This window comes from Cryptomeria japonica, chromosome 11, assembly GCF_030272615.1.
Source record: "Cryptomeria japonica chromosome 11, Sugi_1.0, whole genome shotgun sequence".
Classification (NCBI taxonomy): Eukaryota; Viridiplantae; Streptophyta; class Pinopsida; order Cupressales; family Cupressaceae; genus Cryptomeria; species Cryptomeria japonica.
In genome coordinates this window covers 299,252,821-299,324,909 of record NC_081415.1, presented here as the reverse complement: position 1 = coordinate 299,324,909, position 72,089 = coordinate 299,252,821, and the positions used below count along the sequence as shown (strand labels likewise).

Sequence of the window (72,089 nt, the reverse complement as noted above, 5' to 3'; positions counted from 1 at the left end):
CTTGTTCAATTCAAAATGAACAAATTGGTCGGTTGATTACGCTTCTCTAGTACTAATAGTTTTCCCCATGTTATAGTATTGTAATTGTGTAAATGACAGAGGCATCTCCAAACAATAAGGCCATGAAGTTTAAGAAGCAAGACCCACATGTAGTCTTCTTGCCTTCATCAAATATTGACCATATTAGGGACACTGAGATAGGTCATGTTGACCTAACAGAGTTTCTCAAGAGAATTGAGCAGCCTCCTTCATATTACAAAATGGAGTACATTATCAATAGTGGTATCCATCTAGTGGCATCTTTTCCCATGTCTGCTCAAGATCCTGAGTTTGTTATTGCAATGTCAAGTCACTTTGATCTTGTTAATAAGAGTGTAAAGGACACCACTGGTAAGAAGTTGATCAGACTGGATGAAGATTTCTTCGACACTATCTTCAAGTGTCCTAATATTGAAAAGTACTCATACATTACTATGCAATCAACCCGAACCTACTATGACAGAAATTATGACAAGTGCATGAGAAACATGAATGACAACTGGTTGAAGACCCCGAGGCCAAAAATTGCCAGGTGGCCGGAGACTTTTCCTAGAAGTATCAATCTCATTGAAGAAGTAAATGATTTGGTAACTCTCCTGAGTAGGGTGAAAGGACTGCCAACTTCTAGCACTTGTTATAAATGGATGTATCAATATATCCATGTCATCGGGTAAAACAAAGAAAGGATCTTTTGGGGTAAGCAAATCAGTGATGCAATATGTGAACAACTTGCCAAAGTGTCAACCACCCTTAAGTTCTACATGGACTCCTATTTGGTATACGTTGCAGCTTCAATGAGACATTTTCCATGATTGTCTACAACAAGAGATAGGAGGCAAGTTTATGTACACGAATACTACTCCCAATTGGTGCTAAAGAATAGTTTCAGTCACTTCACAAGAGTAAATGATGCTTTCTTTGGATATCATATGTGTATGATGAATAAAGATTTGAATAATAAAAGGGTATCAAATGATTCCTAGCAAGTTGTAAATTAGTTTGGATGCATGTTCTTGCAATTCCCCACCTTCACATATCTTAGAGTAGGGTGTTTCAATGGTGAACCCTTCATGCTCCCAAGATACCCATCAAATAAAACTATTTTGATAGAGTTAGCTCGTCAGATAGTTGCGATTCATGAGACCCAATTAGGTTCTCATAAAACACATCTAAAATTATCTCTAACCATTGGTGGGTATTCTTACACCTCTATCTTCAAAGCTAGGGTGATGGAGGAGGATATGAGAAGAGTAACCATGAGTTTTTTCAAGGCCAGGAGATATTTGACTATAGAGGAATGAGGAATAAGTTGAAAAATGCCTATAGTCATGTTCATCGTATTTGGGATGTTTGGGTTGATTGCAAGACCAAACATGATATCAAAAAGCTAGATTATTGTCAATTAACACTTGATCAAATTAGGAAATTTGATCTTGCTGACATCCTTGAGGACCTAGAAGAATATGGTAATGTATTAGAACTTTCCTATGTTGATAAGAAGGTCTCCTCCACTCCTTTGCCCCTCATTCAATGGTCTCAGAAGGAATCAACTGTTATCAAAGACAAATTTCAAAGTAATCTTGCGAATACTAATGTATGGCTCTCAAGAAATGGAATTCAATTGAAAACCTTCTCCTTCGGCTCTGATGATGATACAGTTGGACCTATTGGGAAAAGATCAAAAATCAGAACAAAGAACAAACAAGATTTTGTCACTCCTTCAAAGGCTCCTGAGGTGAAGTTCATAGTCGGAACCAAGAAAGGAGGAGCCCTAGGAGAGCCATTGGCCCCTAAAGTTCATTAGACACGGGAATCTGAAGAACAAGATGAACAATTGGAAGACGAGAATCCTGATACAAAGCTTGTTGATATTGATCAGCTTGAGGATGATCAAGAAATTTATTAGGAGCATGAAGAAAATGATGAGGAAGGATTACCGCAAACAAACAGGTCTCATACAATTCTACCCCAGGTATCTCTTTCCTCATCCATGATGCAAGCTCCAGTTTCCACTTCTGAGTTAGATCCCTTTGTTGTCTGATTCATCCCTTGAAAATCTTCCCCTGGCTATCACCGCAACGCCACATATTGTGACTACTGCCCCTTAAGAGTCAATCAATTCCTCTCAAGATTTGGCGACAAGTGATGATGATGATTCATCTTCACCTCCATGGTTATTCTCTAATGCTCCTAAGAGAAAGAAGCAAGGAGTATCCCCTGATGACTTTGATTTTAGTTAGCTTGTTCCCACCAAACCCAAGGTCACTAAGAAATCCAAAACTTTGTCAAGGGTAAAGGTGGAAAAAGCAAGAAACAAATATGCAGAACTTGTTGTTCCTCCTCCTGGTAAGGATATAAATCAAATCCAAGAATCACCTTATGTAATCCAAGGGATTGAGTTGGGCAAGCAAACTCATAACTCTATTTCAGGAGATGCTCAATCAGCTTTGGATGCTCTTGTTTCCAACTATGACCAAGATAAGGTTAAAAAGGAACAACTCAAGGCATGAGTTGATTAACTCACCACCGTGTTACTCAAAAACCAAGTCTTAAGGAGCCATTGAACCAGTGACCTCTTCACTACATGAACAAGTCATGAAAAGGGTTGACCAATCAGCGTCACGAAGTAAAGTAGTGGGAGAATGGATGGATAAAATGCTAAGTCAAGGTACACAACTTCTAAGATCAACTTTCACTATTGTCAGTAACCTTGATGTCGTGAAAATAAAAGTAGACAACACCATATAAGTTTTCTCCCAAGAACTAGAAATGTAAGAGAAGGATTTTGAAGCATGGTTGAAGCTTGAAGATTTTGATATAGATGATCTCATGCAAAATAGTGTCATTCCTTCATGGTGTATGTATGTTGAACAACGAGAGGCATTGGAGCATCAAATGAATATCCTAGAGCACCTTATCAAGGACACGAGGAAAGCCCAAAAAGAATGTGCAGATAAGAAGAAATATTGTTGATAAATCTCTTAGATCCCCTATGCTTTCCTTGATAAAAATCAAAAGGTTCTTGATGTGGAAATGGTCATTAAATAATTCAGTTTATTGGTGACTATTGAAATTGATAGAGAAGACTTCTCTTTGCCCTCAATTGATAAATTGGTTGATTTACAATTTATCTTAGATTTTTTGGATACACTTCTAAAGAAACACAAGAAGTGTTGCACTAATTTATAAGATTCCATCACCTGGGTCAATATTATCACTAGCCATACCCAGGGACCTGATGGAGTTCAGATGAAAGATGTCTTGCAGAAATTTGAAGAATTTTGAAAGCGTGAGTCAACATGAAGAAAATGACCTTAAGTCATTTTTGTGATTTTCCAATGGTATTTTATAATATCTATCAACACCTTAAGTGCCATTTTGTATATGCTTTAGTACACATGTAGGATTGTACGTGTTCGAAGTCAAATAGGTCTCTACTTTTGACTTAGACACAAATTAGTTGCATTTTTCCTAGTTTTATGTTGCACCTCTCCTCTCTATATATGAGGATTTAGTGTAATAAGGATCTTTTTCCATCTTTATTTTATGCAACAAACCTCTGCCACAGTGAAGAGCAAAGTGAGACGATGATCATATTGCGAATTTTCAAGCTTAATCAAAAGAGAAAACAATTTTGGCTTTCAAACTTTGTGTTGGAATTAATCTTGTGTATGATATAGATGTTCTTATGTCATTTATGTTATATTTTCTTAAAAATATTTGAGTTAAGAATTATTGTTGATGCAAGATATTGAAGGGCAACTTAAGTTTTTACAAGTAATATTTGTGTTACTTTGAGAATTAAAAAGTGGGAAATTGTTGAGAATATTTTTTTAAAGTCTTTGAGCTTTTATAAATTATTTTCAAGTTTATATCAAGTAGGTAAGGAGGGTAAGTCTCTATGTTGTACTTAATTATCTTATTAGAGTAGAAAGCCTCACGATATATTTGAAAGTCTTTGGGCTAACAATATATCAATAATTGGGTCATAGTGGTTGATAGGACTTAAGTATTCGAGAGAAACTTGAGTTATTTGTATACACAAGGCCTCATCCCCAAGTCATTTTCAAAAAAGGGTAGTAACGGAAGACTTTATTCTTTCACGGACACTTTACTTCCTAATTAGTATACTTTTAATATTACTGAAAGCTGAAGTTATTGTAATAGAAAGAAAGAATTTATTTTGAAAAGAGTTTGATAGAACAAGTTCTAAAAAAGAGAGAACTAAGTTAGTGTACCATCCTAGATTAGTGTAAAGTTACCAGGTAGAATAGGAAAAACAAAATTTGTAGTAGAAAGGGGGAGCCTTCCCTTATAATTAGGAGAGATCATATCTTTCCTTTTGAGAGATATTATCTCATGTACTATTGTGAAACTCAAATTATGAAAACTTTCACCAGTTTACAAAATTTTCACCTAACAAGTTTCAAGTCAATCTTCATTAATCCATATTTCACAAGTAATATTTAGAAAGAACCCTTCTCTAGTGATTATGAATGGTCTACTAAGCTTCAATAAGCGTCATGCCTTTTAAAACATTCATTACATCTTTGTATCATTTTTTAATGAGCATCAACCTTCACGTACCCATACTTCATGACTAGTGGAAAATTAGAACTTGTCTTTCATGAACACGACCAGTCTACTTAACAATCATTGCATATAACTAATGCTCATAGTGTGGAACATTGGGACTTCCTAAAAGGCCACCATAAAATGTCTTCTCATGCTCAATCATTCTTAACCATTGAGTTTTTCTCATAATCAAGCCTACTTGACTTAATACCCCGCCGGAAAACCTTCAATGAATGTTATACCTTATCAAGCATTCATTATAGATCTCCCTAACCCATTAATTTTTTGTTCATACACTTCAAACTTGGGATTGATTACTATCATTTTACAATCAAAATACTTTCAGACAAGAAATAAAGAAAATCAGAGTCATTTTCCTTTGGACTTTCTAAGAGTAAATGAAATCAATTCTTTCCTTACCATCTTTGTTGCTCAAACATCCCTCTTTAGATAGAAGTATGAACTTGGAATTAACATTCAAGATTAAATTAAATCACCTCTACCCTTGGCATCTTTGGTTCTCAAACATCCTTTAGATAATAGTGCAAGATATCTTCGCACAAAGATTCACTTGTGTCTATTACATCTAATAATCAAGTTGTCTTTATCTTTGGTTTGATTCATTGTCCTAACATGCACATCGACATCAAAATACCCTCAATAATTTTAAGCATTTGTATAGTTTACAAGAAAGGTGGCATATCTTGTTGGAATCAATGAACACTGAGAGGGGGGGTGAATCGGTGTTTTGCAGTTTACAAATTTATTAAGTTGATTATTCAACCATCGGATACAAATAATTGAAAACAAAATGCAGAAACACAAACCAAATGAACATGCAACTATAACACCAAGATTTTTACATCGAAAACCAAAAGGGAAAAACCACGATGGGATTTGAACCCACAATATTATTATACTATGGCCAGTAGTAAAACAATATTACAAAAGTGGAATGAACTTGCATTCAGGCACACTACCTAGAGCTCACTGCTCAATTACAAAACAGAGTTGCAACCATGGAGGACTCATTGTCCTACAAATGAGATATAGAAGCTAATATAATATGTGAATTGGAGTATAGCATCTACAAATGCTAGAAATCAGTTTCGATTAGGCTTAGGAATGATTTGTTGTCATTGTTAGGGAAAAATGCTTTGTTCTACTCTGTCACAAAATATCAGATCATTAACACTCAATATGTGCACGTGAAACTGCACTCAATCGTACCAAAGACAACTTTGCACACATAAATACACACCAAAAAGATCACCCAAGTCCATCTTATATATCTACAACACCAAAATAGATCTCTAACTAGTCAGCTACTCAAAACAACAAAATGTGAAACGTGTAGACTCAAGTCGGCTCAATCCTTCTACAAATCCTTATTTCAGACCTAAAAAATATGATCACAAGATTCCAATGAATTGGCCCAATCACCTCGAACTCATCAACCTCCACCAGAATCATCTCAAGGAATAAGGATCACACGCTACACCATCAAACAAGAAGATAACCATGTTCTACCGATAATACCAAATACCAGACCAAGAAACTTGCACCAGAATCAACACTGGATTGATAGGATCACAAAGCAATTTGTCTCGAACCTTGAACTACCTATCTTGATCACCGCAACCAAAAATACTTTACTAAAATCAAGATGTACACCATGGACTCATGCTCTACCAGTTACTGTGTTCCACATTCTAGACTTATGCCTTATCAACAAAATGACTTCCAATAAACCCAAACTCCATACACCGGATAGGATTACTAGGTTGAGTTACCATCAATCTTCATTGGAACGGTGTCTTTTTCCAACAATCTCCCCCTTTGGCATTGATGGCAACACTGTGAAAAATGACAAGAGTTCCAATAATCCAAAACTGCAATCAATCCAACAATCTATACACTCAACTAAATCCCCCTAAGAATGTGCATCATTTTTTACTACTCTCTCTCCCCCTTTGGCATCAATGGCAAAGGTAGGAATCCACCAACACTTATGTACAAAATAATGTGTATAGTGAACTACAAAAACTTGAAAATATCTACATAAGTCACCTTCAAGTATTTCAAATACTTAGTCCATCCTCTTAGGAAATAATCCAAAACATTAATGAGGGCACTACACATGTATGTATGGACTACTACACCCTTAAGATCTGTCAAGACAAGACATATTTTCCTAAGGCAGTCACTGCATTCTGTTGAGCACCAAGTAAAGTATCCATCCAGGGAGTGATTAAACTTCTCAATTCTCCCACTCTGCTTATTATCTATTCCTTTTCTTTATTCAGGCCCTTTATTTTATCAGTAAGATCCATTATTTGAACTTCAAGAGTACTCGTAAAGACTGAATGCGAGACAAATGATTGTGCTATACCAACTAATTGCCCTTCAAGATCTCTTATTTTCTTGTCAATGTTTGCAAAAAACTTAGGCGAAAACAGACATGACTTAAAGATTTTTCCACCTTCATCCAAAGTATTCTCAACACTTTTCACCGTAGTTTTCAAAACTTCCCTATTAGTCTCAATTGTTCTAAAAAATGTTTGGAGCCTCATTTCATCAAACTTGTTCAAAACTTTTATATCTGTTGCTTTCTCTAATGATTCAAAATCTTATTCAACTTTACTCAACATACCCTTAAGCTTACCGGAGGGTGTGTCACTAGAAATCTGCTTAAGGTTAGGCAAAATCTTCTCCAAAATTACAATTGCCAAATATATAACTTATTTCTCTTCAAATGTGGACTTAAGTAAGTCCTCGCTTGCTTTGATCTGCACGAGAGTGGCCAATTTTAGTGCTTGAAGAGGGGAGAGGGTACTCAATTCTACTGAACCATGAGAGAAATCATCCTCATCAACTGCAATCTGCTTTCCTTTATCAGGAATAATGGCTTTTGTCATGATCACCAGAGCTTCATTAGTTTTCTCTTCACCCTTCTCCTTCACAGCTTTTTTAGTTTTTACTACCTCTTCTCCTTTCTCACCATCTCCTTCACCCTTTCCCGCTTCACTTAACTCCGTAGCTATTATTTCAACAATGATTTCTATCTTTGGAGGATCCTGCGTAGGTTCATCGGAGTTGCCAACTGCTTGATTGTCAGTGGTATCATCTACAATTTCTCGTTCAACCAAGTCAATCTGTACAAATGGTTGATCCTGAGAGACTTCTGATTGTATATGAACTACCAAAGGAGATGCATTTTTTCTTGATTTTCCTTCCAGTTGGAAATCATCCTTCTCTAGAATAAACTGATAATTATTTTCTTTCAAAATTCTCCTCAAAATGTCCTATGTATCCTTTACTACTTCCTCTACTCTTCCGAACATTATTTTATTTACTCTATGCTTGCTTCAGAAGTTTTCTTTTGCAAGTCCCAAAATTCTTGGTATATCCTCTCTTGTTATTTTAGGACACAACTACACTAATGTAAGTTCTTTTAACCGTTCATCTTCTAGACTAGCTGTGTGTCTCCGACATCCAAGATATCATATAATTATTTTGGGATCAAGGATGGTAGTTCAATCAATGTTTTACTAAAAGAATTCATGTAATGTACAACTGCTTCTTCAATAGCTCTCAGGAATTTTTTAAAAGAATGCTCATAATACACAAGAAGGTTTGTCAAGTTACCTTCATTAACTATTGTATCTATAATCTTCTATAATAGAGGTGCAATAGTGAAGGAACCTTCAATCTTACCCAAGTTAAGAGCTTCATCTATCTCAGATTTTTTTCTTGCTCACTCTTGTTCTACTGGATTGCTCTCCTTGTGTTTTTAGCTTCTTGGCAAATGAAGCATCACCGGATACAGTTTTTCTAACCACTCTAGCAAATGTAGTTGTTTTCTTCACCTCTCTGACCTCTTCATCTGATTCAGTTTCCTCCTTTGTTGCTACATACTTCCTTGTATATTTCTCTTTCTTCCTCTTTTCTATTCCATCGGTAGATGTTGATTGTGGCTTACGTGGAGGGGCCGACTTCTGCACACCTGAGTTAGGTGCAGACTTGCTTTGCTTGACCTTAGCTTGCTTGGAAGGAGTGGGAACCAGTTTATCTTGTGGCTTCACCATATCTTCCTCCTTCAGTATATTCTTCTCTTTGGCTCTTTGTACTGCTTCCCGAGTTATACCAATTTGTTCAGCAAGTTCTTCAACTTCTTTCTTACTTTTCTTTTCCTTCCGGGCCTAGTGAATTTCTTATGGGGGTCCAGATCCTTCTCCTTAAAAGTACCAAACCTCTCTTCTTTTTGGTCTACTGGTTGACTCAACAAGTGTTGAGCATATGCATCAAGTGTGACTACATCCACCTCATATCCCATGGGCATGATCTGGACAGTTCTGGGCTCAACTGCCTCCATATGACACTGATCCTTGTCAACAATAAAATAGATAGTTTTCTCATATTTCTCCACTCTCTTTAAGAATTCTTTCTCCGCTTTTCCTAGTGGCTTGAAGAGTTTTGAAATAGCCCCATAAAGTTGATATTTGCATTTCATTGTCACCCAGACCCATCAATCCTTCCTTAATTTGCATAGCCACCGGTTTATCATAAGCCCATTGGACTTTAACAATTCTAGGAATCTCATTCATGAAATAAAGTGCTAAACAGACAATTAGGGATCCAAACTTGAAGACATGTTTCTTATCTTGCTTTATTTTCTTCAAGTTGCTCATTAACTCATTGAGGAGTACTACACAAAGATCATACCTTTTATCTTCCTTCAACATTTCATAGGCTGCAAATATGGTTGTGTCAGATACAGAATTCAGCCTACTCAATTGATATACCTTGTATCCAATCACCATCAAGGCAAATCTAACATTGTGCTCAATAATATCATTAATAGTCATCTATTGGCTGTCAAATTGAGATCCGGTAATCTTTGTCAGCATTGTATTTTGTATTTTTTGTAGTCTGGGAACTTCACTGGTTGCTTTTAAATAGGTAACTGCTTCAATGGATTGCTTAGTTATCTTTTATGGTCAATCCAACCACATGAATTGATCATGAACTCTACTCAGAATGTATCAGACCCATTCTGCTTCATCGAGTACCGAAAAGTGAATAAACTACACAAAACCCTTATTCTGAAGTACCTTGAATTCCTGCTTCAGATTTCCCAAACCATTCGACATGTGCTTGTTGTAGAGTGATAAAATATCAACCTTAATTCTTCGAGGTTGCAGTGGATATAAGCCCTAATATCCTCATTATGAAGCACATTGTACGAGACTGAAGAAAATGCGCCTTTTGAATCATCTTCAACGGATTTAAACAGATGCCTCTTGAATATAGGTCTTGCTCTCTCAGAAATTTCTACCACCAAAGGAGTCACAACACTAGATGCAGATGCCATATCGAATTAAGGGTATGAAAAGATTACTCGCAAACGTATAAATACCTCTTTCGATCTCAACCGGACGCTAGAAATCTTTGAATGATCGCTTCTAACTTGATTAACATAGTTCAAAATCATTCACCTTGCTCTTCTGCTCTTACTCTCGTTCGCATTGTGAAAAATGAATGACTGAAATGCCCTTTTTATCTTCCATAAACCTAATTTACATTTGTAATAAATTCTCAACCCTAAAGTCTTCCGGTTTCCATGAAATCGCCTTCCGGAATCTAAAATCTTCATGAAGTCTTCTGGATATCATCTACATACCTGATCTAGATCTTTTGCAACCTTCTGGAACCGGTTACAGATCTCCGCAAGGGGGTTCAAAGGATCTGCAAAATAATATGCTCCCTAAGGCAAAAAATGCCCTAGTTATTGGATGAGGTTCCATCACTGGATTCAGGCCTGGAGCCATTTTGCACATTTGAATCTTCCTTCTTCACCACATCTTATGATGATCTTTGATCTCTTCCACCTTAGTTTTTCCCCTTTTCATCTGATTTGTCTTTGTTCACCAGTGCATTCTTGCTTGTGCAATATCTTTCTACATGACCAGGTTTGTTGTATGCATGACAAACAACATTCCTTTGCATGGGCCTAAATTTAACCTGATTTGGTCTCATCCTGCATTGGTTAGAAATATGTCCAAACATCCCACAAGCATAGCATCTCTTGTTCTCAAAGTTATTTATCACTGTTTTGCACATGTTTGACTTATGACCAAAGTTGTCGCATATGAAACATTGACTAGTAAAGGCAGGACCATTGTTCATTTTATTCATCATCCCATTATTCGTCTTACTTCTGCATTGACTTGCCATATGACCAAATTTACCGCAAATAAAACATTTTCCATTGAATTTATAGGCATTAGGCTATCTTATCGAAGGTTTCTTGTCCTTCTTATGATTGCTTTGACCAAAACCAGAGTATTCTCCTTTCTCAAATCCAAGTCCACTCATATCTTTCCCATGTCTCTAACTTTCCAGCATCTCATCCAACTGGGCTGAACTAGCTTTGAATTTTTCTTTGTACTCATTGGCAGTAGTTAGCTCATCTCTTAGAATTATGATCTTCCTTTCAAATTCTTGTCCATCATTCTTTTTTTGCACCAATTCAAGCTTCAGCTAATCATTCTCATATGTCAATATATAGCATTCATCATATCTATCCTTCAGTGACTGAGTCAGGGTTTCCTCATTCTTCTTTTGATCCTCAATCTCTTTAGTCAACTTCATTACAATAGATTGCATCTCATTCTTCAAAACTGCATTCTCCCTGGCTAGCTTCTCACATTCATTAGTCTTTCCTTGCAGGGCTTGATTGTCAACACTTTGTTCTTCTTTCTCCTGCAACTTATCCATCAACTCCTTTCTCTTTTCTCTAGAAGTGTTCAATTGATCTTTCAATGTCTCAATGAATTCTTCAGCTGCATTTAGATTTCTTTTCAAGCTACTATTTTCCTTCATCGCTTCATCAAGATCTTCAAGTGCCACAATAAGTTATTTTTGCAAACCGGAGTCCATTGATTCAATCTTCTGGATCTTCGTCAAGTTGTTAGGATTCTTTGGAGGAACTAAGATCTTATACCAATTGTTGGAATCAATGAACACTGAGAGGGGAGGGTGAATCGGTGTTTTGTAGTTTACAAATTCATTAAGTTGATTCTTCAACCACCTAATATAAATAACTGAAAGCAAAATGCAGAAACACAAACCAAATGAACATGCAACCATAACACGAAGATTTTTTACGTGGAAACCCAAAAGGGAAAAACCACGGTGGGATTTGAACCCACAATATTATTATACTATGGCCAGGAGTAAAACAATATTACAAAAGTGGAATGCACTTGCATTTAGACACATTGCCTAGAACTCATTGTCAATTACAAAATAGGGTTGCAACCCCAGAGGACTCATTGTCCTATAAATGAGATATAGAAGCTAATACAATATGTGAAACTGGAGTATAGCATCTACAAATGCCAGAAATCAGTTTTGGTTAGGCTCAAGAATGATCCGTTGTCACTATTCTGGAAAACTGCTATGTTTTGCTCTGCCACCAAATATCGGATCATTAACACTCAAGATGCGCACGTGAAACTGCGCTCATCGCACCAAAGACAACTTCGCACACATACATACACACCAAAAAGATCACCCAAGTCCATCTTATATATCTGCACCACCAAAATAGATCTCTAACTAGTTGGCTACTCAAAACAGCAAAATGTGAAATGTGTAGACTCAAGTCTGCTCAATCCTTCTACAAATCCTTATTCCGGACCTAAAACATATGATCACAAGCTTCCAATGATTCAGCCCAATCACCTCAAACTCATCAACCACCACCAAAATCATCTCAAGGAATCTGGATCACACACTACACCATCAAACAAGAAGATAATCCTGTTCTACCAGTAATACCGGATACCAGACCAAGAAACTTGCACTAGAATCAACACCGAATTGATAGGATCACAAAGTAATCTGTCTCGAACCCCGAACTACTTGCCTTGATCACCGTAACCAGAAATACTTCACTGAAATCAAGATGTGCACCATGGACTCATGTTCTACTAGTTACTGTGTTTCACCTGCCAAACGTATGCCTTATGAACAAAATGACTTCCAGTCAACCCAAACTCCATATACCAGATAGGATTACTAGGCTGAGTTGCCATCAATGACAACCCCTAAGTAATCTCCATGCATCTAACATCATCAATATTCACCTGAACATCACTGAAACAATGTCTTTTGCCAACAGATCTCTTACTTTAACAATTCACCTTTCCCTTTTGGCCTTGAAGCACCTTGCTAATTTGTATCAAATGACAACTATGAACCTTTCTTATCCATATCATTACAACATGCTTGGACATATGCTTCAACAATGGACTTCCACCATTATAATTGTCTCCTTGGCATCAAGCCCTCCAAGCTTCCTCATCAACTAATATAAGTCTTGTATGCTCAAATCCAAAATGATTGTTGAGAAACTAACACCATCGCTACATAATTTAATGAACAACTCCAAGGATAATCTTCCTTCTTTTCAAGCGCCTTCTTCACAATCCATATTTTCTCTTGCCAATTTGTCCCCCTCACGAATATATCTTGGTGTAAGGAAATCAACCCATCCAATCTTGCTCTAGCTACTCCAGCATGGGCATATACTTATGAAATTGATCAAACCAAAATTTCCAATTAATAACTCTAAAAATAGATATTTCAATCCTTATTCACCAAAATAGAATCGTAATAAAAAACTATGACTGATTTCTGATCATTAATATTATTCGAACTTAGCAACAAATTTTTTTTTACAACCTGCAGTACTTAAAAACATAGAACTATATGTTTTTTATTTTTCTTCTATTTTTTACTCTACGTAATTAGATGGTATTGATTTGTAACTAGTTTATTCAGTGGATAACTAGCTTCTTTATATGTTTCATGTTTGAATTGTAACTACAAAAAAATTAAACCTATGATAAACACCTATGTATACGAAGATAAATATATAGATACAAGTTGCTTTCGATTTTGTTACAAGACAAGGTTTGACAAGCTAGATGTGTCCTAGTAGATTCACCATATTCTTTCATTACAATATTATTAAACTATAGCTTTATATATGCAATCACAAAAAAATACAATATAAGGGATGTTGGGCAAGAATAAATATGCATGTCGTGGAAACATAAGTTGATGCCTCATTAATAGTCAACAATCATATTTGGAGTTCCATATAAAACAAGAGATGTTGTATTAAGTTTTCGCCAATAGCATGGATAGTTTAGAGTAGATAAAAGTAGAGATGAAGATAGAGGGGGAGAGGAAGAGAGAAAAATAGATAGAGAGATAGAGAGAGGTAGAGCGAGAGATAAAAATAGATAGAGATAAAAAGATAAATTAATGAGGAAGAGGTAGAAGGAGAGATAAATATAGCCAGAGACAGAGAGAAAGAGACAAAGAGATAGATAAGTGTGTAAGGAGAGGGATATATAGATAGATATAGAGGGGAAAATCGAGCTATATGTCGCACTATGATAGAGAGAGAGAGATATATATATATAAAGAGGTAGAGAGAGGAGAGGTAGAGTGAGAGAGATAGGTAAAGAGAGAGAAAAGAGGGCATATTTGATATTTTTATATATTTAGCATTTAATAAAGGGAAGACCTCCCCACTTGATCCTTCTTTTGTTGGTCCTAATCACAATATTATCTAGATCGTGATTTGTCACAAGTGGAAGGGAAAGTCTTTCCCCCTCCCCCAAACTGCTCTTTGTCAAGTCTCGAGTGCTTTTGTCCCTCCTTGATTTGGGTTTGGGTTGTTGGTTTGACAGGTTTTTTTTGGACCTGTCCAACCTTGTTTTGTTCGAAGCTCTCACCCCTGTTTTGTATTCTCTTTTGCCATCTAAGGATTGTTGTATAAAGGGCAGTGCCCTTGTTCTTGTTGCTTTCTTGTACGTACGTACGTATGTATATGCATACATACATACGTATACATTTGATGTAGAATATACATATACATTTGATGTAGAATATTAAAGTTAACTAAATATTGTGTTCTAATATATATTATTTCAAAAAAGACATTGAAAATAATATTTCTTAATATCTTTAACATAATTTTTATTAAAGATAAACGTACTAACTATTTATTAATTTCATATATAAATAAATAATTGACAAATTTAATATAATAGATATAAAGATTCGCCATATATTTTTTTCTATCATTATAAAACACCTTTCAATACAATTATTATCATTTACCATATAATATTTAAAAATTATTTAAAAATCTGAAAATAAGTCAATGAACCTATTGAATAAGTATAATTGTATCTCTTAACACAATACATTAATATTTCTAAATTTATACATATGGCATGGCTTTTGTTTCGGTCTGCTATAATATGAAATATTAAAATGTTCTAGGATTGCTTTTGGCATTCTAAAAAATTAATAATAATTTGATAAATATCTAATACACATTGATTGCCATATTCAACCCTTTCCACATTGATTTGACTATCTAGGCACTTTGTAAATAAAAAAGTGGTTAAAAAACATTGAAAATTTGATTGAGTGAAGAGGGAAGAAAATGAGTGATTGAAATAGCTAGAAAGTTAGCAACAGTTCACTCAAAATATTTTACGGTAAACTCCCAACATTCATAAGAATATCCGATGATTAATTGAATACAACTTATATTTCACATTGTTTTGCAGCTACTCTCTGACTCCTCCCGTTGATATTATTTTTTAGTATGTCATCAAGAATTTAATATTGTTAACATGAATTAATGCATTAAAAATCTCACCCACTGTTCCACTGTTTTCAGTTTAAATCAATAAGAAGAAAGAAAAATAACATTTTTCAATCATTTAAAATAAAAATTAAATATTAACCATAAGATTTTCATTCATAAATTTTAATTCTACACAATGATTAGTTAAACTAATGAAAAAATAGAATTCAATGAATGCATAAGTACCCAGCCAGGAACTAATAAAATGGGCTTCGCAATACTTAGCACAATAAGTTAACATGTCCACAAGTGTTGCTAATCTGTATTTTTCAACATTCAAATGAAATGCACGTTTATTTCTTAGATTTTTTTATGGTAATCTACTTATCAATCTGAATATGTATCATAGGCTAAATTACGACAGATATCAATGGCGTCTTCGCTATGTTAGCTTCAATCCTTTTACAAATATACCATGTGTAAATAATTTTGGTCGTCTGGCATCCAAAAGATCTTCCACTGGAAAATGCAATCAAGGTGTAAAACAAAATGTTTTTTTATCTGACCTTGTAAATTTTGACGATAAGACAATTGAGTTATCCACAATGAGAGAAATTGAACAAATACATTAACCGCAAATATCAACCACTCATTCAAATAGGCTTAAGGTCATTCAAAATTTGAGTGAAGTATTAAAATACTTCAGTTTGGTATTCTTGATCATACTTGGCTATTCATCAATAGAAGGAAAAAACTAGTACCATTCTCATCAGCGACATCTGAAGTATTTCAGAAGCTTTTGAGAGAATCAAATGTGTAATCATAAAACTCGAGAAATGAGAAATATATAGAAAACATCTAGATCATTAAACCCCTGGAAAAGTAGAATTCGTTCTTTCTTTTCCAATAATCATGATCCTTAGAATTACCAAATACTTTTATATCTGGTGTGACCTAAATAAATGTGATTGTTTTACAACTCATTGCAAATATGAACCTCCAATCATATATTCCAATACTGCTTTTGCAATCTCCTCTCATGAATATTCACAGCCCATAAACTTTGCAGATTTCCACCAGTGTAAAACTTCACATCTCTGTTGACTGACTGCTCATGGGATCTAGGAGTCACCTCTCTAAGATTTTATTCAACTAACCTTCAATTATTATTTACTCAGCTTCGTGTCACATTATGAATTGTGACAATAGGGAACGCAATATGCTACTCCTCGTCAGAGTAACTGAATTTTATTGAATGAGACTGCAAGTCAATCATGCCTCCCTTGTAACTACCTCGCTTCTTTTTTGTTTTCTCATGCCGAAAATCCCTGAAACACAAACAGCCATGCATGTTTTCAAAAGCAGATCTCATGCTGGAGCAATTGTAAATATAGTTACTCTTTCACATTCATATAATTTTGCATCAAAGTGAAATCAGCCATTGAAACTATTAGCTTCTAGGCATAAAAAAAACTCTACTAGCTTTTAAACATTAAAAGAACTCTATTACCAGGTTTTGCGAGAACTTTTCTCATATCCTAACTGGCTTAAGACCAGGTTCAGCCTAAGTTTGGACAAGGTTCTACCCAAGCCTGTTGGTTTGGCCTTTGTATGATAGAGGATTTGGCCCAGGTAGAACCTGGGATGACCACCCACTAAAACATAGACAATGTTTTTATGATACACAAAAATACAAAAATAAACATTAACCCTAAAAAGTAACTTCTAAATCATTAGAAAAAACATATGCAAAAATATATTCCAACCTCTTATTCCTCACTCGAAATTCCATTTCTACTCATTGCTCAGGGTTGCGAGTTATCTCTGTTCAAAAGACATTCTCTTGCTTGTCCTACACCTCATAGATGCTAGGAAGATCAAGATTCTTGCATCAGAGAATCTTCATTCAAGGTATGTTTTTTTTCCAAATTTCTTAACAAGCTACACAAGAGCTTTTACTAAAGGGTTTATTAAATTTGTATCTACTGTGAATTTTTTCAAAAAATAAGCAGGTTTACGTTTTTTTTTCCTGATATTTGTTTATTTAAAAACATGTAGATACATGTATAATCTAGAACTTCGGAGTCCTAGCTCTATGGGCAAAGGATTGGCTATAACTTTCAAAATTGACCAATTTTCACCACTTGGTAACACATTAAAATACTTGAACTTCTCAAGACAATGATTATATCTAGTACTATAATGTGTGCCTAAACAAGTTTAAGAGCTCCCACTTGTGCGTGATAGCTATAGCCAAGTACTCAGAACTTGTGGTCGGCTGGCCAAAAATGGGTTGCCAAAGGGAAAATATTTCAGTTATATCAAAGAACAAAAAGAAGAAAACAGTGCAACTGAGAAACCTGTATCAAAGTCTCGTGCTTTAGCCAAGAAAGGATTGTGAAAGCCACACCTACAAGGTCATCCTCAAGCACTCCAGTTGTGTCTGTCATACATCCATTTCTTCTGACGTTTATTAGAAACAGCACTTGAGAATGAGATGAGGAGCAATGTTGTTGAGCTATTAGGCAATTGCATTTATGCCATTGGTTTCCTTTCAACCTTGTAAAATCACCATACTAGCAAGAAATGGGGACAAAGATAAACGAAGCACCTACGAGGTATATAATTCCAAGCTATGAAATAATACTAGGTTGCGGAGTTTCAATTCACCTCAAACAAAACCTCTTGAGAGGACTCATAAATGTAGGTGTGAAGACTTTATGCTATGGTAGTTAGATAACTTTGGAGTGTACAGAGGTAGACTGATAGAGAGGACCAAATGGTTAAAATGACAGGTCCAAGACAAGAATTCGTGGACTTGCGTGGAGCATGTGTTGAGTTTCATTGAACCTATCATGAGTATGATCAAGTTCACTGATATGGATCAGCCATGTCTGGCTGAGATATACAACATTGACTCTTTGACAAAAAATAAGAGGCATAACAGTAGCTAAGGAATAAGACCCCTTTGAAACATTTTTCGAGTAGATGCAAAATATCATAATTCACTGATGGAACCAGAGGCAACCCATTGCATCCCCTAACATTTGCTTTGACCCCTAAGTATTGTAGCATAAAGACGGTTTATTTTCCCAAGAGGGTGCCACCATACAAAGACATTAAAGTTAATGATAGGTACAAGGCAATATTCACTGGACTCTATCCTAATCCAAAGGAAAAGCACATAGTTGTGGGCAAGTTTGGGAATTTCACAACTTCAACAGGTCAGCCTTACTACTCCTGGAGAAACGTATGAGGATTCTCATATATGGTGGTGCTATCTCCATGGCCAAGGATCTATTTCACTGGAGCTTCTTGCCATCAAAGTTTTGTCACAAGCATATTAAGTTTTTAACTCTATTTCATTGGAGCTACTATAATGTTAAATGTTGTATTGATTTTGTCTTGAATTTCAGTGAGCTGTGATCGTGGTAGTGATACCTCCATGGCCAAGGATCTATTTGCCTGGTAGCTTCTTTCCATCAAAGTTCTGTCACAAGTGCATTAAATTTTTTTAACTCTCTTAGTTCTCCTTGACAGCTATAATGCTAAATGTTGTATTGACTTTGTCTTGAATCTCAATAGGGTGTGATTTCCACTTTAGCAAAGCAAAACTAAAGTACATACTCTTTTATTCACTCAATTAAGTGCGAGCAGTTGGCAAGGAAAAAGGTCTAGAAGTTGGTGTATGTACATTACAACCTATGCCTGTTCTCACACAATCAAGTTGAGTACAAGGAGAGGATGAGAAGGCAATATCTGTAGCACTAGAGCATCCATCTTGTATACTTTTGTTGCACAACATTCCTTAGTATTTTATCCATTTTAGCAGAGAGAAACTAATGTACACACTCTTTTATCCACTTATTAAGTGAAATTGGTTGGCAGGGAAAAGGGCACTGGAGCTTGTGTATGTACACTTCAACCTCCAATAGTTCTCACACAAGTAAGTTGAGTACAAAGAGGATGACAAGGCAATATCTTTAGCAATGGAGCATCACACTTTGGATACTTTTGTTGCAAGATGTTCCTTAGTCTTGTAAAAATATGAGGGACACGAGGCTGCTACACACAACTTTGCATAGTGTAGCCTGGTGGGAGTGGCATTGGCACTAGTTGTGGTTCTAATGAACCAGCTGATAATCTTCATGCTCTTGATAAGTGCAACATAATGATTTGTATCAATTCCTATGTGCAGCATAAGTAATATAAATCATTCTGATTTATCTTTTTAACATTTGATGATTGACATTTAATTATCAATTATCAGATGTGTTCTGCATTTACAGTTTATGAAATTATGCTGAAATACACACACGCACATATATGTAAGCTGTCAAACCTGAACTTTGAACCTGAACCTAAATCAGCAACCTACAATAAAACATCAACTAGCTAGGTAAATCAATAATCTAGCTTGGAATGAACTTACTTTCCCCTAACTTGTCCAAGAACATGTTCTGCTTTTGCACCATAACCAATCTCAGCACCACTCTGCAAAGACCCAGCAGTGAAAATTGATATCAGCTACCAAATAATCAATCACACAATTTAAGGAATTGACATTATCGACAGAAACAGAAACAAGTTTACATTTCAAATAGCACACCTTTGCCCAGTAGGAGTTATCTTGAAGCCTGGGGTCTACAAACTCCACCTGCCAAAATAAAGTTTGTTACAATCAAAATACTTGAATCCACTCATACCTACGAGAATTACATGCAACAAGTAGAACCTCGTTACTAGTCAATAAAATATGAAGTTTAGCAGTGAAGTTTTCAGTTGATAGAACATTAAGATAGATTTCAATTGAAAACCAGAAACTCCGACTACAAATCTGGAGAGACACAACATGTACTGGCACATTCTGAAGAATCTGAATCAGACAATAAAATCAATGGATACATAGAAATGGCTTACTTCTTCCACTTTCACCCTCTGGAAGGCTTTTGCTGTTGTTGGCTGCAAAACAAAACAAGAAACAAACTTGAGCTCATAAACATACATCAAGAAAAGGAATTGTTCTACAAACCAAACACAGTTTGGACGCTATAAAGTGACTATACATATTTTGAGGTTCATAAATAGGAAATATAATCAACAAGACAGGTAATTACTAATAACAGTAAAGGGCTGGTACATCCAGGTAAAGAGCTAGAAACATGCGTGCAGAAAAGGCATCAAAATAATATTTAGTGTTTACAAAGACAACTACAAGTAAATGAAGAAGCTCATGACAGTGTTTGATACTAATTCTATAAATGGAAGAACCTATAAAGAAAGTTCAAATAAAACAATCAGTTCAAAATACCAACCAATCTCCCAAATATCAATCGAGGCCAAGTAGCAATCAGTGGTATTGTTGGTGTACGTTTTGTTACCCACCGAACACGGAATAAAATGTCCCAAGACACTCTATCCTCTTTTGAACAAAATCACCACATATGCTAAGATTGTGAGAAGATCATATGGCGATTCCAAGGTTTCTTTTGTCAGGTCTTGATGTGTGGATAAGCTCAATGGGCGCTGTGATATACTGGTCGTACACAAAGAGACTTACGCTTGGCTCGTTCAATTCACAATGAAGGTCTAGACAATGAAGCTCTATCGTTTGGGTCTTGGATCATGGACTTCAAGAAAATTGAAAAGGAGATAACGGTTTAGAAGTTCTAATCTATTCCTAAGAATTCAAGAGACAGTATTGACTAGGTGAAACCAATAACCACGCTTTGCTTCGCCATGCTAGGACAACTGCACAAAGTGGGTGCAATCTTCAAGGGGTGTGCTTATGATTTTCATGTCATGAATAACTACCATCAAATTGAACAATATTTATCCAAACAGAAGTTAAGCATCAACAAAGTAAGCTCAAACTAACTTTACACAATGAACAAAAATCATCTATTCATCAAAAGTATGAGCGGTAGATTCACCATAAATCAATACTTATCAGATCTTGCATTCGTCTAACATACATGAAATAAAATCTAAATTATGATGAGGGATAAGAACCATGTAAACTCCAAAATAATAGAAGTAATCACCATCAATTTGAACAATGCAATCATAAACAACAATTTGATAATCTTAACATGTTTTGCAACACGCTCCCATGTTTTACAAATGAAGGGCGAGCTCAATTTATAGGCTCCTCGAATACAATTCAATGGCCAATATTGATTTCAAATCAACGGCCAAGATTACAAAATAAAACCCTAATTAGGGTTTGTTACAACTAACTACCTCTCGACCAATGAGAAAATTACATTTAGGGACACTTGTCCTTCTTGCTAAATATAAACCAATAGTAAAATAGTTGTGGAGTGTGCCTTCTAGAAGCTTTCGTGGATAAGTTAGATTCATTGAACCTGGACATGTTGACTTGGAACAAATTGATTGGTTGGAAGATGACGAGGCACCACCTCAGCATGTTGGATATCCTCCTTGGTCACTTTATTCTTTTTCCATGTACTTGCCTTCGAATATCTTTCCTTGCCGACAACTCTGTCCTTTGTGCTTGCTTCTTCCTAGCTTTGATCTTGGATTCCTTTTGAGATTTTGATCTCTTCTTCTCACCTGCATTTGAATCTTTGAGGTCTGGAAGTCTTCCCTTGGAGCAAATGTCTGTACTTGAAGTTATTAAAATTTTATTTCCTCATTGCTGGATTGATGTTATTCCTAAGAATTCTCCAATTTGTGTCAAGATATTGTCTAAGTACGGAAATTTGTTTGGAATATCCTCTTGTTACTATCTGATTCTGATTGGGAGCTTGTCTTCAATTCTTCAGGAGATGAAATCCTTCAAGAAGTTGCCTTGATTGCTTCAATAGGTCTGGGATTGTAGGTGAAATCCCTCAAGAAGTCCGAAATTCTTTCTTATATTTTCACCAAGTCTAAGAACTTTTCTTTCTTGATACCCTGAAATTCTTTCAAATGCCTTGAATTTGGAGAAGAATTCCTCTGTGCTTTCACCACAATGGAGGAAATTGGAATTTTCTCTATGAAGTATCTCCCATACTTAGCCAAATTTTGGCTATTCAATTTCATTTTGTAACACCTTCATGTGGACCTTTCAACACTTAGCCAAAATTTGGCCATCTCTATGCTCAAACGAACTTTGACTATGGACTTGCCTTCAATTCTAAATTTGGCTTGTGCTAAGTAGGACAGACTCCATCCTTGGACAAGGATTTTATTCATTTTCTCTTTACTTTTCCTCTTTATTCTTCTTCATTCTTCCTATTTCCTTTCCAACACTTGGTCAAAATTTGACTCTTTTGTTGTGGGAAACTCCACACTTAGCCATTTTTTTGTTTCCTCTTGGCAAATTCCAACACTTCGGTTAAACTTTGGAAATTCCTCTCCTTCCTTGCTTCAAAAAAAAAATCCACTTGTTGTCTTCGAAAATCTTCCTTTCTTGAACTTGGGAGAGAGAGAACCCTTTCACTTTCAAACCTGATAAAGAATGAGAATAAAGATGACAAGTTGAAATTAATATAAGTTTGAGAAGTTCGATCCTTTTTAACATCTTTACATTCTTGGTGGATTCATCGAACCTAGTCCTCTTCTCATCTTCCTCAAAATGGCAACTCAATCCCTTCAAAAGATTTCAAAAGAAAGTTTCTATTTTTGTTCTTGGCACCATTTCACGCCTAGCCAAATTTGTCTTCATCTTGGCCATGTAGGTGAATGTGTTGGAAAGGAATCTTTAGAAATTCATGTGTTTTAAGAAATTTCTCTAAGTGTTGGGCGAATTTTTGAGAAAGAGAAATAATTCTAAGTGTTGGATAAATTTTCCGACTTCCAAACCTGGCCAAACCTTTATTCATGGCGGATTTTGCCATTTCGCATTTCTCTTTGGCAGATTTATTACTTTGTCATGCCATTTTCATCTAAGTGTTGAGCAGACTTCCTCATTGTTTTGCCATTTCTCCATTATGTTTGAGAGGACTTCCTCATTGGCAAGCCAATTCTTGTTTGGGAGGTGGCGGAGTTGATGATTGTCCAGCCATGTCTTGGCAGAATTGACCTTTTACATGCCATCTCCCTTGGGCAGACTTTGCTTGGCTTAAACCATTCTTCTTTCTTCCTTGGACGGACTTGGCTGCTGGTTGGACAATTTGCTTTCATCATGGGTGGACTTCGAATGATCTTAGACATTTTACCAAGTGTCAAGGCGGAGCTCATCATTGTTTGGCCATCCTCTTTACTTTTCCAATGGCGGGCTTCAGCATTAGCAAGCCACTTTCCTTGCTAGCTGGGCGGGGTTCATGATCAGTAGGCCATTCTTGGGCAGACTTTGACCTTGGCAAGACATCTCCCTTCATTTCCCCTTGGCAGACTTGGTGATAGGTTGGACATTTCTTGATTTTGGCCTTGGCGGAGTTGAGCATTGTTTGGACGTTTTGAAATCTCCCTTCATTTCCCCTTGGCGGACTTGGTGATAGGTTGGACATTTCTTGATTTTGGCCTTGGTGGAATTGAGCATTGTTTAGATGTTTTGAATTTATAGCATGGTGGACTTCACATTTTCCATGCCATTCTTACCAAGTGCTGGGCGGAGTTTGAATGTTTCATGCCATCATTGGTGGACTTTACGCCATTCCTTGGGGGGGGGGACTTTGACATAGCTTGGACATGGCCAACTCCCCTTGGGCGGACTTGCTTCTTGCTTAGGAAATTTCCTTGACAGTTAACCAAATTTTGAAATTTTATTCTCCAAGGTATCAACACTTAGCCAATTTTCTAAATTTTTTTCTCCCCAAGGTATCAACACTTGGCCAATTTTCTGAATTTGTTTTTTTGGAGGACTTTGCACTTGTCCAAGACGTTGCCATCTCCATGATGGGAGGAGTTTACCATGTCTTGGACGTTGCTTTCTCCATGATGGGAGGAGTTTACCATGTCTTGGACATTGCTTTCTCCATGATGGGAGGACTTGAATTGGCTTGAGACATGGCTATCCCCATTTAGAAACTTTTTTGCCATGAGCACTTGAATGAATTTTTCAATGATTTTCCATTGCTTGTCATGCTTGAAGAAAAAAAAAATTGATTTCGAAGATAGGAACCCTATTGCCATGACTTGAGCAATCCAATCCTAGGTCAACTTTCAAAGAAGCAAAAAGCAAAAAAGTTGCTTTCATGATTGATCCCAAAGTGCCAAAAATAAAATAAAAAAGCAAAAAAAGCAGAATCTCACAAAAATAGGAAGGTGTCCAAATTGACCCTAAGCAGTTGCGTTTTTTGTCTTTTGGGCCTTCTTAGCACTTTGATGATGTCCAAATCAAAGTTTAAAAACTCGGACTCGCCACGGACTCGGCAAACCAAAAATTTGGACTCGGACTTGGACTCGCGAAAGACTCGGCAAGGACTCGGCAAAAAAAAAACCCGTAGTTTTACAAAAAAACATAAAGAAATTAATGCATTTAGAGAACATAAGAGCCATAATTGAAACATTACACATGTCACATACTCATAGTTTCAAACTTTCAACTCTAAAATGTATAATACCAAGTTTTCTTCAATGCTAATTACGCTGTTATATGGAGCCTAATCAGACTCGAAGGTTGAACTTTCCCTACTTCCATTGATGCAGTTTCCCCCTATATTTTTTGACGGGGGTTTGGGGGCAACGCCCCCAAGTTGGGGTCAAGGGGCATCACCCCTTGCGCGCTCCCTCAATTATGCCAAATGAAGGCAATTTTTTTTTTTAAAAACTCACTTTTAAAGCTTGCATGACTTTTTTCTGGGTTGCGCGAGTCCATCAGAAAGACTCGCAAGTCTTTCAGATGGACTCGCCAGGACTCGCCTCGCGAGTCCTTGGCGAGTCAACTCGTGGCTCCCATGGACTCGCAAGTCCGTGACAAGTCCACGAGTTTTAAAACTATGGTCCAAACACTGTTCTGATAATTGCCTCCTTGATTGATTTTGATGACCACCTAAAAACTCTTCCTCATTGTAAAAAGACTAGTGATTAGTAGTTGTGACGCCAAAGCAAAACCCTAAGAAAACAAAAACAAGGGGGGTCCCCATTTGCAATTGGGCAATGTGTGAAAAGGTCACAACAGGACCATCATTCCAGCTTTGTGGAGACAATTCTAAACCCATTGTGGAATCTTTGATTGATTCCATGCATACAATTAAGGGGTATTTAAGGGTACCAAGACAAATTTATAGTCAAAGGATTTCCTCGTAAAGGAGTTGATCTTAATGATACTCTTCCTCCCACTACCAGAGGATTTTCTCGAAAAGAGGAAGTTGAAATTGTTGAGTTTTTTCTTTCAATTGCCAAATCTTAGAGGTTTTGAGATATATGGGCAAGATACTCTACAAATTCAAATTTAAGAGCTTCCTATATGGGCTAATGCATGCAGCACAAATTTGGTATTTCAAAATTGATGAGCTTTTATTCAAGTTACGCTTTTCCAAGTTTAGTGCAGATTTAATCCTTTAAATTTGACTACATATATAGATAGATAGATACATAGATAGATAGATGAGTTTATTATATTAGGGAGTCTTGAACAGCTCATGATGTGGTGATGTGAATTTTGAACCATGAAGTTGGCGTGAAGGATGAAGAAGGTTAGCAGGTTGCAAATCAAGTTTTCTTTGTACAACGGACTTACACCTTGAAGATTCTGACAAGATTTTATAGCACAAAAGGGAGCAGCGACCCAGGATTGTATTTCCTTAAGTTCACAAATGGTCAACATAGTGACAACGCCCCTAGTAAACAGGAGGTTCAAGATGTTGTCAATATCTTGGCTTGGTGGAGAACATCTTCCTCACAAAAATGTGGTAAAGAAGTTTACCCATGTTGCTCTGAAGGTGTTTTCTCTTTAGCAGCACAGCTGTATACTGCAGTTCTCTCTCAGAACAAAAGCATATCCAGTAGCAACCTTGTTATGTGTTTAAATGTGTTGAAGTTGCAGTCAAGCTCAGCATGGCAAAGCAGTGACAGCAGAGTTCACCTCAGTTTCTGTACAAATTAAAGACTGGCATGGAGAGAACATTGTTTTATAGGAGAATAAGGCCCATCCATGGAGAGAGGCTTCTTTTGATTAGCACCCAGGTAACTAATTGAGACTTGAATGATTTGTGGATGAAACCTAGGCTGAACTACTTTGATTAGGAAGTTGTTAAACTAGGTTGATTGATTGATCAAACTAATTGATTGTTCAGTTGAACTGAGTGTCACTCCAGTGAGCTGTAACCTTAAATTGGAGCTTTACTTGACACCTCATGTAATTTTTTGGTTAAATGCATAGTGCATTTGTCTATTAAAGGACACATATTCTAATTTTTAATCATGAATATAAAGTCTCTTTCCTAAAGTTTTGTTCTAGTGCAGTGCATTTCTTTTTGGTTTTAATAGAAGATAAATGCCGTATTGAGAGTTGAGATCTCTAAGTATTTACTATTCATATTTTCAGCAGTATGGGTTTATGGATTAGCAATTTATCATACTCAGATCTGCCACTTTGATTATTGTTTTTCATGTCAAAGCAGTCTGCAGTTAGGACTAAATTTTCTGAGTGCAGGATCTGCTTAACATGATCTAAAAACTAATATCAGTTACAAATTACATGGCTGGAGAAGTAGAAAAAAATTGCAGAGTTGCACAGAAATGGATATGGTATCAGCAGCAAAAATCGTTTGGAGAAAAAATCGGCAAACCAAAAGTATATGATTTTTTGAAAAAATCAGGAAAAAATGGGGAAAAAAACTGGATTTAAAATAAAACGTAAAAAATTGTAGAAAAAGAAAGAAAAAAACTATATTTTTTCAAACTTAACGGCATTTCCATAGCATAGAGATATGGGAACAAATAAAATAGAGTTTAACCCATGAATTGTAGAAAATATTTTTTTGTTGTTTATATTCATATTGCTGATTGCATAGGCAAATATTCAGTTAACTTTTTAAGAGGGCAGTCACCAAATACACCATAAAGTTGTCTAGGTCTGAGATCAAATATTAGCTAGCACTATGAAGTAAGTGAGATCAAAATTTATCAAAAAGCAATCCAGCTATTGTTAAAAATTTAGTAAATGTGAAAGCCATTTTGAAGTGATCCAAGACTTTCGTTGTGATTGAGGCAAGGAGTTCTGTAGGGATATTTCAATATTTTAGAAAGCTTATCAAATCATATTCCACAATTGCAATGCTTTATATTCCATAATGGCAATTGGTAAGTCCTTTATACAGGGTAGAATTCAACAAAAGGCATTTGTTTAGTAGAGGTAAAAGATTAGCAAGCCACGGGTTTTGGCAATACCTAGCTTGCAACTACTATTTTAGGTGGCATGTAGAGATCTCGGGTCATATTGAAGCCCAATTTAGAGCAGATCCATCAGCTACTTCAACACTATCTCACATGCCCCTGTGATTTAGGACATAGATGAACTACTTGCCACTCGGCAAAACTCGCCAAGGCCTGAAAAGAAAAACTCAAGAAAAACTCGTCAACTTAAAAACATGCTTAAATCTAATCAAAAATGCATTTTTTTTGCAAAATTTAATGAGAAGATGCATCCAATGAGTCAATAAATGAGAACACAAAAGAAACAAGCTGATTCTAGATATATTTAAATGCAAAGTGTCTACAAAATCGCATTCTCATGAAGAATGCTGATGGCTAGAAGCCTGGAAGAAAAATAGTTAATAGTTTTTGTAAAACCAAAAGTAAATACATCATTACGATTACAACTTCCTCCTCTCAGCTCTAGCAAAAACTAGGGGAGAGGTAGAACTAGAGGGTCTAGTCCTAGAAGTTTGCAATGGGCGTGAGTCCATGACTGTGCCTCCTCACTCGGTATGGCTGGCTCGTCCTCCATCCTGGATGAAGCTATGTCTCCACCTGCTTCTGGCACTGGCAATGACTCCTCATCCTCATCCTCTTCCTACTCAATGTCATCCAACGTGAAACCAAATCCACCCCCCTCCTCCTCCATAGCCTGCCTCTCCAAATCAGTGATGTCATCCTCGGAAAACAATGGAGGCTACACCTGTGATGTCCAATCACTGTAAGGATCAATATCATCCAAGTCAATTGGACCACCTTCTACTTCCTCTACCTTCCTTATGCGCAATCAAAAATTATATTGCACGAAGACAAGGTCATTGAGGCATTTCTGCGCTAACTTGCTCCTCTTCTTCGTGTGGATTGCTTCAAACAAGCTCCAGTTGTGCTCACAATTGGATGAACTACAAGGCTGACATAAGATTTTGAGGGCAAATTTTTTGAGATGAGGGGTATTTCCACCCCAACTTTGCACCAAGCATCTGCAAATTAAAATTAGGTTGAGAGTAGCACCCCTCGTCGGGGTTTGAGGGTGAGAAAGAGAGCGGTAGAGAGTTAGGTCTAGATCTTGGGGGAGAGAGGAGAGAGTGAGATGGAGTGTGGTAGAGAGGGGGATAGAGGAAGAGTGATAAGGAGATAGATAGGTCTAAAATTCGGGGCAGATACAGAGAGCGAGAGAATGTTGATAGGAGCATACTGATTAGTGAAAATTGACTAAGTCTGAAAAATTAAAAGATCTTCTAAAACCTAGAATTTGTATTATAACTCCTAGAGATCTGAAACCACTCTCAAACATCTTGCCAATATATACATGAAATATAACTGCCAATATGTCTTTTTTCTTTCTTATACTTAAATGTTATATTTCATGTATATATTCTGATGAAGAGAACGAAACTGACTTAAAAAAACAAAAATAGCTAATTTTTTGACGTGTTTGGGCCTCTTTTTTTGTGTACTCTGCAAGTTTGCCAACTATGATTGAGGCCCTTTCAAATTTGGTTGATGACTGCCATTGCTCCTCTTGCTCCTTTGTTTAGGGTTTTTTAGAGGTTGGAAAGAAAACTAAGGGTCAAAATAACAAACCATTTCTATGGCGATTCTGCACTGACTTCCATCCCAGAATCGGCCCTATTTCTGAGAAATTTGATAATTTTGTGAGTTTTTTTAGGAGTTTTGTGGGTTTTTGCAATGATGTTTTCACTTTTTTTTTTTCATTTTTTGTGTATTTTAACATGATTTCAATGCTATTTAAACGTGAAAAATAGTTGAAAATTGGGTCAATAATTTTTTCATGAATCGAGATTTTTTGGGGGAAAAAATCGGCTAGCTCCAGAATTCACAATTAACCAGGTATAATCACGATTTTTTGCAGATTATTGCTTCTTTGGTATCAGATACGGAGACAGCAAATTTTCAAGATACCCTAATACAGATATGACTAGATCCGACAATTATAGAAATATACATATATTCAATTGTTTATATATCTGTGGGCATAGAGCAAAACTTTAAAATATTTATTTATATTAATATATATTTTAGTTTCTTTATATTTTTGTTTACAATATCTATTTTGATATATTATGTTTATGTATTTAGTGATTTGTATCTGTGTGTAGAATATTCTTTTCTAATTTTGGGCGCAAATTATGAATGTTTTGCATAAATCCTAAACTGGATGTGGCACCCAATGGTGTGGTGCAGTATCTAAATGTGTTGTATACAGCTCAAATATAGACTTATTTATGTATAGAGTATCCATGCATATCTGGGAATATTGTATTCATATCGAGTATTGTGCAGATAGGTTTATCAAATTTAGGGAGGGCAAGTATCTGACAACTCTGAGAAATAGATTAGAGAAATACTTGATCTTTATACAAATATAGTAGATGGTGAGACATCCCAATTCTTGGAACAAGAAATAGTACCTACCCTTGAAACCCACACCAGATTGGATGGTGAAACCTAATAACATCAGATCTATGCAGATGTAAGTTCTTGACTCGAGTAAAACTTACTCCAGCTTAGTCAGAAATATGGAGAACAGGAACAATATGGCATGTAGAAAAAACAGATAATCCAGAGTGCTGGCAATAAGTTACATTTATGAACCATATGTTTGTAGTAAGCACAATGAGGGTTTCTATCAAACATGTCCACTTGAGTCTAAGATGGATGAAATGTTAAATTATTCCCTCCCAATTGATAATACTACCCAGTCTTTGACATATTCACCAGAAGAAAAGAAATTAGATAGATAATAAAATTCCCTATCAACTGGAGAAAGGTACTGGAATTTGCACACAGTGATGAAGTACTGCAAGGAAAGAACCATACACGAGTCAGGATCCAAATTAATCTTCAGCAACCAAATCAAATCTCAGTTGTTCATAATGCATTTACAATGTAAAATTTATATCACTAGAAACAGGTAGAGATTTATGATATAGATGATGAAAATGATAAAGGACTTCTTCACTCCAAAATATGGGAGGAAAGATCGCATTCAGCAGACAGAATAATAAAAACAAATAAATTGTTACAATCTGTTTACCGAAGGTAAGAACAGCTGGATTGTGTGTTGGATTTTGCTAATAGTGCAAATAGAAGATGGAAGAAATTTCACAAAACTTGTGGGTTAGAACAGAAATAGGAATTTGCAAGAGTTGAAAAACTCACAACCTTGATTTGAAGGAATATCCTGATATAATAAGCATAAGAATATAGCCACAAGCTGTATATTTGGAGGAAAAATGTAATCAACAAGGCATCCTGTACAATAGGAATAGCTAAATCTATGCAAATTGTGGAATGAAAAGGATGTACAATATAATAGAGCATCTAAATCATTTTCCCCATGGCTATTTACTTTCATATGCAAGTACGAAGCTGTGTAGATGCATCCAGGGACCAAACTCAAATTAGTTCTTCAATGACAAAGCATAAACATAAATGCTCCTGGAGCATGTTAAAAAGGTGCTTCAATAACACAGTAAAGCTACGCAGTTCATTGATATTACCTCCCCAGACTTTTGCTTTGAGTTCAATGAGATGTTTGCTTCCCTTTCATCTTCTTTAACCCCTTTCTGTCCGGGTGTGATATCAAATAATGGTTTATCAGTGTCCTCTGCCAACCCATTCAAGTTGCTATTGGCTGCTTCTTCACTTGTCGCATTTGAACTAGCTGATGGGAGTTTCTTCTTACATCCTTTATTGTCTTTCTTGTTTTTCTTGGAACAATTTTGGTTGGCATCATCTCCAGAGTCCCCGTCCTCAGCCTCCTGCTCCTTTTTCCTCTTCTGCTTTGGCACTTCTGTTGATTCCTGCAGAGATTCATACAGTTATGAGAAAACTTTCAGCTTGTAAAACTTTTGATGGCTTGCTGTTATCTTGGATTAATTTTTTTTCTCTATCAATACTTGCTTTCTGCTCATTGTTACCTACCAAACCCTTATCCTCAGAAGAATTCTTCTTCTTCTTCTTCTCCTCTTCCGTTGGCACATCTAATGCTTCCTGAAAAGATCTGTCAACCTTCCCAGACTCTTTATTTTTTTGAGAAGTTTTTGAACGCTTGCTTTTCTCCTTGATTGAGTTTCCATTTTCTATATTAGTGCTTGTTTCCTTTTCATTGTCAACTATTAAATCTTTGTCCACGGAATTTTTTTTCTTCTTCTTATGATCCTCTTTTAACACTTCTGTTGATTCCTGTGAAGTATTATTATCTTTGATTGGGCTTCTATTTTCTTTATGATTACTTGGTTTATGTTCATCATTATCAATCAAAACCTTATGCTCAGTATTCTTCTTTTTTTTGTTCTTCACCTCTTTTGGTACTTCCACTGGTTCCTGCAAATATTTTTCAAGATTCACTAAGTCTGATTGTCTTGGTTTCTTCTCTGAATCTGTATCGATGTCTTTTCCAGGTGCCTTACGCTTTTTATCTTTGCTTTTTGCAAGTTCACTCTGAGCATTGTCACAAGAGCCAGAACTCTTATCACTTCTAGAAACATGAGGGTCCAAAGCACCTGTTTTAGTAAGACCCAATAAGTACCCCTTATGAAATCCTATAACAAAATTTCTCAGCAAAAAAGAGAAGCATTCATTTCATCTCCATGTCATGTTAAACCAAAAGGAAACAGAAAAATTAGCAATATTTAACTTCACCTGATATTTTCAAGTCTCCCTTAGATGAAGGTGCCACGTTTGAATTAACTACCTTATTTGCATCTTCTGTCTGAACTTCTTCCTCTAGCAACTTAAGATTGTTGCTTTGATCATTAATTGACAAATGATTATTTTCTTGCTCCACATTTCTTTCTTCTACATTATGCTTCTTCAAATTTTCACTGCAAACGGCAGAAACACAAAATAACCATAGGGGGTGGATTATCACATCAATGTGCATTTGCATGTAACAAATGAAATGCCCAATTTTACATTAATCAGGTCAATTCTCATGACTTGAATTATATAACAATCACTGGGATAGTTGAAGCCTATAAAGGCAAATTCCACAATCCAAAAAAAATTTAGCTAGTACCATAAATTATGCTTTCAGTTTCTCTCTGTTGGTGCCTAGATCTGCATACCTAGACCAATAAACATAGAAGAACTTTACTGATTAAATATTGATCATGAAATGACCAATAGCAGGAAAAACAGATTCAACCAGTACAGGGATGTCTCTCACTTGAGACTATAGTCAAGGGGAGAACACTCTGACAAGGAATTCTCACATCAATATTGAGATGAACCCTTGCTGGTTCAACTCTTCAACCTGCTATAATTTGTAGATCTTCTTTGTAATTTTTGATTATAAGATGGTCTTTCAGAAATAGACAGAAGTTGCAGAAGGGGGTTTCTTTAATTTGCAACACATATTGAAATAATACATGAATTTTATCAACTGAAACAATAAATTGGAGGATTTAAAAGCATACCTGTAGGTCCTTAGCCAATTTATTGAAATGAAAGATTAAATCAGCAACTTACAAAGTTCTGATTTTTATTCTGAAACAATTCAGATCTGCTCTTATTTAATACTAAGACACCCTAGCAGTGGAAGATGGTGCCAATAAATGAGCAAGCTGTGTGTTTGGGAAAAGAAGCCTCCAAACCACAGAAGAATTAACAACAAAACAGCAACTAGGGAAACCTACAACAAATCTGCCTTGTAAGAAGCCAAATCTGCCCCAATTCAATTCAATTTGACTTCTAAATGAAGCCAACCAAGCTGCAACAATTTGATTGATCTTTCACAATCTCAAAGCTACTGAATTCTGAAGAATGCACGCTCTCCAAAACAAGTCCAAACCCTAGCCGCCATAGCCAAGTGCTCAGAAGAAATGTCAAATGCTCAATATCAATGAATGAGGTTTAATTTCCATCTTGGCTGCCTAAATACCCAAAAGGTGCGATTTTTGGCAATTAGGGATTTAAAAATTATAACTTGCATCCAGATAACCAATAAAAAATAATTTACGCATCAAAAAAGCTAAAACTCTAGCTAGGAAAAATCACATTATAGGAAAACGTCATGAAAAGTAGTTGACATTGAACATTAAAACTTGACTAAAACCCAAGAACCCATAATACAATAATAGTGATAACATTAATAATGAGATCTAAAATGGGGATGACCCCACAGTGTGACGGTAAGTCACAAGCCCTATCGATAGGGTGGTCACAAGTTCAAAGCTCATGCCTTTCATCTCGCAAGATGAAAAAGACAAGAACAAAAAGAGGGATGACTACACGCACCCATGGCAAGGCACACGCTGGCAGCAAGGAGGTACACAAACGATGCTGTGGTTGGAAGGGTGGAGGATGCTGCTGAGGGTGGAATCAGGGCGGGTGGCTTAAACAGCACACACTAAGTTTACACTTCTAGGCTTAAAAGTGTTAAACACTCAGAGTTGACTGACATTCTCTAGGCTTAATACTTGCTTAGTGTGTATGGTTTAAGGCTGGCCGAATCAAGGAGCAACTCGTAGAGGTGGGTGTGATGGTCGGGAGCTATAAGGAGAGGCGCTGCCACTGTGGAGGGAGTGCACGGGAAGACATAAGGGTGCAGACAGGAGAGATAAGGGATTGGAGACGGAGAGATAAAAATGGGCCACGGCGATCTGAGCAATGGAGAGATAAGGAATCATGGAGGGATAAGGAGATAAGGAGTGATAAGGAGGCGCTTGATCGACCTTAGAGAGTAGCAGGTTGGAGTGATGAGGCATTTCAGCAAAGAGATAAGGCAAGGAGCAGAGGGTAGCGGAGAGATAAGGAGGTGTGGAGTGGTGGCACGGAGCGACAATGGAGGGATAAGGAGATATGGAGGGATAAGGGTTGCACAAGCATGGAGATAAGGAGAAATCAGCAAGAGTCAAATCAGGGAGGTGTTAATGCCTCAGCAAGCCAATATCACCACAGAGATGGGGTCCCCCAATGTGTCCCCACTGGTTCAGAGCTCCAGTCAAAAGCAATTACCAACCAAAAAAAATTGTGAGATTAAAAATAGCACTATCACTTAACGTTCATTGAGATGTTGATTAGTTCTCTACACAGGTTACAAAAGTTTAATTATATTGAATAAAATAAATACTAAATAATCATGACAATAATTATAAAATGGAAATAGTGCTAAAATAGGCAGTGTAATATTATGTAAATAAATAGATTTATGATGCAATATTATAGTTTTGGCCAATGGAATTGCTTACATTATCACAATTTTCAGGAAAACTACATATAACCTAAAACATCAGAAAACTTATTAAATCTTAGGATCCAATATGTCAGACCCAAAGCTTCAATAAAAAAGGCTGAATACAAAGATATTTAGACATAAACTTCAAAAATGGAAACACGTCAAAAAAAATTTCAAAAATCTATTTCCAGATCTAACATATGAAAAACTGAACTGGCAAGATTACCTATTAATCCTGAAATCAATAGACTTCCCAATTCGAGATTAAAAGCTTGTCATAACAGTGAACTCAAAATGACAATCAAATGAAACACCAAATGTCTCAATCAATACTAAAGAGCAAAGCTCAGATATATCCTTTTCACTGGCATGCTGCAATGACTGCCTAAAAAATCCTGACGAAAAGGATGATTCAAACAATCTAGAAGAGTAAGCCTAAATACTCTACATTGGGTATCCACAACAGCATAACCAGTATCCTTGGCTCCACCTAGGTAGAGCAGCAGGCCTTTATTCAAGAACCTAGAAGTGATAAAATAAAGAAAAAGTGAGTTACAATTAAACGCACAGGAATATAACTTAACGTTAGAACTCAAAAGACATGTATGGTGTACCCGAATGAGAAAAAAGGAAAAACTAAGTGGAGTTTTTTCCATTTATAGAGGTCAATTGTGATTGCCAGTTCACCTCCATAACTTCAACAAGCACCAAACAATTCTAAACAATTCTAATTAGGAGAAACAACTCATCAGTTTTTGTTTGAAATGATTTCTTCACTGACAATACCACTATCACTAGGAAAATTCTATTTAATCACAAATTGATAAAGCACAAACAATTTTATAGTGTCTGCCTAAAATACATGTTGCAGCCTCTCCTTAGATGATCATTAGTCCCTGCTATGTGGCTAGAATGAGAATGCAGCTGATAATAGCTTCCCAAATGTCCTGATTAGGCAGGTTGAATTTTACCATCTCATTATCCATGTCCTGATGATGACATGAAACTGTTAATCCTCAGGATTTAAATTCATCATAAACTTGCAACTCGTATATTCACATTGCTAGCATTCAAAATGAATGCAATAACTTGGAAATCAGCAACTGCCTCAACCTGGGTCTTGCTCTCAAAAATTGCACAGGGTTGCCCTGCAAATATGTATTATTCTGCTAGAGCATACCATAAGCCTTAAAATGAGTAAATCCTTCCAATGACAGCAGCATTGAGGGCTAAACTGTCTAACCACAACTAGCATTTTCCAATGACCTCATCCAAAGAAATAATATTAGCAACTCAACCTTTAATAACAGTAGAGAGATTCGTCCTTTGAAGTTCATCATCAATCATACCATCTGCCAATGTCTTCAAAATTTGTGCTTCTACATTTTGCTTGTCCCAACACTGACAAACTCATCAACTGTAATATCTAGGTTTACAACTTCATGCGTCATCTTTATCAATTCCTTCAAACTTTCCCAAAGATTGTAAGATTGTTGCTGACCTAGATGCTTTCCAATTTGCATCAATCCAAACCTACTAACACCTTGGGATCCCTAAAGAGCCAAAAACTGCCCTTAGATATCTATTTTATACTTTGTAATATTGTATATATTCCTCACCCGGCTGAAATATTCTAGGAAGATAACTATTTGTAATTTTGTAGTGCCTTTGTTTATTAGAAATGAAAGACTCCTAGTCAAAGCAAGGCCGAATGGAGTCATTGTAATAATTTATGCTTCATTGTGTAGATCATGTGCAAACATTCCCAACACCGGTGTTATCACCACGTCAAGCTCCACATTAGCATAGGGAGCATGCAACCACTGAATTTTGAACGTAGACATTCACTGGCAGTAAGTGCCCCTACTTACTGGATCATAGCACAGTGGATGATATTAATCAATTTTTATTTATAACTGGTACAAGTAATCAATTAATAATGAATGTAACATTACCAATAATATTATTTATGTTGCTAAAATATATAGCAAGATTAGTAAAATATATTACAATACATAGTTCATACTATATAAAATCACATGGTTACATAACACATTATATAAAGCATTAATACTAATGTTCTAATAAACCGACGATAATGGGGTTTGTGAATATAGAAAACATTGTTTGGATTCAATATGACTTTCCCCAAAAATTAACAAATGTTGAGCTTAACTTTCATGAAGCCTCAACAGAAAATCTCAACTAAGCAAAATCTTGTGGAATTTTCAGAGATTTATGGATAGCTTTTTATGTGATTTCATTCGCCGCATCCCTAAGGTATCTACTATCACACACAATAAGGCATAGGCAGTGGGTTTTAGTTCTCTGACTCAAGTTGGGCCTTTGGAAATGTTTGAATCTAATTGAAATTGAAGGTAACTCCCTATTAGTAATCATTAACAGAGCTATGGCAACCAAAAGGTGGAGTTGTTAGGAAGACCAATGTCATTGTAGAAGACACTGGAAATGACCAGTCTGTACCTGCTAAAAGTTGCCATAAGCAAGGCACAAAACTCATTAAGAAATCTAAAACTATCCTTCCCTTCAAATAGGATAACTTATTTGACATTGGATTGTTCCTCTAATATCTTCATACCAATCTCAGATGAGGACAGGGATTTGCATGCATCAGATGTTGCTGCAAGTTTCAAAAACATTGGAATAAGATCCCAATTTCCAATTCTAAAAAATCGACTCATGTCTTAATTTGGTCATATGATTTTGTTCCAAGTTCTGTTGACCAGTAATTCACGGATGAAGTTCAACTCCTACATCAATTATGTCATCAATTTCTAGGTCCTCAGCTATGATGCTCCTTAACTACTCATCACACTCAAGCTCAAATTCCTTTGCATGCAATAGAAGTAGGGGTAAATCATTGAGGCCAACCGCATCAACCACTTCATCCTCCAGGGTTGCAGCTGCTCCATCAGCTAGAATTTGGTCCCATTTTGCTAAAGAACCCTCCTTGTACCCATGGTGTACACACAAGAAAAGGCAAAGTGAGCTATTAATGTAGAGTGGGTTCTTTGCTCTCTTCAACCCTAATCAGTTCCTCTTCGGTGAATAAATGAAACCATAAGTACTCCAATTCTACTACAAGATGAAGAGTTTGGCTAATTGTGAGAGCAATTCAGATGTTTTATTTCCATAGTTCCACCACCACTCTGTAGGGTCTTTATTTGCATGCATTAGGCTTCCACAAAAGAAAAAATTGACCTTGCCAATGTGAAAACTTATTCCATTGTCTTGATAATTGAAGCATCATCACCTTGGTCATAAATATTTTTTACCACAGCCAAACACCCTTTCATCACCTCTCTATCCTCATATGGAAACCTCTTCCTGGTCACTGTTGTATCATACCAATTAGCATTTAAGACATAGGCAACACAATGAAGGGGTGTGTTAAATTTGTTCCATCTTCCATGTACCTTTTCTTCTATCTAAAGATATAGAGAAAGATCTCTAACATCTGTTATTTTCTTAGTTCTTTCACACATAGAATCCATATCTTCAACACGATTTCTCGAAATCTACAAATATGATTACTTCACATATGGACTGTATAAAGTCAACAAATTTAACAACAGCCCAAAAACGATTATGAAGGACCATACCTCTCATCTCAACTGTAATATTTAATTCGAATTATCTCCAAACTATTATGCATAATTGGCTATTGTGGTACACAAAGCTTCTTTGACTGCATAAAGATGATCAAGAAGTATAAAATAAGAAGCAAACCATGTATCAATGAGTTTCAGGAGTTCCACCTTGGCTAATTTTTGATAAATGGCTTGTGTGTGGTGATAATTGCATATCAACATTTTTTTCTGCTATTTTCAATGAAATTTGAAATCCATTGAAAGCCAATATCTTTGAGCACATTAATCAATGAATGCACACAATATTTTGTCCAAAATATATGCTTGTACTTTTTTGTACCAACATGCCTATTGTTGTACACACAAGAGCAGAATCTGTAACAACTTGGATTACATGAGATGCCCCCACCTCCTCAATTGCATCGTGGAGCTAGTTCTAAAGGAGGTCTACATTTTTTCCTTACCCTAGACAATCTATTGCCTTCAAAAAAAAGGGCATCCACTACATGTTTGTAATGTTCCACCCTCTTTGGGACACTGAATATTTGATCAATAGAGGAAGAACACCTGCTTGTTCTTTAATTAGATTAATAATACTATATGTCTTTTGAATGTGATCTTACAGAACTAGACAGAAGTTGCAGAAGGTGTGTGTTTTTTTTGTTTTGAAGAGTCCCACTTAGTTATGGTTTTGCAACATAAAAAAAATTAATAACCAACTGAAATCAAATTGTATTCAAGTCACTGAACTACTGATTTTTCTGATTTTTCAAAGATTTACAACATATAGGCACTATTGAAAAGAATGGCCAGCTTGTAGTATGAGCCTTACAATAATTCAGTTAAGCATACCTGATTTTTACAACCACTATAGGTTGTTGGTGAAGGTGTCCAAGAGATTGCTGATGACCAACTTGGAACTAAGTTAGCAGCCAACCAAGTCACTCATAAAATAATTTGCAGAAGCTCCTTCAGTGATGACTTCCCACTCTTTTGATGTTCCCTTGTTTTGCCACAAGTAGTTCACTAGTTCACACTAAATAAAATATGCATTTCCCCTCTTCCTATTTCAAAATTGCTCTTGAATGGTATGGCCAGTCAAGTAAGCTAGTTACTCAGAAATTGATGATAAATCATTTGAAACTCCAAAACCCCAGCACTGAAACCTCTTTAAACTTTCTTTTTGGACAGCCGATTCTTTTCCAACTTGAGCATAGCAGATTTGACCTCTTAAAGCCCTTCAAAATGCCTAGGTAGGGGTCAGCTAGGCAAGCATGTAGGTCACTCATAAATACGTCCAAACATCTTCCAAAACTTTGAATCTTTTTCTGTTGCATACTACAAAGTAAAAACCCTCCTCTTCAGCTCTAACCCACCATGTGCAGATTGGAACTCTTTGAATTCTTAGTTTGTCAAGAAAGGGGGCAGTTGGTAGCAAGCACCTCACTCAGATTTCCTGTAACGGCAACATCTTTCCAAGTCTTTGAAGCTCCAATGAAACCCCTGCTATGAAATTTCCCTTGCACGCTCTTGGTTGATCTCCCACAACTGCAAGTGTGTTTACTAATAGAGGTTTTCGTCTCCACAAGCAGCTCTCACCCCTAGGGTTCAGCCATGCTCCTCTCGGGAGACAAGAAAGAGGAATAACCCAACATAACATGCCAAATGATTTCCAAATAGTCTTTTTAATAGCCTCCAAGTCATGCGCCCTAATTAGGGTTTCTTCCCAACACCGACTTTATGTTTTCAAATTGAGTTTTGCTTTTCTCTTTGATACTCCTTTTAATTTGAGATTATTTAAAACTTTTAATATCTCACTCAATTCCTTTTAATAATCTTTTCTCTCTCCTCAAGGGCATCCAAGATATGTCACTTAACTTCATCTTTTTTATCATTCAATGAATTTATTATAACTTAATAATTTGGCTTTCCAAGACACCTTTAATATCTTTTATAGTATTACAAATAACCATAAAATACGTGAACTCCATTTTCTTTCCTAGGACGTCTAGCAACGAAGCACCTCACTCTCTCTCTAGACTCATGTATTCCTTTGAAGGAGATATTCTAGGGTTTAATGCCATTTAGACATGCAACTTGGAGATAACAACTATGTCAACTAATTCCACCCATGTTTGCTCTAAAGTGCCCTCTAAAATAGGAAAAAATCACCAATCCAATATCCTCTACCCATCCTTATCAGTCTACGAGGACTTCATTAATAAGACTAATCCTGATATGTTGACTCTAGCTAAGAAGGGGGCATTACAATGTTACCATGATATTAAGAAGTGGACAACTTCTAGCATCTATCACCCATCCATCACAATGTTGCATCTCTGCAGACCATGCTCTTTTCATTGGTACAATTTGTTGTTCTAGTTGAACTTTATCTTTAACAATAAGAGTAGTGCAAGGTTGTTCATAATAGTGGTTTATAACTTGCTAGTCCATTAGTGATAGCTTGGACCATTTCCTCATAGAAAAGTGAGCAAGCAACATTAAATGGCATTCCATTTGAATAAATAAAATGCGCAATCACTACATCAACTGCATCTCAACCCTGCACATCGAACAATTGGGGTTTGGGTTATTAATGTGTCGTCTCTTGCAACATAACTCTATATCTTTTGTTGTCACATCTCTAGAAGACACGTTCGTATCTAACTCTCTAAGTTGATTCTAAGTTGCCCCTATTGCTTAATTATGAGAGAATGAATAAGGCACTTTACCATCAGCCCTTTATTGATCCCTCATAGCTTCATTCAAACAAGGTTCAACAACTTTTCCCAATATGTGAAGAAAATGAACCCTCACCCTCAAGTGCTCTGAAATGTCTTAGTACAAAGTTTACATTTAATGGCATTTGTTCCATATGACCCATTTGACCCTAAAACACATTCACAATATTTCCACAACAGGTACAAACAATGCTTTCCTCCACTTGACATTCTAGAATCTAAACCAAAAATTATTGTATTAGAAACAACAAATTCAAACAAAATAAACTAATAGTAAATTTAACTATTAAAATTTTAAGTTTAAATTTAAATCTTATTCAATATTTTAAATTTATTGAGTTATTATTATTATCTGTGGTTTGCCAAGTTTGCAAACCATCAATTCAATTGATGATCTATGAATGTTTGCTGCAATGCCTCAAAGCCAAGAAAGCCTTAAACAAGGCTTCAATCCTTGGAGGTATACAAGTACTCAACAATGATTAAATTTGTATACAATTTATTCGATATTAACTAGTTTAAAACTTTAAAGATTAGTTTATTGAATTATTAACAATTTACTATTTAGATATATGATGTTGTAGCATCGTAAATTGTACACCTTTAATTAGGGTGTCCAATTTCACACTCTCCTAGCACTCATCATTATGATGACCTTTATTGTAATAAATTAATATTGAATTCAATATTATGAGTCTTATTCCACTTTAATACATCATCACACTCTTATTGGGGCCCTTAATTCTAGGTGTGACCTTTATCATTTATTATCCTAATTTATAATTATTCCTGCCCCATTTCAAATCTCAAAACATGTTCCCCAATCTAAACATTATATATTTTTATACAAATCTATTTTCGGCATCAGAACCCAATTATCTTGCATCCCTAAAAATTCAGCCCTAAAGTGTCAAGACCGACTGGCCCCAAGCCACTTGGTCCAACACTTTTTGCCCCAATTTCAAGAGGATAATACAGTGGTCCTATTCTATTCATATCTAGGTCCATGTGAAAATATCATTATTATAAATCGGCCTAAAGGTGACTTTATTATGAAATCCCTATATAAAGCATCCCTCTCAATTCATTTCATCAATCTTTCATTGTCTCATTATTGCATCTATGCATTATGCTATTACACCACTTCAAGAGTAACACTTCAAGAGCAAATCTAATTCAAGGAGCAGTAAACTACATCAAGGCATCTTCATTTATGTATCAATTATGATTTCATGATGGATTCTATGTGATTCATGATATTATTACATCAACACATGGAGGACTTATCTTAAGGACATTGCTTCATCAATTGAAGGTATAATCAATTCAGTCAATCATTTCAATTCAAGCATTTCCAATTCAATTCAAGGGTTAATTTCAAACCCAAGGTTCGAGTTAGGCAAACCCCTATCAACAACACCACTTCCTCTCTTTCTATGTGTAGGCAAAAAGTTCAGGAGCCACAATTACAAAGTTAGGGAAAGCAGATAGAGACGATTGGATCTGACTTTTGCAGGAGCGAAAAGAGGACTAGGATGTCCCGAGCAACCTGGTCCCACAAATTTCTAATGAATTTTGGGAGAAGAATCTAAGCGACATTCTGAATCTAAAAGTTTCCTATTTGCCCACATTTGATAGCTGGAGGACCAAGGTGCCCTGGGAGTCTTGGTCAAGTACTTTCGGGCCAAATTTTCAAGCACAAGTTCTTCTCGGTTCTCTCACCTCAAATTCAGCTCCGTGTCTACATAGTACATTTGTAACTTGTTGGTGTTGGAAATAAGCCACACCCGGACCGACGATGGACTGGTCCAAGAGGGGCTAGTAGCTCAATGGTAGAGCACTCCAGCAGCGTATGGAAGGTCCTAGGTTCGAATCCTAGCTGGTCCATGTCTAAACATGGTATCAGAGTCAGGTCCAGGCTAGGAGCCCCAAGCACACGAGAGGTGTGGCTTAAAGGGGGGTGTTGGTGTTGGAAATAAGCCACACCCAGACCGACGATGGACTAGTCCAAGAGGGGCCAGTAGCTCAGTGGTAGAGCACTCCAGCAGGATATGGAAGGTCCTAGGTTCAAGTCCTAGCTGGTCCATGTCTCAACATAACTTACTATTTATGCCATTTTATGCCTATTTTCCATCATTTGCCCTAAATCTAGCATTCAAATTGCATCCTTTCAATTACATTTTCAAAATAAACAGAATTCAATATACATTCAGCCCTCTTCCTAATAGAATTGAGGTTGAATCTATTGAGTGCATTCTCCTTTTCATGTAATGTGTGTGAAATAGGTTTAATTCCTTGTTTACATAGCTAAACTTGTGAACTCCTATTTTCAAACATTACAGATATTAAATTAGATTCTACTATTGCATGGTCCACATGGGTTACTTAAGACATAATTTGTCTACTTCATTGTCAAACATTGCAATGTTATGTATTATGGGTCCAATACAATAAACATAGGCTAGTTAAAGCCACACGATTTATGGTAATCAAGTGCACTATATTTCCAATAAAACAAGGGCAATGCTATTCTGTATTTAATTAGGTTACTAGTTCAATGGACCAAGCTTAGTTCAGATATTTCAAAATGTGCCATAACTATCAAAATGTAAGTAGATCCATGTTGTGAATGTCATCACGCAGTTCTACAATAGTTTTCTACTGCTCCTTTCTACTTTCCCATGAGTAGACAAACAACACAACATGTTTTAGGGTTTTTGAACTAGGAGACACGAACAAGACATCTCCTACGACTAGTAATATCTTTGTACTCGTATCTAGATTCAAAAATGCATCCCAAGAATCAAAGACAAATCTCCTGCAACCCTAATTGATATTCATAGATTATCTATTGTCTCTTGATCTTTGATGTTTTCCATTAAGACAAAAAAGAGTTGCAAATTTAATTGAGTAGGACATTGAAAGATACGCAAAATAGGCCACCTTTTTTAGGATGCAAATTTAAGTAACTAGATGGATAACCATGAAATTAACAAAAAATTAATGTATATAAATTTTGTATACATCTTTGCAATAAGCTTCATAAATTTATTCCATTAAAACCAATAAATTATTAGTTGTCTCTATAAAAACAACCAATAACACAAAACAGGATGCAATTTTACCTTTTAAGTGACTAGAACATTGAACGAGATGTAGAATAAGAAAAAATTTAGGATGCAAACTTAAGTTACTATGTGGGTAACCACGAAACTAATGAAAATTCTAAATCAGATGCAAATTTAAGTTTGTCAGATTATAGTTGGAAGACTAATGATCAACTAGGATACAAAAAAGAAGCAGTTTAATTGAATTTTGTAAAGATTCAGTTGTGTCATTCGTACCCATGTTTTGTGCTAATTCATTTGCCATGTCTAGATGGGATGCAAAAATCACAAATCATAGAATTGAATTGAAACATTATTAATATTTGTGCTCCAAATTACACTAAAAATTATTGAGAAAGAGATCCATAAATGAAAACAAAGTATTGTTTGCAACCAAAATACAAATGCACTCACCTATCTTGAATCGAGTATTGATTGTAAATGTCTTCTAGATCCATTGTCTGTGTCTTCCAAGAACTTTTCTGTAATGGAATAAAACATCAGCACAAAGACGAGAGCATAAACTGTCAAGTATTGCATTACATTTGTTTGCTTAACTATCAATATATAGATGTTCTGCAAAAATCCAAATGGGAAAAGTCATTAACGTTTAAAGTGTGTTGAAATCAGCTAATCAATTTCAATAAAGATGTCATGTTTAAACTTCACTATGAAGGATACGGAAGAGAAATTTATGTATTCGTGAGCAAATCTAAATGATAACAGAACATATCTATAGGAAATCTATTTCATTTATATAGTCCTAAGGTACAGAACCTGTGAATTCAATGCAGAACTTATAAACAATTGTTGTCTAGCAACAAAAAAATGAATGGTCTATTTAAGAACTGATCTCTAGCATTTGTACAAGATTACCGCTTGTAACAAAAAATCATTACATGTTAATTTATTAGTTTGTCAGCAAGTAACAAATGGTGATGGTCCAGTTGTCAGAAAAAACTTAACCAATAATACAACTTGTTTACTAATTTAACATCGTTATCTTATTTGCAACTATATCATTAATTGTGTTTGGTTAGTTGTAAAGTACATATTTGTTGTAGAATAATTGTTCACTAAGATTTTCATCTCATTAGCTTGATGCTTTTGTACCTTTATAAACACCATGATTTCGATCAATCCCAAAGTATACAAAGAAATCTTATACACAGAGAACTAATAGCACTAGAGATCAATTCAACGATTACCTATGCATTGCAGCAATATCTTCCAATTCATTGCAGACAAGGCATCTAATTTACCAGCACAGGGTAGGTTCCTATCACCTAGAAGTTAAAAGAGGCAGATAGAAGAATGCCAAATGTCACCCATGTCCATGTATGTTATGTGACCACAGTGGAGAAGTTCAGCATGATAAACATGTAATACTTTACTGTCCTCGCTCCTCAGTATGAGAAGATGATTAAAGGATAAACTTAAACACAATATGTTGAACAACTTCACCCACACTGCTGAAATTTCCTCCCAGGCAGCTAAGCAGTTACATCAAGGATGTTCAAGAGCATAGCTTGTCACCTCACCTACAAGGCCTCCTCCATGCCTAAAAAATTTCAATGCCTGCTCTTAGTGTTTGTGAAATTTTTGCATCATTTTTTTAAAAAGCTACGCGTTTCCATGCTCACAATATAAGACGTTAAAGAACAAGCACATCCAAATAAAGATCTCAACTGACAAACGATGCATGATGTGGGATCAAAGAACTGCATAGCATTCACAAGGCTTGCATAATTTTCTTTTTTGACAAACTGTCTGTGCCATATATTCACAATACAAGATCATAAAGGACTAAAACATTTGAAAAAGATCTCAACTAGTAAACTAAGCATAACGTTTGATCAAAGATCAACATATCATTGACAAGAGACCAATACAACTTAAATTACAATGTAATCTATTTAAAAAAAAGAGTTTTCCCTCACTGTCAAAGCAATGATCTCTACCCAGCCATACACTCAAAGAGAATGTTACCTTTAGCTTAAGTGATTTATATAATTGAGCTGAGCTTTTGTTTATATAAAAAAATAAAACTGTGGCGATTCAATACTTTTTGATACTATTATGGACCTATTTGGCATTTCCTTTTTTTGCCTCCCAACGGCTGCATCTGCTTCTCTGTGCAGTAGTTCTCTGACTAATCTGCTTTGAGGGTTTGAATCTCCGATAGAAGGACATTTCAGCACCTATCCCTGCATTTTAGGACCAAAGACAAAGAACTTTCTGGTTCCTTAGAGGACATCTCCCTTATTGCCAATCCCTCTCATTCTCCTGTGACAGCACTGGCAGATACAGCAGTGATTACCAATTACGGCAGTGCTTGTGATGCAGCAACAGGCATTTCTCCCAGCAATCCTCATCCTACGAAATTGCTTGCTTCTGTTGTGGGTCTGGGTGTGGCAGCTTGTGGACTTAAGGATGCAGACTTTTTAAGAAATAACTAAATTAGTTTGCCGGCTAAAAACAGGTAAGGACTAAAACCTCTGAAATTTTCTAAATCATCCCCTGATTTAGTATTTAGGGAAGAAGTATTGGAAGGACAATAATACTCCTCAAAATGCGGTTTAATCTGTCACTTCAATCACTTGTGGGCTCGTGCTTCTGAAAAGCACAAATGGATGTCAAGCAACCAGCAGCCACATATGGCAGGCCATCTAAAAATTTTACCCATATGCACAGACCTTTTTTATTGCAGTTTTTAAATCCCTCAAGGGCAGAGACTTTATTCTTAATGATCGGTTTTGTAGAAATTATCAATTTCTCAAGACCACAAACAGCTATAAACCTTCACTATAGAGAATATGATATTTCATCAATAGATGAATGATATTGAGATTGACATAAATAAAATGTACAATAAGCTCTCCTTATAAAAGGCAAGAGCAAAAGAGATGAGAGCACACAATGATGACATGTGGCTCAATGAAATGCAAGGGTAGGTAGGAGTTAATTAGAACTCAACCACCCGACAACTATGCATGCACTAATAATAATGCATACAAATAATAAACTTTACCTACTACCTAGTTAAATAATATGCCTGAGTAAACTTAAGATTGAGTAAATTTTAATTTACTCCAACACCCCCCCTTAAGTCCAACTTAGGGAGTACACTTAACATGCAAAGATGCAATATGGGTCCCCAGCTACTAGGCCATGTTAGGTACCCATGTACAATGCAAATGCAAAGAAATGAATCCCTCACAAAGCGGAGAAAAGGAGAAAACCTCATGGGACAAAACTCCTCTCAAAAAGAGAGAAAAGAAACAAGCAAATCATGATGCATGAAGGACTCAAGACCCCCCAAGGATTACATACATCATGTATATACAATCAAGTATCCCCCCATTGGAAGGAAGAAGAGAGACAAAATACCCCTCCCATAATGAAGAAGCTCCAATGTTGATGAAGTATGCTTGGAAACAAAAATGACCCAATGTCTACAAGCAACACATCTTCCCTTAGGAAGAAACAAGTCCATCAAATGATGAAGAAGCCATGCCATGTTCAACTGAAAGGAGGAAGTCAGTCTCCAAATGTGAATGTCTGCAAACTGAATAGGAGTCTCCAAGCTCAAAGAATCCATCACACAAGCATGATCAAACTGAACCATGAAATGTGAGAAATCATGTGAAGGAGGAGACTCATGAATGCCAATCTCTAAAGAAGGTGAAGAGAAACTTCCAACTAAGATGAGACTAACATCAAAGAGAAGAGAAACCCCCTCAAGTATGTCTCCCAAATTTGCAATATGAGACTCAACAAACAAGTTTGAAATGTCAACCAAGTGCTCATCCCATACTACAAGATCTAAAATACTATGATCATCATGCTCAATAGTAGAACTCAAATCCAAAGAAACAGGAGATGGAGTAGGAAGCTCAACACTTGTCTCAAGAACACAATGATTCAAGTGTCCAAACTTCTCCTCACAAACATGTTTCACCCTTGATGGAAGGGCGTGCACATCAGGAACATCATCATCATCATGAGCAAAATAAGAAAAGGAATACAATCTAGAAGCATGATCCACAACTCTTGTTCATCCTCTTTTATCACCCCACAATTAGATTAGTCCAATCTAAGAGAATTGAGCTTAGAGAAGAAGTCTTGAATATTATCAAAATCACTAGGATTTAGACTCATTAGTTCATTCTCCAATTTGAATTTCCTCATCTTATCTAGCTTACCAAAGAGACCCTCTAAGGTAGTCCAAATTCCATTAGGATGTGCACAAGATGCAACATGATACCGAAGATTAGGAGAAATGGACAAACAAAGAGTACCAAGAGCTTCATCTCTTCTATCAAACCATTTTCTCTTTTTTGTAGCACCTGCAAGTCCTAGATCATTGCCAAAAGTGATTTCATGCAGCTTCTTTGTTAGCAACAAAATCTTCATTTGTGTCTTCTATTCATGATAATTATATGGAGTTAGGAGTTCAACTTTTGACAAATCCATGATACAATGAAGAGTACAATAGAAAAACTGATTATCCCCCCACAATACAAGCACTTAAACCCCTTTGTACAAGAGAAATTGACACAATTTTGCAAATGTACAACAATGTATCCAAATGTACCAAATCAGCAACTGACTGAAATTATGGACTTTTGGAATCAAATCTACAAAATGTGTATGGATAGAACTGAAGGAATACCTTCCTGATGCAACACTATGCCAAACAATGTAGGCCGACCAGCAAAAGCTATGCCAAAGCAAAACGCTCCTCTTGAAATGTGAGCCAAATGCAAGTAAGTTGACTTAACTGTATTGAACCTGTAGGATGATAACCACACTCCCTGCTATGATAAAATGCTGATCAAATAGTCTTTGGAGTAACACGGCCCAATGAAACACAATTTGTTGATTTTGAAGGCAATAATAAAGGCCAACTTGCCCAATACTCACGGCAAAATGAAGACCATATCTGATCAAATGATTTTGCAAAACAAATATCGCCAATGTTAATGAGCATTCAGCGCCTAGACAAGGCAAATCCAGGTCATGTGAGCACTACAAATAGAAATTCAATCCCTACCAACTCAAATACAAACTCAAACAAAGCAAATAATTTGTCAGCAAAGGCACTGTTTTGCAGATCAATGGAGCTCGATGATGAAGAATAGCCCATCTACAAACAACATTGCTAATATGCCAAACAAAAAAGGATAGTTCGCAACAAATAAATGAAGATCGAGCGGGTGCCTCACAGGCCAATGAGAAAATCAATCCTTCTACAAAAAGCCAGGACAGCTACACCAACCTTTGGGGAATAAAGGCACCAGTCTCTGAAGAATATTGCAACCACTGATTGCAAAGAAGCTGTGATCAAGTCTAAAGGCCAATGAGTCTGCCAGCTGCAATTATGGAAGACACCCCTCGCATTCGCAGTTACCAATTAGGCATAAGGAAATGCAGATTGCAATGGCACAATATGTAATTGCAGCTTGCAACTGGAGAAAAAACAGGCCAGTGACTGGCCAAAAAACAAATCGCAGCAACCAGGGATAAGCCCGAACAGAAATCACTGCGACAAATCAAAGGAGCTCGATAAAGGGCCTATGCAATTTGGAAAGCCGCCTCTCAAATCACCAACAAGCTCAAACTGGAACTTTGCAATGCGATCCACCACAAAGAACTGGGCAAAAAAACTGAAATCGCTGCCAACTCAATGCTAAGAACTACAACCAAAATGAATGAAATGGGCTGAGTCGTGCCTCACCAAACACGATCTGGGCTCTACACTGGAATCTACACAATCTATCTTGGACGAACTGAAACAACAGTCAAGCACACACCTAAATGATTGCAGTATAACAGAATGCTCCAATCACAGATCATGGATGTGTTTAGGGCCTGCGAACTTACAATCCACACATGAATCAAACTCTACCAAGCTCTTGTCGACCAGGTATAAACTTTCATCAGCCAATAAAGAACTCGTGCCACTACAAATAATGGTGATATAAGCTGCCCAAATAAAGAGACAAGGCCTGCATAGAAGGGATAGAAGCTGCTGAAAAACAAAAATCTATCCAACAATAAGCTCCCGATCTCTCTAAAGGCACAATAACCAGGAAACCAAAATTCTGCAATAAAACAGCAAAAACTAGAGTACAAAAATGATTTTTGCCAAATGATAACGGCAAAACAATCTCTTAAACAAATGTCCTTTTGCTGGAAATAATCTGACCCAGGCGGACCAGATGATAGTGCAGGCTGACCAAACAATGGATCTACCAATGCACCAAAGAACCGAGAAATAATTGGAACTGACGAAGCACCAAATGAAATGGTGCGTATATTGTTAGGACTCGGGACATCAAACTCAACCCAATGAAGATTCTCAAAATGGAAGGAGTTGCCAAATGTCGGCTTTGATACCATGTAGAAATTATCAATTTCTGAAGAGCACAAACAGCTATAAACCTTCACAATAGAGAATGTGATATTTCATCAATAGATGAAGGATATTGAGATTGAAATAAATAAAATGTAAAATAAGCTCTCCTTATAAAGGCAAGAGCAAAAGAGATGAGAGCACACAATGACGACATGTGGCTCAATGAAATGCAAGGGTAGGTGGGAGTTAATTAGAACTCAACCACCCGACAACTATGCATGCACAAAAAATAATGTAGATAAATAATAAACTTTACCTACTACCTAGGAAAATGATATACCTAAGTAAACTTAAGATTTAATAAATATTAATTTACTCCAACAGTTTTGGTTATGGGGGAGGCATTCACTCCTCATGAAGTCATGATATCCCAATTTCAACCCATTGAAGGAATCTTTTCAAGTGATGCCGGTTCAGGTCAAGCTTCCAAACCTCCCTCTCCAATTGTGCATAAGTCCTTGCTTTGCAGTGACTGGTAACTCCATAGGGAACATTTTGTCCATAGATAAAAAGACAGCTAATTTCCCCCATACTAATCTTGCCTTTATCCTGGTTGAAATTGATATTTCAACAGAAGTTCAAATAGATAGTCATTGAAAGTGTCAAATTACTCATGCAAGCAACTTCTGAACCATGAGGGTCATGCTTTCCGTTGCCGCAGATGCTTTGAAGCAGGCCATGTTGCTGCTAATTGTTCTAGCACCAACCATAACTCTGCAATCCAAGCATCTTGGTGGAGAGAACCTCCCCCTTACTACTTAGTTGTTCTAGATCATTTGAAGGAGTATCAGATTTCTTCGAAGACCACACAGGTATCTTTTGCTGTATTAGAGCCCCCTCAAAGGACTCATTTAACTCCTTTTATCCCCCTCAAATAGATATTGTCATTGGAAGTGTCAAATTGCATATGCAAGCAACTTTTGAACCATGAGGGTCTTGCTTTCCGTTGCCACAGATGCTTTGAAGCAGGCCATGTTGCTACTAATTGTTCTAGCCCCAACCATAACTCTGCAATCCAAACAACATCTTGGTGGAGAGAACCTCACCCTTACTACTTAGTTGTTCTAGATCATTTGAAGGAGTATCAGATTTCTTCGAAGACCACACAGGTATCTTTTGCTGTATAAGAGCCCCCTCAAAGGACTCATTTAACTCCTTTTATCCCCCTCAAAGGACTCATTTATCTCCTTTTATTCCTTCTAAGAAATCTATTTAGAAGGTCCCTTTAATGGTTGAAGGTTTGGTCCCTCCAGCTAATTCCACAGAGACCCCCTCAATCCCCTCTCCATCTTCTGATAGCTTAATTCTGAAAGCTCCGATAATAAATGAAGTTTATCCTTCATCCCCTTTGCTAACAGTGGTGACTGCAAGTAAGCCTCCAATAGTTCCCACCCATATAGCATCGTATCCCTTTGAATTACAAGAGTATAGCTTGTGGGAAGCAGAATCATTTAATAATTGAGAAGCAGGATTTAGAATTTCTAGGAGGGATGGACAGGACTTTGGTTTCCAATCCAAAACCTAGCGAATCAACAAAAATTACTTCTTATATGCTTAGATCTGGTAGCAAGAAAGAGAATAGGTTTGCTGTGAAAAAAGTTCTTATCCAACGTTATGTATTGTCTATCAAGTGCAGAAGACCAATAGAATCACCCAGCTAATTAATCAAAAAAAGAGGAACTGTTTGATATTTACATATTTTAAATGTTTATATTGTTATGGGGCAAGCAACTTGTTGTGCCCTTTTTCACACATCGCCCCATTGCAAATGGGTACCCTCCCTTTTTTCCTGCTTTCTAGGGTTTTTGTTAGTGTCCCATGGCCTTCCACTTCAGTTTTGCCAAGCCTTGCTCAGTTTTGAACAGTTCGAGTCCTGGAGATTGAAAGTTAGCTTTTGCAAACCAAGTAATACCAGAGTCCGAATACCGTCAAAGTGCCCAGAAAGGCCAAAGGACGAAGAACGCAATTGATTTGAACGAATTTGAACAACTTTCTATTTTTAGAAAGTTTGTTTTTGCTTTTTCCTATTTTTTAGGAAGTTTCGTTTTTGGCATTTTTGGCCCAATCCCCGGAATGGCTATTTTTAGAAAGTTTTCCCTATTTTTTAGGGATGTCTGCTTTTTGCTTTTTCAGAATGGGGACTTGGGGTTTGCACTGGTGGCACTGGCATGCATCGAAAACTATCGAAAATTTTCACATTTTGACCCAAAAAGCTAAGTTCCTATATTTTAGGGGGTCATGGCACATTCAAGGGATAATCAGCTCGAAAAATCATCTAAGTCTAGAATGTCATCCTGATCCTCAAATGTCCTGAAATTTGGCGCTGTCTGGAATGTCATCAAGATCCTGAAATTTGACTAAGTCTGGAAAATTGAAGAATCCTCCAAAAACTAGATTTTGCATTATAACTCCTGGAGGTCCAAAACCACTCTCAAACATCTTGACAATATATATGAAATATAACTTAAAGTATAAGAAAGAGAATTATACTTAAATGTTATATTTCATATATAGTCCGCCCTCTTAGTGGCCTTCCAAAAGTCCGCCCTGGCAAAGAGTCATGATGTCTATGAAACTCTGCCCTATCCAAGCAAGATGATGGTGATCTCCCAAAAGTCCGCCATGAAGTTAGAGGCTCAAAAGTCCGCACTCATGAGAAGTGAAGAAAGTCCGCCATGTTGGAGGGAACACCAAAGTCCGCCATGCATGAGTAAGTAGTCAAAAGTCCGCCTTGAAGAGGGAGCACAAAAGTCCGCCCTCCTTGATGCCTTCCAAAGTCCGCCATCCTTGGTGATAGACCAAAAGTCCGCCCTTGGAGATGGTTTCAAAAGTCCGCCGAGACAAGGTATGATGATGCCATGGAGAGATGCCTCCAAAGTCCGCCCTGGAGTGATCTCTAAACTCCGCCATCCTTGTTGGAGGGATGTTAAAAGTCCGCTCATGATGGTGTGCAAGCCTCTTAAGGCCTCCCAAAACTCCGCCTTTGAGGTTGTCTCTCCAAACTCCGCCCTATGGGATGATACCTCTAAACTCCGCCCTTGGTGAAGTCATTCAAAAGTCCGCCTTGGTGAGAGCCTAACAAAGTAAGCATGAGAGCCTAACAATGGGGAGCCTTCAAAGTCCGCCCTATGAATGGGATAAAAGAAGTTTAAGGCAAACAAACATGGTGATAGAGGCACCTCTAAACTCCACCCAAGCATCAAGTTGGAAGATGGAAACTTTGCCCAAGCATCAAGTTGGAAGATGGAAACTCTGCCCAAGCATAAAAATTGAAGTCTTAAAACTCCGCCCTACTCTTGGAAGTCAAACAAAGTCAACAGCAAGTTCACAATCGAATTCAAATGCTAAGTGATGTCATCAAATCTTCCTAAAATTTGAACTTCTAACTAATTTGGAAAGTTGAAAAAGAGATTTCCGAAGATCAATGAGCTGGGAAATCAAAATGGAAACTCGAGATTAAAATTGAAAAGAAGATATTTGCAGATTGAGGTGATCTTCAGAATGAGTTCCAAATTAGAAACCTTTTGGAAGATGCCAATCTAAAGCCTAGTTCGAATTTATGGACTAAAATCAATTCAAAAACTTGCAAGAGTAAAGAGGTTCGAACTGAAGGAGATGATTGTACAAATACATTTAAAATTAGAAACTTCCTCCATGAGCAAGATCGAATTGAAGTCAAGAATGGAAGTGCATTTGCATGTTTCTAACTTTGACTTTAAGTTTGAATACAAATAAACAATCTCTCCTCTCATTATTGCACAATAAAAGTTCGAATTTTATGAAGAGTGAGAGCATTTTCAAGCAAGCTTCTTGTAGATCTTAGGGTTTTTAAGAAGTTTTATTGCAGATTGGAGGTATTGCAGAGTGATCTCTTACAGATTGAGCAAACTTTTGAAGGAGTTTTAATTTTTCAACCTCATTCTTATCAAGTATCTGCAGATTTTGGAGTCCAATCAACTAATAGAAGGCAAAACTTTCAAGTTTTCTGAGTTTTGTTCCTTCTATATTCTCATTTCTGTCAAAGGTGAAGTTGATTGGTGAGCAGACTTATCAATTTTCTCAATTTTTCTGAGTGTATTGGGGGTGTCTTTATTGGGTTTATCCAAAATTTTGATAATAGGATCATTTTGGATTGAACGTTCTTTCTTTTAAGCATGACCTTCTAAGTGTTTGCAGCTTGTTTCAAAGCTAAAAGTATTGAGAAATCGGAAGATCAAAGCATTTTGCCATCCAACCTTCAAAACTTTGCACTAAAAGATAGATTTCTAACTTATTTTCCTTTGGTTTTACAGGTCGCAGAAGGAAATAGAAGCGAGATCATCATAGAGATCGCAGCTGGAGTTCCAAGCCAAACGAAGGATTGAGGACAAGTTCATGGGCAAGGTTCATCCGAGCGTGAAGATAGCCAAAATTTGGCTAAGTATGGGAAATGTTTCACAAAGAAAATTCCAATTTCCTCAATTATGATGGAGGCATGGAGAAATTCTTCTCCAAATTTCAGGGTATGAACAAAGAGGGCATGATCACAGTGAATGTCTAAACAGCTTGATCCCATCATTTCATATTTGCAAGGGGTTATCTAGAGCTTTTACCCTCCTCCCGCGCAGCATAAATTGGCAGTTGAAGGCAGGATCGTCATAGAAAACACAAATGGAGTTTCAAGCCAAATTCAGAATTGAAGACAGGACCACGAGTAAGGTTCGTCCGAGCATAGAGAGGGCCAAAATTTGGTTAAGTATGAGAAATACTTCACGAAGGGATTTCTTCTCCAAATTCGAGGCACTTGAAAGAATCTCAAGGCATCAAGAAAGAAAAGTTCTCAGACTTGGTGAAAATATGGAAAAGTTAAATAAATTTCCAACTTCTTGAAAGATTTCATGTCCTGAAGAAATTAAAAAAGACAAGCTCCCAAGCAGAATCAAATGGTGACAAGAAGGAATCAAATTTCGATACTTAGACAATTTCTTGACACAAATTGGAGAATTCAAGGAAGACACCCAACACGTTGAGGTGGCGCCTCGTCATCTTCCAACCAATCAGATTGCTCCAAGTTAGCATGTCTAGGTTCGATGAACCTAACTTATCCAGAAGCTTCTAGAAGGGCACACTTCACAATGCAACAACCTTCTATTTTCATTGATGGTTCATATTTAGCAAGGACAAGTGTCCCAAATGTAATTTCTCATTGGTCGAGGGTAGTTAGTTTTGGGAAGGACAAGTGTCCCAAATGTAATTTTCTCATTGGTCGAGGGTAGTTAGTTTTGGGAAACCCTAATTAGGGTTTGTAGCTTTCAATCTGGGCCCTTGATCACTGTTTGATCTCGGTTGTTCATTGATTTCTAAAAAACTATATAAGGCTACCTCCTCTCATCTGGAGAGTGTGAGGTTTTTGACATATTGTTGCGTGAAGGTCATTTTCGAATAATATATTACATGTGCGCTTTCTCTTAAGGCTTTGTAATCCCTATTGTTTGAATGATTAGCATGGTTTCAATTTCCTCAACACTTAATTAAAGTTAATTTAGATTTGCTTTCATGTTATTAGCATTGAATGAAGGATTTGATAAGTGTTAATTGACGGTGTATCTCCGCTCATACTTTTGGTGAATGGATGATTTCCATTTCATTGTGCAAAGTTAGTCTGAGCCTATCCTCTGTGCATGCCAAAATTTCAATCATAAGCACAACCCCTTGAAGATTGCACACACTTTGTGTAGTTGTCCTCAGTGTGGCGAAGCAAAGTGTGGTTTCCTGAGAGCACCCAGTTGATACCGTCTCTGGAGTTCGTAGGATTAGATCAGCCTTCTTAACCCTATCTCTTTTCTTCTTTTTGAAAGTCTATATCCCAAAAAATCTTTAAAAAAAAGAGAGCTTAAAATTGATAAATCTATCTAAGTCCAGCAGGTCAACAGACATTTGATAACGTAAGTCCCCCTTAAGATTTTCAGCATACACTACCCAAGAAGCTATTTCACTAAAGTCGCTTGTTTGCACATATAGACCTCGGAATCAGTAGTGATTTTTCAGGAGAGGATAGAATACCTTCGGGTATCTTATTCTAATGTTTTGTAGATGATAAAACAAACACCAACACAACTAACATCTAATTGACAGCGTTATGATGCTTCCCTAATTTTGCCAAGGTTTTGTTAATTTTGCTTTTATAATGCCAAACAGTTATCTTTTGAAAACAAGTCAAACATAGTTAGGGGAAGAGCACCAATAGTGGACCGCATTCCAATAACCAATCACTCCTTGTGCACCCAACCCCCCAATTACTAATTTTAAAGGAGCCAAAAAAATGATAATGAAAAGCTCATTAATAAGTTTCACATGTACCAATAGCTGATCACTTCTTAGCTTTTTGATCCATAATTGACCCATTTGTGCACCACTACTTGGACATTTGTGCACAACTAGTGGGACATTTGTCCACAGTACTGGCAAATTTGAATGGACAGTTATTAGAACATCTTTAAGTAGGTATCAGGTGACACTTTGAAATGTGTACTTTTTGACCCTTGTGCGCATAACTGACCGCACAACATGTGTCGTTACTACCCAGAAGCTAGAACCTTAGCTATAAGCAGTTAAGTCGCATATGGAGACAAAAAAAAATCATGGAAATCCAATGTATTGTTTAGGTTCTGTGGGTGCACCAAGTCAGCTATAACCACTACTGGTATGCTTCCCCTAAAATTATCTAAAAAAAGAATTAATTATTTTTGGCTGTCCTCTGAATGCTTATGAATTGTTCAGCCACTGTAACATCTCACCTGCATTATGCTTTCACCACTTTTTCACTTGGATGTATACTGATGGTTTATTCTCTTTAGTGAGAAGTTAATTATTGGGAATGACCATTTATATTCAAATAACATATGAGGGGATTATATCAAGCTCCAATCTCATCACAAGAAACAAGCAGACTCTAAGCGTAACTTATTATTGAGAGGTCATCATGGTTGGTGCAATAAATTCAACATTATTATACTTTTGTCTCATACATGAGAGTTCTTGGACCTTGAAGAACATCAACAGATAATATGTAAAGTGAATTTGAGGTATCCAGCTAAAACCTTTTCCCTAACTTGCATCTTTATCTTTCACCATTCAAGATTGCCAGAGAGGAAGAATACCGTCATTAAGTTTTCAGCCCTTTGGGATTGTTTGGAAGTTAATCGTCTTAATGCTGCTGCAGGCCACATTTTTATTATTTTGCAAAATGATAGATTAAGAGCACATCTGGTAGGTGAAAAGATATAGAGAGCACCAGTAACACTGAAAACGCCAACATAAATGAACATACACTACTAGAAAAATCTGGACTTTCATTCTTTGGATAGCTTACAAAGACAATGTGTTCCCACAATTAAAACATAATGGATCCTTCTCTAGGTCATTATATAAATGTAGATTCCTTCAAATGTGCCTATGGGCCTCTTTGCTTAAAATGGAAAGCCCCAATTTGTCAATGTGATTCAAGTTGCAAATTTAACACTTAATGTGCAAACAGTGAGATCTTTCCAAATTAAACAACTCTTGCAAATGTAATAGACGAAGAGAACAGAACCATTGCTGTTTGAACTTTCATCTTGTGCACTTGTATCACTTTAAATTTAAGTTATTTGGAACAGCTCTTGGGAAGAGTACAGTGGATATTCAAGAAATTGTCAAGCAACAGACGATTTCTATTCATTGGCAGGCAAATTGGGTGGAATGAAGCATGATAAGAGGTGGCAAGACACTGAGGGAGATACGTTCTCAAACTTTGAAAAAAATTTACTGCTTCTCCATTCATAAAGATACATAAGTTGGCCACACTGATATTTAGAAAGACAACAGACAGCCTGAAGAAGCATCCAAACTGGAATATTCCATAGATTCTTTTAGAGCTATAGCCTATGAAGGTTGGCCCCATTGAAATATACTAGGCAACAACAGCAGTCATCACGAAAAAGTTTCAAACGGGACTACTAATGGATTGAGAATAGAGTTCACAATCTCACCTAGCATTGTGATCATTAATTAGCTGCTGGATGGTAATTCCATTCAAGTATGAATTTTCCATATGCATTTTGTGCATTAAAATTTTAGCACTTGCTGTATTTTGAGATTGGCGGTATTTCCCTCATGGCCTCCTTTAAAAAGGCAGGAAACTGCAAATTTGATAACTTTCCAAATCTGTTCTCAATATCCTTATAACAGGATATCACTCAATTTGAAACAGAATTCAGTTCAACCAGTTTGCACAACACATTGAATGTGACCTAAAAGGGGTAAAAATTTACAAGGCTTGGTTATTTTTTGTCCATTTTTAAACATGTTTTTTGCTGGCTACTGACTTCTCAATGTTCAAAACTGTAGATCCTTTTTGTTGAAATTCTTGAGAAGAAATTCATCAAATTTATTCCCACAATAATGTTTATCTCTTTAGATTTTTGGAACGGGGAACCAGGGGCAGGTTACAAACAATTCCGAAATGGTAATCCACAACAATTTTCCCATTAGGTTTTAAAGGGCCATGAAGTTAATTGGAAATAATTTGAATTTACACACCAATTGCTAATTTATCTGAGACTTTTCATAGTAGTGACAGACCTGAAGATTGCTTATGTGAAGATCGGAGCAACCGGAAATAAATCAATGCCTATTAATCTGACGAAGGTTCATGGTTTCATTGGATCAGCTTACTATTTTTGCGGGTCCATGACCAATTGTTAGGAATTGCAAAGCCATCAAATGCTTGTCTGAAGGAGGTGAAAGGTTTCATTGGACTCACACACTAAAGACATCCTCATCAATGCTGAAGTAGAAGAATTGTGTGTCACCAATTTTTTGCTTCTTGAAACTGTAGATGCCATTCAATATCCATACAGGTGCTTCGAATTATATGTCAGCAGCAGTTCATATGCTGTAAAACCAACTGAAAGCACATTATTCTCAAAGAACTTTTCTGGAGCAATGGCAAGCAATCCAAAATTTGACAAAGCAATGTGTTCCACGGTTCAAGCTGTCAAATATTGGCACCATTATCTGCTAGATATGGAGATTGTAATGCACAGTGACAATAAACCCCTACACTTCTTGTAGACACAGAGTATGTTATATAAAATTCAGCGCTACAACTAAAATAGACTTAGCAATGGAGTGGCCTTGGAAAGGATAGAGACCTTCATGAATTTTAAGGCAAACTGGCAAAGAAACCAAATTACAGAAATTATAGAGCTTGATAGAGGTAATAAATTAATACCATGCAGCAGACACTATCCTCTATGAATTCAAGGTATTGATAGGATAAAAGGATACAGTAAACATGGTCATCTCTAACACAACAATAAAAAGCAATATTAAGACAGCTCCTGTAAATCTAACAAAGATGTCAATCAGCACCTATTGGCGGTAATTTGGACAATCATGACCAAATGAGAATGTACCAAAGAACTAGCACTTTTGCATCAGGCTAGAATATTAATTACTGCTCGTCCAGGAAGTTACGCGACAGCATCAAGAACAATGAAAGTAGAGTTGAAAACAAATATATCAAGATATCTCATGCCCCGAAAATGGGGGGGGGAAATTTTCTCTTCCATTACTGGTTTTGCACATATTAAAGAAAAGAAATATTACATTCAAAAAAATGGTGTTAGATAGTAGCAATTATTTGATTTGTAAAGCCATTTCAGGCCATATCCACGGAATCATGGAGGCATTTTAAAGTCCAAGTCTGACGCAAAGCTTGGTAGTTTAAAAAAAAAGCAAAAAGCATTAGAAATTTGGAGAGTGAATTAAGGTAGTAAGTACTTAGAATAACGATCCAGCGTCATGACAAGGATTTGAGGCTTGTTTTACTTTTGGCCAAACTTGAAATCATAATTAGTGATGATCCCAAGCAGCGCAATCAAGATTGTTATCAATCACTTTAGCTGACTCAACATTTTATTCTTAGAGACATAAGAACAGTGGCTGGATCTTGTTGTGATGTTTTCGCACATTGCCCCATTGCAAATGGGGACCCCCACTTTTTCGCTTGTTAGTGTAGATGTTTTGCTTAGGTTGCCTTGGTTTAGCAAGTGATTTCCTACTGTTTGCCTTTGCTAAATGAGAGGGTGTAGATTCAAACATGTTTAAGATGTTAAATGTCTAGGTGATCCTAATTTTGTCTAAGTCTGGATTTTTTAGCATAATTGAGTTTAAATGTATACAAGTTGGTAATATTTTCGTGCCTGAGTGTCAAGAGATCCTTTAGAGGTTATTTTTTTGCTCCTAGGAGGTAATTCAAGTCAAAATTGCACTTTATCCCGATGGAATCCCTCTTTTCTAGCTCAAATTCTGATAAATTTGACTAAGTCCCGATGCGTAATGTTGAAATTTAACGTGTCTAGGTGTTTTGAGTGTGGAAATCATCAAATTCCTAATTGAAATCCATTAAATTAAGGTCTAAGGGTCACTTACCCTGATAGGGGACGCTTTTTCCCAATTTTTAAGCAAATTTCCAATGACCCATGATTTTCCCCATTCAAAATCCTGATGAGGGGCATTTTTCCCCAACTATCCAGATTTTTATCCTAATGGACCACGTTTTTCCACCAAGGGGCCCAAATTTTGTCTCTGTGTTCGAAATTATCCTGATGACCCACATTTTTCCCCATGGATGAAGTATGAAGTTTTATGCAGATGAAATTGTCTATCCCAATGGAGGTCGATTTTCCCCAAGTTAGTTTATGACCAAATTTGATGTGGATAATTATCCAAATGGGTATCAATTTTCCCCAAATAGTGAATTTTAGACTTAATGAGCGAAATGAAGTGGATTTTATGTATCCAAATGCAAATTGATTTTCCCCAAAGGGCATTGTGATGAGTTATGATGATTTTTGATGTGCATTTTTATCCAAACATGGGGCGATTTTCCCCAGTTGGCCCAAATTCAATGAAATTGAACGATTTTGAATGCAAATGTGGTTGGAATTTAATTGTTTTTGCCTTGGTGATGATTATTTAATATGTTGGGACAATCATTTAATGATTAAAATATTTTTCCTAAGGCGAATCGGTTTTCCCAGGTTGTTATAAAGGCAAAGTTTTATCCCACATTGCTTGTGTGGTGAAGTGTTGAGGTGAAAACAATTTTAAAGAGGCCTGCCAGCATTATAATAATATTATAAGTAGCTGATGTGACAGTTAAAGTGGTAGATTGGAGAGTTTCCAGATAGGCGTTTTGATTCCTAAGTGTCCATTGGACACCATTTTTGTGAGCTCAATTGGAAAGCGATTTTACCTAATTCTACCTTGGCGCCCCATTGAACGAGGAAGTTGCAGCGATTTGGGTGGCTAGTTAAGCCACCATTCTTGGCAATTTGATAGATTTCCATATTAGGCGCCATTGTTGGGAGACCACGACTTTGTGTGCTGCTGAGACTTTGCATTTGGAAGATCCTCTTGGGACATCTGTGCCGCCATTGCTGGAAAATCTGAGTTAGACACCATGGCTAGGTCCTACTGTGGGTGATTCTAATCACCATCGTTGTTGATCCTTGACTGAAACATGCATTTTCAGACCTGATTTTACATCTCCAGCCTTAGGAGATTTTGTTTGGAAGACTTTTTGGGTGTTTTCTGAGCATTTTCTGAGGTACACCATTGCCAGTGTAGGTCTGAAACTCCAGTTGCAGGTTGTCTTCAGACTAATTTTCATTCCAGTTACCTCCATACTTGGGCGATTTCATTTGTGCATCAATTCTAGCGAGTTTAAGGGGTATTTGGTGAAGATTCCATTGCCGGTATAAGTCTGAAACACTATTTCCAGATTTGTCTTCAGACTTATTCATTTTTACCAGCCACATAATTATGCCCAGGCGTGGCCATTTTGGAGCTTGGAAGGGTAAAATAATTCAAGTGCAAGTGTGTGACAGGGCTATAACCACTTACAGCCCCTAACTTCCTTCATCTCCAGACCTCGGAGAGGTGTATTCAGACTTCTGGAGGCCATTTTCTGACCTCGGAGAGGTGTATTTAGACTTCAACATCAGAAAATCAGACTTTATTACATCTTTGATATCAAAAATCAGTCACTTTCTGAGTATATTCAGACTTCCAAGTGACATTTTCAAGCCTCGGTATACTTTTTTTGAGCTTCAAATCAGTCATGTTTTGAGCAAACCAGGGTGTCTTCAGACTTGGTGTTCTGTGATGTCCCCTTTCTGTTGACATCAGATATTCAATGGGATTAGCCTATTACTGACCCTCGTAGGCTAATAAGATTAAATAGAGGATCCTTTGAGGGATGCAGCTTCTCCAATGGTCAGAGTTTTGTAGGTTTGGCTTTCGTTTGGCTTCATTTGGACTCTGTATGCATTACTTACTATTTATAGTAAGTCAAAGATGTTAGAGATGGACCCCTGCTATTTTTAGTAAAGGGGTATGGTCGTATGCAGCTTCATCATGTCAGCTTCCAGTTCAGACGACGTTCAAAAATGATGAGTAATAATGGAGATATTAATGTTTATTTAGTTTAAATAAACATTAATGGTTCTGAGCTTATATTATTAAGTTATAATATAAACTTAATATTATAACTTAAGTGACTTTATTATTATGGGTCATGACTTCATTAATGAGGGGGCCATTTATATTATTTTATTAGGCTCTTATATCAAAGTGATTATTAAATGACTTTGTGCACATTTAATATTAAATGTCATTTAATAATCATAAATGCCTAATAAGAGAGAAATCGAGCTCTATGAGAGGATATAAAAGGTTTAATTGAAGGAAGAGCTCATTATTGATGATTGTGCTTTTTGAAATAAGAAAAGTTTGAGAGAGGAAGAAACCAGGGTTTCAACCTTTGCACTTTGGAGAGCGTAAATTCTTCGAAGTTAGGGCATCTGCGGTGCTGAAATAATCACTGATATTTGCCTTTGGGAGTGACTTAATTCTGAGTCACTAATTGAGCGAATTGGAGAAGAATTGAAGGAATTTTTGGTGCTGAATGATTGTTTACATCTGCAGATCAATTTGTCTGATTTGAGAGGGGTTTTATCACCATTCGCAGCTGCCATTACTAGTGCCATATCATTGCCAACAGCAGGTCCATAATTTCCCAGCCATTAATGCAGGCCGTACAACCTACAGGAGCTGCGATTTGGTCTAAAGGCTGCAATAAATTTTGAGAAAATTGGGGAAGCATTGCAGGGATACTAGGGATTAAAAACGCAGCAGTTAGAGGGCATTTGAAAACCAAATTCAGTGCTGGCACACTTCCCAGGGCAGGCTGTACAGTTTCAGCTACAGAAGATTTGCAAACTAGTCAAATTAGCCTTTATGATGTTCAATCAGGTATGATATGTATAATCAGTTCTGCAATTTGCTATGTAGTCACAGTTTAATTTGCAAGCTAAGTGTTTGTCAAAATGCTCCCTAGCTAGAAATGATTATTTTTCATTCTAAGTCTGCACGCCAAGTGTTTGTGAAAATGCCTCTTGGCTGTAGGTGTACATTTCTCATTTGAAAACCATTTATATGCATTGGAAAGATCAAAAAGAAGTTGCATTTGCCACTTGTTCTTTGCTTAGTCATTGTAGAGTTATTTGCAAGCCTTCAGATCATATTCGATGCCCTTTTAAGCAAACAAATCAGACTGAAAACTCAGATCAGCGTACATAGAGGTTACGCGACAACTGTTTGACAAAATTCCTAAGTGTCTAAAGCTGCAAACTTAAATCAGAATCAAATCTAAGACAACTTTCCAGCCATTGAAGTGCAAGTTACAGGGGTGTTTTCAGACTTATTTATTGCGATTGGACTTATCCTAAGTCTGAACATCGGGTTTTTGAGGACAAATTTTCCAGATTTTGATCAAATCTCTTGTATTTTCCAAAATTTGTTTGCCTAATGTTAAATTTCTGATTTTCATGAGCTTACAAGTTTGAAAACTATTTGAAATCAGAACCTTAATTAATACTGGAAAATTATTTGGACAAAGTGAGGAACATTGAAGTATCCTGATGGGGTTCAAATTTCCACTCCATCAAATGATGATCCAATCGAACAGAATTTCCAAGAATGATGAGTCTCGATGGGGGTCGAATTTCCACTTGAGGACAGAATTACAAAGGAAGGGACAAGGGGCAATGCGGATGTTTTGAGGACTGATCCGTCTGTATGCAGATGGATTTCCCACCAAAATTGAAATAAAGCTTATCCCATAGGTGTTTAATTCAATATTTGTTTGTTTGGCAGGTTTGCTACAAGGAAAGCACGATGATTAAGGGTTGAGGTGAAGGAGGATGCATATTGCAAGGAAACTCAAACAATGTGGATAAGGAAGATCAACACTTCAAGGATTGGATGAGGATTTCGGGACAGAGATTCCAAAAGGCGAAGGTGGGGGCTAGATCAATCATGAAAAAGACTTCACCTTGATGGTGAACAAATGAAGGAAAATAAGTTCACGACATGAGCACAAAGGATTTCACATCAAGAAATCAGGAACTACATCAAGGAATTTCAAGATCGAAGAACATTAAGGAGGAAATAGTTCAAGGAATTCCTTAACACAAGGATGGAATGCAAAGTATCAAAAGGAATTCCAAATATCATGAAGAATGTTCAAAGACAAGTTAATCAAATCTATAAGGCAAGTTGAGGTGGCATTTTAGTCACCATTCATTCAATCAAAGTATACCAAGTCAATGTTCATTCAAAGAGGGAATAAGTGACACGTGGCACTACATCAAATATTATTTATCTTACCTACCCTCATCTCTCATTGGTCAATGTAATGGTGATTGTAACAAACCCTAATTAGGGTTTCTATCTTGTAATCTTCGCCATTGATCTTGAATCCATCTAAGCCGTTCATTGTAATGAGTTATCTATATAAGGCTCAGTGCTCTCATTTGTAAAGGTTAATAAGAATAGAACAATTAGCAATAGAAGAGTATAAGATAGTAGTAGTTAGATTATTAGAAGTTAGAGTAGAAGAGAGTAGGAGAAGAAGAAATTGTTGCTAAGGCTTCCAAATGAATATGCTTTTTTCATTGAAGGTATGGTGAAATGTGTTGTTCAGCAAGTTGCATGGTTTCCGATTCTCATTTGCTTTTATGTTGATTAGATGAATGGAAGATTTTGTGGATGATTAGTGGTGAAATTCGTATAGTCCATACCACTAGCTTCTTGTTGATTGTAAGTCCGTCTTGCATGGTCAACTAGAATTTTATGTGAACTTAATTTCAATTATTGCACGTCCATTAGTATGCATTGCCTTGATGGTATTGATGTTGATAGTAGTAATTTGAACATCTATAACTTTACCTTAGAAGATTGCATTAGCTTTGTGTAGTTGTTCAATGATGTCAAAGCAAAGCCTAGTAGAGTCTCACCAAGTCATTCACCACTTCTTACAATCCTAGGAGTAGATTAGACTCTCTAAACCTTTTCCTTTTGATCTTTCTTTGTTAGATGAGTTAGTCCCGAGTTCCAGCAATGTCCAAGTATTCAAGCATTCATGTACAACGTAAGTCCCCTTGTGATTCCAAAATTATCAACATCAACCATTGAGCCAAATCAATGTTTCAAGGTATATGCCTATGACTGAGAGATTAAAGCTTGATTAAAACATCACAGCGGAAAGGTTGACACAGAGAAGCAAAAACAGTTTGTGTTATGAAGGAGCAGAACAAAAAGACTTTTTGTTGTGACTGAAAAGCTTGTACAACGAAAAGTGGAGGTAACTCCAATATGTTATCCAGATTCCACGTGTCAAAGCTAAAACCAATAGTCAGACATGAAGCTTGTGTTATGATCCTCTTGTTGCCAATGGACTAGATTAGAACTGTTCCTTTTCTTTTCATATAAACTTTGTAACTTTTACAATTCTAAATCTGTCATGAAGCATGCATATATTAGTATTCTTTTAGAAGGCTACTCCGGAAATCTATAATCTTTTTAAATTTCAACAAGTGCAAAGGACGTTGACAACCTTTACGATGACGTTGACAACCTTTACGATGCTCCGTGAATAATGTAAAGCTCTGAAACACTAGCCCAATTATAACACAACATACTTTTACTGGTCGAGAAAATTGAATCAATCCCCTCCGAAATCCAAGAACAATCACAAAGTAACTTAAGGAAAGAAAAGAAAAACTGAGATTTACGATTTCTTTTGACTTAAATTATCTCATGTGAAGCCGGTGAATCCTTGGTCCATGTTTTAGTAGTAGGCTTGGTGTAATTACCAAAACGGTGATCCACCCACTGGACAAACTCTCCTACTTATGGTGACATTTAAGCCAGGTGCAAGTTCTGGGTGAATTTTCATGGACGAGATACCTCTCATAAGTAGCTTCTTAGCATAAAGGTTTGCTATGTTTGACAGCACACTACCTATATAGTATTTCCCTATTTTTATAATAGGATTTTCTTTTTTCTAAACATAATCCTGTGTAAAATTAGCTAGGCAAAAGCTTGTCTTAATCCCGAGTGAAAAAAAAATTATCACCTTGAAGTTACAGATGTATCAAGCAGCATAAAGAGGACCCAAATTCAACTAAATAGAAACAGCACTTCACTGACAGAATAAAGATAGTGAAGTTTATAAAAAATACGCTTACACATTGGGTTTCTGAGAGAAATGAAGAGAGTGACTTGTGAAGATTTCGTTTTTCCAGATATTTTGCAATTAGTTGAATCAATGCTGAATCGTTGTCTTTCTTTTTTTTCTTCTTTTTTTCCTTCCTGGATGAATCGTCTGCATAATCCATAACCTCTTGCGCTTCAGTTAAATCTTTAGACTTGTTTTTCTTCTTCTTCTCCATTGTAACATCAATGTCCATTGAAGGCGCCATAAGATTTTCGAAGCCTCTACTGTGAGGAGCTGTATGGACTATGGTTGAACGCCTTACTCTAGTTTTAGTGGTGTTCAATCTTTGTTTTAGTGGTGTTCAATCTTTTAGGGTTTTGAAATCGCGGTTTGTTTCTGCACATCCTTTGTATATTCTTTATGGGCTCCACAAAGATAATTACGGGGGTCAAATTTTCATTTCTTTTGAAATCTTCGTTAATTTAGTGGAATAAATTAAAATTGAAGGTTTTCAACTAGGTCAAAAAGAGTCTTAGGGATAGTTGATTTAGTCATCTTTGTTTTTGTTTTTTTACGATTAATAATTTTATTTTTTCAATTTTTTTTAATAGATCACTTAAAAGAATTGTTGTTAAAGTTTTTTTTTCTTCCTTTAATTACCTATTTTTATCAAAGATAATATGAGTTAATCTTAAGTTGTATTAGAAACATTTTTGTTATGAAATTGATATGTGTTTCTATATAAATCATTTTTTTGTCATGATCATGTGTAGGTTAAATCATCAAAATAGTATTTCTTCTTTCTCCCTAACATCTTTTCTCATATAGAATTTAGAATTTATCTATATATTTGTAACACATTTTCCCACATGGACTTGTAGAATTTATGCATTATATGTGTACATTCATTTCTTTTAAATACCTTAAAAGACAAACCATATCAATTGTCTTGATAAGGAAGGGCTATGTTTTTTTCTATAATAACCTCATAAGGAATCAAAACTTTTTTCTCAATCTATTTGTGATCAAGCATTTTGGTATCCTCTCTATTTGTCTTCATTTTAATTTTGCAATACTTCTAACCCATAATTCACACCCATAAAGCATCGCTAGAGTTACTAATATATTGAATAGAATTTGAATATTTTTCCTATCTCATAACCTAGTGTCTTTCCTTTTATTTTGTTATGTAAAAAGTGCTCTCCAGCTTCCCAAAAGTCATTATATTGAGATATCATATATAACAAGTATTAGTGACTAACATTGCCTCTAAATTGTTATTATTTTTTATTAAGGGTCAAACATGTTTTGAGGGGACCCAAAACCCCTTACAACAAGTTTTGAAGGGACCCAAAACCCATTGGACTTAGTGGGAATCCAAAACCCATAAACAGGTCATTGCTAAAAGATACACCAAAGACTACCAACAACCTACCAACAGCCAAACATCAACAACTAGACATGAAAGATATGGTTGAGACACCCACAAAGGCCTAAGCCATCAAACAAGAGATGTCATATACACATTAACAAAGGGTTTCACAAGGCTCCCATAACCTAAAACATGGGTTTTGGCAAAGCTCCCATGACCTTCATCTTTGGTAACAAAACGATATTATTGTATGCAAAAAATTATGGGCTAATAAATATGATTGAAAACAATAAAACTAACAACCTAAGCAACACAAAAATCATCAACACTCATGATTATGATGCTTTGTAAAGGAAATTTAGATAAGACAATTAACAATGAAATAATAGCAAACTCTAAATGCCCTTTGATTTGATAGTCCTTTGCTTTGATGTGTGCTCAAATTCATATCTCCAAGAGTGCTTGAAAACACTCCATAATGGTTGAGTATGCAAACTAAGCTACGTTGGATTCAAGATGGATGTGGATTATGATTTTAAATTGACATGGTAACAATGCTGTGCAAATGAAGGTGATGATGAATGAAGGAAAATGGAGGGATTAAATAGGCAAGGACAAGGGAATGAAGATGCTTGGGAATGTGCCACTTGAGGACAAGTGGCAATGCAGGAGGTAAAAAATGTCCTTCTCAAGGCCAAGTGTCATTGCTCAAGATGACAAGTGTAATAAGAGACACATGTTTGTTTAGAGAGAAACACCCAAATAAATTTGATTCTTTTCCAAATATTTGAAAAAATAGGGAATGTGCACACATGTGACAAAGTGGTTGAAAGGATAAGGTTGGTTAGAACCCAAGATTAGTTAGTGGGGTTAGGCTTAGTAAATGGGTTAGAAGTAAGTTAGAGTTAGGAGCCATGTGCTCCAAATGAATTGTTTGAATCGTTTAATTAAAATAAAATGGCTAGGACAAAAAAGGGAATATGAATTAAATAAAATAATAACATGTCTATATTATTTAATAGAAGAAGGCTAGGGGAAATAATTAAGTAAAGAGTTCTATGAAACACATTAATTTATTAATTAAATATTACTTGATTAATTGTATTAATTTAGACAAAGGGGATGTAATAATCAATTGAATAAAATTAATTATTCAATTAATGTAGGTGACCAAAGGGATTAAAGTTGATTAAATTAATTAATCAAATTTAAGTGTCTACATTTTGCCCCTCCTTGTGGCACTAGAATAGTGTTGGTGCAAAGAAAACGAAACACTAACGACTAGAAGAAATAGGAGCAACAAGATGCCCCAAACATGACTGATAACAACAGAGGGGCGACACGACAAGGAACAAGTTAGTGGTTCCCCCTCGAGAGAGTGCATGGGAAATGAAGGATCGAGCAACATCTCAAAAGAAACATTGCCCCAACAGATAGGATGAGAGACTACGCAAAACGAAGCCTACAGGTGATACGACACTCAAAAAGGAGTTTATAGGAAGAAATGGTGCTAAAAATAGTCTCGAAGGGATTAGGACCGTGAAAAATAGAGCTTTAGAAGGCCTATTTTAGCAAATTTGAAGATTTACTATTCACTTTTACTGTGCACGAGAGAAATTAAGAGATAATTGAGCCTTTATTGAATTATAGAGCTTTTGCACACCTGTACAAGATGGAAGCTAAACAAACATTAAGGCACCATGTTGATGTTGTGGTGAACATTAGACGAAACCGACGACCCAACCGCCAGGTGAGTCCAAAAAACTTGGACCTCGCATGTCATTTGAGTGCATTTATTAGCTTATATAGGCTTTAAAATAGCATTCTCGTATGTTTGTCATCCATGAGAATGCACGCATAAGCAGGGGGAACACGTTCTTGTCGCTCTTGCATTGGGAGCGGGACTAGGTAGGAAAATAAAAGAAGAGGTATGGGTTCAAGAATGTGTTCTCGCATAAGCAAGAATGACAGAAAGGTGCAAGAATGCATTATGAATTGCAAGATCACAGTCCCGCTGGGATAGATAGAGAGATTAGGATTGACAACAAGAATGCAATCCCTTGGGGGAGGGAAACGGAAGGGCATGGTAATATGAATGTGGGGTTGACACTAGAAGTGGTGGGAACACTAGGAAGGGAGGAAGAAGCGGGAATGCCACCAAAAGTGGTGGTTTTGACCTCTTGTATGCAAAAAGAAACTTAGAAGAAAAGTTAGTTAGACAAAAAACTAACATGTCATGTGGGTTGATTCCAGTGGAGCGTGGATATGTAAGTGAGATGGGAGAGGAGATCATATGTGCTACAAGTTGCGGATCAGTTTGGTGAGGCAGAGTGGGCCAAGATCAACACGATTGGGTTAGGGAACCTTACGAGGATGCCTTATATCAGGATGCATATGGCTATGATTATTGCACTAGTAGAGAGATGGAGAAGTGACACAACTACCTTCCACTTGTCGATCGAAGAGATCATTATGACTGGCAAGGATGTTTACAAGATGGGCCCCGACTACTAGGCCATGTTAGGTACCCATGTACAAATGCAATGCAATCTCTCACAAATAGAGAAAGGGAGAAAACCCAGTGGGAAAAAGCTCCCCACAAAAGAGAGATGAAAATACAAAAGAACTCTCAAAGAAGAATGAGAAGGACAAAACCCCATGTGAGAAAAAAGTCCCCCCTATAAGACTGAAGAAGAGAGACCAAGTAGCCCCCCTCAACATAGAATGTGCACCAATGGTAGAAGCTCAAAACTAAATGAAGAAGTTGCTCCATGATCATCGAACAACATTACTCCCCTTAGGAAGAAACAAAACCAAAGGTGTATGTATGAAGTCTCCCCAATCTAGAAAGGAAGATGTAGGAAGAAATCTCAAAATTTATGGAGTCTTTGAAAGCTACTCAAGTGTCCTCATGTCAATGTTGAAAGTTGCCCCCTCCAAATTAGGTGCACTAGGCCAAACTATTGAAAAGGACAATCTAGGATCTAATGAATATGAATGTAGAACATGATCCAAAGACTCGAGTGTCTCCTCTATAGATAAAGAGACCTCCTCCAAATATTGTACATAAGTATCTACAATCATAGAAAACTCGAAAGAATGATCATGTAGGGAATGAACAAGAGGGTGAGAGTGCTCCCTCGCAACAACTAAAGAAGGATCGTCTCCATTCAAGAGAAGACGAATATCATCAAAGATGTCTCCCAAAACTGAAATGTAGGACTCCACAAACAAACTTGTAATGTCTGTCAAGTAGTCATCCCAAGGAACTGCATCTGGAAGACATGTATATCTTGTTGCACTGAATCACAAGAAGCCAAACTGTAGAAATGCAAGCACCATCAGGAGCAACAATGGATGTGATATCAATAGGAGGATATGGAATGCAAAGTTCAAGAACTGGATCATATGTCAGAACACCCATGTTAAAGTAACCAAAGT

The 72,089-nt window shown here is 36.5% G+C and overlaps 2 protein-coding genes and 1 non-coding gene across 3 annotated transcripts; 1 reads left to right on the top strand and 2 right to left on the bottom strand.

Annotated features, from left to right (window-relative positions):
• Positions 1-7,355: 7,355 nt before the first annotated feature.
• On the bottom strand, positions 7,356-9,127 carry LOC131860187 (uncharacterized). The gene is made up of 3 exons (XM_059214565.1): positions 8,939-9,127; positions 8,376-8,816; positions 7,356-7,769 (listed from the first exon to the last, which is right to left on the bottom strand). Exons 1-3 carry the CDS (start codon positions 9,125-9,127, stop codon positions 7,356-7,358), a joined length of 1,044 nt encoding a protein of 347 aa, XP_059070548.1.
• A 6,796-nt stretch (positions 9,128-15,923) lies between these two features.
• On the bottom strand, positions 15,924-67,680 carry LOC131072179 (suppressor protein SRP40). Its single transcript, XM_058008257.2, has 9 exons — positions 67,308-67,680; positions 44,682-44,749; positions 32,273-32,454; positions 31,553-32,133; positions 31,129-31,431; positions 20,216-20,257; positions 19,905-19,952; positions 19,728-19,789; positions 15,924-16,623 (listed from the first exon to the last, which is right to left on the bottom strand). The coding sequence occupies exons 1-9, from the start codon at positions 67,539-67,541 to the stop codon at positions 16,518-16,520; spliced, it is 1,626 nt and encodes a 541-aa protein (XP_057864240.2). The 5' UTR covers positions 67,542-67,680; the 3' UTR covers positions 15,924-16,517.
• Positions 43,175-43,246, top strand: TRNAP-AGG (transfer RNA proline (anticodon AGG)). Its single transcript has one exon. It is a non-coding gene; the product is annotated as a tRNA-Pro (tRNA).
• Positions 67,681-72,089: the final 4,409 nt, after the last annotated feature.

What these genes read in the sequence shown, in the direction of transcription:
- LOC131860187 (XM_059214565.1), bottom strand. Translation starts at nt 9,127, where the DNA reads ATGAAATGCAAATATCAACTTTATGGGGCTATTTCAAAACTCTTCAAG. An exon ending in TCATGCCCATGGGATATGAG is followed by an intron (nt 8,817 to 8,938) that starts GTGGATGTAGTC and finishes GAAATTCACTAG; the next exon opens with GCCCGGAAGGAAAAGAAAAG. An exon ending in AGCAATCCAGTAGAACAAGA is followed by an intron (nt 7,770 to 8,375) that starts GTGAGCAAGAAA and finishes CCATTTGTACAG; the next exon opens with ATTGACTTGGTTGAACGAGA.
- LOC131072179 (XM_058008257.2), bottom strand. Translation starts at nt 67,541, where the DNA reads ATGGCGCCTTCAATGGACATTGATGTTACAATGGAGAAGAAGAAGAAA. An exon ending in GGGAGACTTGAAAATATCAG is followed by an intron (nt 32,134 to 32,272) that starts GTGAAGTTAAAT and finishes TTACTAAAACAG; the next exon opens with GTGCTTTGGACCCTCATGTT. An exon ending in CAAAGCAAAAGTCTGGGGAG is followed by an intron (nt 20,258 to 31,128) that starts GTAATATCAATG and finishes TTTGTTTTGCAG; the next exon opens with CCAACAACAGCAAAAGCCTT.